Source organism: Dendrobates tinctorius, unplaced genomic scaffold (assembly GCF_039654945.1).
Source record: "Dendrobates tinctorius isolate UK_male_01 unplaced genomic scaffold, ASM3965494v1 ptg000232l, whole genome shotgun sequence".
Classification (NCBI taxonomy): domain Eukaryota; kingdom Metazoa; phylum Chordata; class Amphibia; order Anura; family Dendrobatidae; genus Dendrobates; species Dendrobates tinctorius.
The window spans coordinates 18,080,007-18,140,954 of record NW_027361899.1 but is presented as its reverse complement, the minus strand read 5'-3'; the positions used below and the strand labels follow the sequence as shown (position 1 = coordinate 18,140,954).

The window sequence follows — 60,948 nt, the reverse complement described above, 5'->3', positions numbered from 1 at the left end:
AAATCGCGCATCTGGCAGTGTGACTCCTGAGTCGGTGAGGGTTCTGGGACCTGAGATACATAGATTGGCCCTCCACAGCGACCCAATGGGGCCATGTTTGCTCTCCACACGACAGGCAAAACAAACCGCATTCACTGGCACCTCTCGTGTCCTGATCCGATCATGCTGTTGAAAGTTACCCCCTTTCTTAGATATTGGGAATAAGTTCTGCAGAGAGCTAAAGGGTGGAGATTATTAGCCCACCCTCTGACACAGGGGGAGGAACCTAGCGTGTTTAAGAACTAGCAGCCCATGGCAGAGAGACATTCACAAAGAAGAACCAGACGATGATGATCTAAGAAGGAACTGGGGACAGACCTGCCAAGGGGAGCAGCGGCCCGTGCTTTGGGGGTCTGTCCGGCAACTAAGATTCTTGCACCTGTGGACTGCAGAGCTCCGGGCACCCACATGCACCCTACAATCTGGTAAATTGACCTCCAGCTTAATATCTCTAAGTCTTGTACCCTTATTGTTATATTTTACTCTGACTGCAAATCCACTGTAATTCCATTGTATAGCTTTCTGTATATTTCTGTAATTATCTAGTGCGCCCTTAAGGCAATTAAACTATAAAATTAATCTTGGACTGATTCTTTTACTCTGATAACGAATCTTAGAATACCCAGCGGGTAACAGGACATCTTCCCCGGTGGCCATTTGCTCTAGGTGTAGTTCCCTTACTGACCTAAGAGACCAAGGGGGCGCCGGAGAGCTGTGCCTGTGTAGTTACGTCACATTGGTGACGTGGGAGGAACGGGTCCTGTTTTGTGTCCTCCACAGCAACCAATCACAGCTCAGCTTCTTTTAACCAGCTCTGGTGAAATGAAAGATGCTTTGTGATTGGTTGGAGACATACATACAGTTTTATATATAGAGATGTAGCTCTCACCATGAATTAAAAGAAAGGCAAAGAGATTCGAGGAGGAAAGGATCGGCTTTATTTTACGTCCATCATCCTGGAAAATACACGGTGGAAGCAGCTTCGTTAGGCAAAGTCACTAAAATGTCAGCGATTTAAAAAAACAAAAAAAAAACACTTTTTTTTAGAACATTTGAAACAATTTTTTTTTTTTTTACTTTTGAAAGGAAAAAAAATTTGGAAACTGAAATTAGACAAGAACAGATGTGTATGGTGACTGTTCCCCGGCCGTATATGGGGCCTGCACCAGCATCTGGACGAGGAGCACAACTTGCTGCGCCTGCAAATTAGGTGACTGGCAATGCATTCACCTGTGGCCGTGCGGTACATTTGGGCGACCAAACCAGATTTATGAGAATTACGGGTCTGAGTATAAAAAGACCTGAAGTCGGGACGCAGGCGGGATTACCAGAGGATCAGTGCATGTTTAGTATCGCCCCCTGTTGGCCAGTGTGGGAATAAAGCAAAAGGGAGTGTGTCCCTTTAAGTGTCAGGACTAGGTCAGGGCTAAGGTTTACATGGTCTACAGAGGCGGTCGGGCCGCGGGATCACCACAACATCCCCCCCTTGTAGTTGAACTTCAGCTTCAGCAGATACTTCAGATTCACTTGGGCGATGTCATAAACGATGTATCTGAGAGGGGAAGAGTTAAGGCAGAAAGTCAAGTGACAGCTGGAAGCCAGGCGACAAGCCGCTACTGGCTAATAAACTGGGATTTTACTATTTTCAAGATCTGATTGTCGTCAGTAAATGGAAACCGTTCTGTATATGAAAAGGATACTCGTTATAGAGCAGGCTGGTGTCGCTGATGTTGGAGGCAGAGCCCTTCCCCAAGGGAACGTCCACGCCGTCCAGCTTTACGGTAGCAGCAGGATCCGGAGCCGTCCGACCCAAACCTATAAAGAAATGCATGTGAGCAGGAACTAACATGAATGATGGCGGCGGAGCAGATATGGGACCGCTCTGGGACGCACTGTATATAGGGGCTGTATACACCTGTATATAGGGTGTGCGGTGCAGATACGGGACCGCTCTGGGACACACTGTGTGTATAGGGGCTGTATACACCTGTATATAGGGTGTGCGGTGCAGATATGGGACCGCTCTGGGACGCACTGTGAGTATAGGGGCTGTATACACCTGTATATAGGGTGTGCAGTGCAGATACAGGACCGCTCTGGGACACACTGTGTGAATAGGGGCTGTATACACCTGTATATAGGGTGTGCAGTGCAGATACAGGACCGCTCTGGGACGCACTGTGTGTATATAGGGGCTGTATACACCTGTATATAGGGTGTGCGGTGCAGATACGGGACCGCTCTGGGACGCACTGTGTATAGGGGCTGTATACACCTGTATATAGGGTGTGCGGTGCAGATACAGGACCGCTCTGGGACGCACTGTGTGTATAGGGGCTGTATACACCTGTATATAGGGTGTGCAGTGCAGATACGGGACCGCTCTGGGACACACTGTGTGTATAGGGGCAGTATACACCTGTATATAGGGTGTGCAGTGCAGATACAGGACCGCTCTGGGACGCACTGTGTGTATATAGGGGCTGTATACACCTGTATATAGGGTGTGCGGTGCAGATACGGGACCGCTCTGGGACGTACTGTGTATAGGGGCTGTATACACCTGTATATAGGGTGTGCGGTGCAGATACGGGACCGCTCTGGGACGCACTGTGTGTATAGGGGCTGTATACACCTGTATATAGGGTGTGCAGTGCAGATACAGGACCGCTCTGGGACACACTGTGTATAGGGGCTGTATACACCTGTATATAGGGTGTGCGGTGCAGATACAGGACCGCTCTGGGACGCACTGTGTATAGGGGCAGTATACACCTGTATATAGGGTGTGCGGTGCAGATACGGGACCGCTCTGGGACACACTGTGTGTATAGGGGCTGTATACACCTGTATATAGGGTGTGCAGTGCAGATATGGGACCGCTCTGGGACACACTGTGTGTATAGGGGCTGTATACACCTGTATATAGGGTGTGCGGTGCAGATACAGGACCGCTCTGGGACGCACTGTGTGTATAGGGGCAGTATACACCTGTATATAGGGTGTGCGGTGCAGATACGGGACCGCTCTGGGACACACTGTGTGTACAGGGGCTGTATACACCTGTATATAGGGTGTGCGGTGCAGATACGGGACCGCTCTGGGACACACTGTGTGTATAGGGGCAGTATACACCTGTATATAGGGTGTGCGGTGCAGATACGGGACCGCTCTGGGACACACTGTGTATAGGGGCAGTATACACCTGTATATAGGGTGTGCTGTGCAGATACGGGACCGCTCTGGGACACACTGTGTGTATAGGGGCAGTATACACCTGTATATAGGGTGTGCGGTGCAGATACGGGACCGCTCTGGGACACACTGTGTGTATAGGGGCAGTATACACCTGTATATAGGGTGTGCGGTGCAGATACGGGACCGCTCTGGGACGCACTGTGTGTATAGGGGCAGTATACACCTGTATATAGGGTGTGCAGTGCAGATACGGGACCGCTCTGGGACACACTGTGTGTATAGGGGCAGTATACACCTGTATATAGGGTGTGCGGTGCAGATACGGGACCGCTCTGGGACACACTGTGTGTATAGGGGCAGTATACACCTGTATATAGGGTGTGCAGTGCAGATACGGGACCGCTCTGGGACGCACTGTGTGTATAGGGGCAGTATACACCTGTATATAGGGTGTGCAGTGCAGATACGGGACCGCTCTGGGACGCACTGTGTGTATAGGGGCAGAATACACCTGTATATAGGGTGTGCAGTGCAGATACGGGACCGCTCTGGGACGCACTGTGTGTATAGGGGCAGTATACACCTGTATATAGGGTGTGCAGTGCAGATACGGGACCGCTCTGGGACGCACTGTGTGTATAGGGGCAGTATACACCTGTATATAGGGTGTGCAGTGCAGATACGGGACCGCTCTGGGACACACTGTGTGTATATAGGGGCTGTATACACCTGTATATAGGGTGTGCAGTGCAAATACGGGACCGCTCTGGGACGCACTATGTGTATAGGGGCAGTATACACCTGTATATAGGGTGTGCGGTGCAGATACGGGACCGCTCTGGGACGCACTGTGTATAGGGGCTGTATACACCTGTATATAGGGTGTGCGGTGCAGATACGGGACCGCTCTGGGACGCACTGTGTGTATAGGGGCAGTATACACCTGTATATAGGGTGTGCGGTGCAGATACGGGACCGCTCTGGGACGCACTGTGTGTATAGGGGCAGTATACACCTGTATATAGGGTGTGCAGTGCAGATACGGGACCGCTCTGGGACGCACTGTGTGTATAGGGGCAGTATACACCTGTATATAGGGTGTGCAGTGCAGATACGGGACTGCTCTGGGACACAGTGTGTATAGGGGCTGTATACACCTGTATATAGGGTGTGCGGTGCAGATACGGGACCGCTCTGGGACGCACTGTGTGTATAGGGGCTGTATACACCTGTATATAGGGTGTGCGGTGCAGATACGGGACCGCTCTGGGACGCACTGTGTGTATAGGGGCAGTATACACCTGTATATAGGGTGTGCAGTGCAGATACGGGACCGCTCTGGGACACACTGTGTGTATAGGGGCAGTATACACCTGTATATAGGGTGTGCAGTGCAGATACGGGACCGCTCTGGGACGCACTGTGTGTATAGGGGCAGTATACACCTGTATATAGGGTGTGCAGTGCAGATACGGGACTGCTCTGGGACACAGTGTGTATAGGGGCTGTATACACCCGTATATAGGGTGTGCGGTGCAGATACGGGACCGCTCTGGGACGCACTGTGTGTATAGGGGCTGTATACACCTGTATATAGGGTGTGCGGTGCAGATACGGGACCGCTCTGGGACGCACTGTGTGTATAGGGGCAGTATACACCTGTATATAGGGTGTTCAGTGCAGATACGGGACCGCTCTGGGACACACTGTGTGTATAGGGGCAGTATACACCTGTATATAGGGTGTGCAGTGCAGATACGGGACCGCTCTGGGACGCACTGTGTGTATAGGGGCAGTATACACCTGTATATAGGGTGTGCAGTGCAGATACGGGACCGCTCTGGGACACACTGTGTGTATAGGGGCAGTATACACCTGTATATAGGGTGTGCAGTGCAGATACGGGACCGCTCTGGGACGCACTGTGTGTATAGGGGCAGTATACACCTGTATATAGGGTGTGCAGTGCAGATACGGGACCGCTCTGGGACGCACTGTGTGTATAGGGGCAGAATACACCTGTATATAGGGTGTGCAGTGCAGATACGGGACCGCTCTGGGACGCACTGTGTGTATAGGGGCAGTATACACCTGTATATAGGGTGTGCAGTGCAGATACGGGACCGCTCTGGGACGCACTGTGTGTATAGGGGCTGTATACACCTGTATATAGGGTGTGCGGTGCAGATACGGGACCGCTCTGGGACGCACTGTGTGTATAGGGGCTGTATACACCTGTATATAGGGTGTGCGGTGCAGATACGGGACCGCTCTGGGACGCACTGTGTGTATAGGGGCTGTATACACCTGTATATAGGGTGTGCGGTGCAGATACGGGACCGCTATGGGACGCACTGTGTGTATAGGGGCTGTATACACCTGTATATAGGGTGTGCAGTGCAGATACGGGACCGCTCTGGGACACACTGTGTGTATAGGGGCAGTATACACCTGTATATAGGGTGTGCAGTGCAGATACGGGACCGCTCTGGGACACACTGTGTGTATAGGGGCAGTATACACCTGTATATAGGGTGTGCGGTGCAGATACGGGACCGCTCTGGGACGCACTGTGTGTATAGGGGCAGTATACACCTGTATATAGGGTGTGCAGTGCAGATACGGGACCGCTCTGGGACACACTGTGTGTATAGGGCCTGTATACACCTGTATATAGGGTGTGCAGTGCAGATACGGGACCGCTCTGGGACACACTGTGTGTATAGGGGCAGTATACACCTGTATATAGGGTGTGCGGTGCAGATACGGGACCGCTCTGGGACGCACTGTGTGTATAGGGGCAGTATACACCTGTATATAGGGTGTGCAGTGCAGATACGGGACCGCTCTGGGACGCACTGTGTGTATAGGGGCAGTATACACCTGTATATAGGGTGTGCAGTGCAGATACGGGACCGCTCTGGGACGCACTGTGTATAGGGGCTGTATACACCTGTATATAGGGTGTGCGGTGCAGATACGGGACCGCTCTGGGACACACTGTGTGTATAGGGGCAGTATACACCTGTATATAGGGTGTGCGGTGCAGATACGGGACCGCTCTGGGACACACTGTGTGTATAGGGGCAGTATACACCTGTATATAGGGTGTGCAGTGCAGATACGGGACCGCTCTGGGACGCACTGTGTGTATAGGGGCAGTATACACCTGTATATAGGGTGTGCAGTGCAGATACGGGACCGCTCTGGGACGCACTGTGTGTATAGGGGCAGTATACACCTGTATATAGGGTGTGCAGTGCAGATACGGGACTGCTCTGGGACACACTGTGTGTATAGGGGCAGTATACACCTGTATATAGGGTGTGCGGTGCAGATACGGGACCGCTCTGGGACACACTGTGTGTATAGGGGCAGTATACACCTGTATATAGGGTGTGCAGTGCAGATACGGGACCGCTCTGGGACGCACTGTGTGTATAGGGGCAGTATACACCTGTATATAGGGTGTGCAGTGCAGATACGGGACCGCTCTGGGACGCACTGTGTGTATAGGGGCAGTATACACCTGTATATAGGGTGTGCAGTGCAGATACGGGACTGCTCTGGGACACACTGTGTGTATAGGGGCAGTATACACCTGTATATAGGGTGTGCAGTGCAGATACGGGACCGCTCTGGGACGCACTGTGTGTATAGGGGCAGTATACACCTGTATATAGGGTGTGCGGTGCAGATACGGGACCGCTCTGGGACGCACTGTGTGTATAGGGGCTGTATACACCTGTATATAGGGTGTGCGGTGCAGATACGGGACCGCTCTGGGACGCACTGTGTGTATAGGGGCATTATACACCTGTATATAGGGTGTGCGGTGCAGATACGGGACCGCTATGGGACGCACTGTGTGTATAGGGGCTGTATACACCTGTATATAGGGTGTGCAGTGCAGATACGGGACCACTATGGGACGCACTGTGTGTATAGGGGCTGTATACACCTGTATATAGGGTGTGCAGTGCAGATACGGGACCGCTCTGGGACGCACTGTGTGCATAGGGGCTGTATACACCTGTATATAGGGTGTGCAGTGCAGATACAGGACCGCTCTGGGACGCACTGTGTGTATAGGGGCAGTATACACCTGTATATAGGGTGTGCAGTGCAGATACTGGACCGCTCTGGGACACACTGTGTGTATAGGGGCTGTATACACCCGTATATAGGGTGTGCGGTGCAGATACGGGACCGCTCTGGGACGCACTGTGTGTATAGGGGCTGTATACACCTGTATATAGGGTGTGCGGTGCAGATACGGGACCGCTCTGGGACGCACTGTGTGTATAGGGGCTGTATACACCTGTATATAGGGTGTGCGGTGCAGATACGGGACCGCTCTGGGACGCACTGTGTGTATAGGGGCTGTATACACCTGTATATAGGGTGTGCAGTGCAGATACGGGACCGCTCTGGGACACACTGTGTGTATAGGGGCTGTATACACCTGTATATAGGGTGTGCGGTGCAGATACGGGACCGCTCTGGGACACACTGTGTGTATAGGGGCTGTATACACCTGTATATAGGGTGTGCGGTGCAGACACGGGACCGCTCTGGGACGCACTGTGTGTATAGGGGCTGTATACACCTGTATATAGGGTGTGCGGTGCAGATACGGGACCGCTATGGGACGCACTGTGTGTATAGGGGCTGTATACACCTGTATATAGGGTGTGCGGTGCAGATACGGGACCGCTCTGGGACGCACTGTGTATATAGGGGCAGTATACACCTGTATATAGGGTGTGCGGTGCAGACACGGGACCGCTCTGGGACGCACTGTGTATATAGGGGCAGTATACACCTGTATATAGGGTGTGCAGTGCAGATACGGGACCGCTCTGGGACACACTGTGTGTATAGGGGCAGTATACACCTGTATATAGGGTGTGCGGTGCAGACACGGGACCGCTCTGGGACGCACTGTGTATATAGGGGCAGTATACACGTATGTAGGGTGTGCGGTGCAGATACGGGACCGCTCTGGGACACACTGTGTATATAGGGGCAGTATACACCTGTATATAGGGTGTGCGGTGCAGACACGGGACCGCTCTGGGACGCACTGTGTATATAGGGGCAGTATACACCTGTATATAGGGTGTGCAGTGCAGATACGGGACCGCTCTGGGACGCACTGTGTATATAGGGGCAGTATACACGTATGTAGGGTGTGCGGTGCAGATACAGGACCACTCTGGGACGCGCTGTGTACATAGGGGCAGTATACACATGAATATGGGGCAGTAGACACATGTATATGGGGTGAGCGATGCAGACACTGGACCGCTGTGTGTATAGCGACCATATACACATGTATATATAGGGGCAGTATACACCTGTATGTAGGGTGTGCAGTGCAGATACGGGACCACTCTGGGACACACCGTGTATATAGCGGGTACGGAGCCCGGCACTCACCTTTTACACTGTGTTTACCCTTAGGTAGTTTTGTTATGTGAGCAGCAGATTTTAATTCATGCCTGGAAATGACGAGAAGGTTACGATAAGTTTTTAAGCACACGGTTGTAACAGCAGAGCAATGGGCGACCACCTACATAAGGTCAGGGTCCCCCTTACATATATGGCCGCCACATGCACCGATGAGACAAACCGCATTAGTCATTTCTCCAAAGATTCATTAAAAAAAAAATGAAGATTTTACTTACATGTTTCCGAGAGCGACTTCTCCCAGCAGGATCAGGCCTATCGGATTACTAGGCATTGTGTGACAGTAGTTTGCACTTTTAGATACCATGTCAGCAAAATAGATCCCCTTACCGAACATGTAACCGGTCTGTAAAAGGAAGCAGAGCGGAGAGAAACGTCACCTGTCGCACGGCCAAAGAGTCCTTCACGTAACGCTATCAGGAACGCTGTCCACTTTCTATGACGGCCATGTGTCCAAATAGAGCAGGGGTGCACAAACTTTTCTGGCAATGGTCACATTATTATACAGAACAATTTTATGGCAGAGTGTATCATAAATGTATGTAAAGTGCAGGGTCCATCCGGCGGGCAGAAAGAGGTCCAGTATCCCCCCAATCAGCCCAGTCTACGCATCTCCCATAATCTACCCATCATGTCCATCTCACACTCGTTCCCTTTCGGACATCCGTTACCCGGAGATGGGTGCGAGCAGACGAGCCTGTGTCCCCCCGTGGGTTGGGGGCCACACAGAATAGCGCTGCTTGTGGCCCCTGGATCGCTGATTAGACTTCTAACGTCCTCTCCCCGTGTGTACTCACAACAGGCGCTTCCGGCGGAGCGATCCTGAGACCCTGGGATAAGATTCCAGCAAAGTTGGTGGTGCGGGAGCCGTGCCAGAGCAGCTGGCGGTTGTGTAGCTGTCGGAAAGGCTTGAATCGCTGCCCCTCGCCTTCTCGCGCAATCTGGAAAATCTTTATTTTACAAGAAAAAAAAAAAAAAGAATTAGCAAACCTCAGACCGACGAGTTCCCTCCCTGGATATGAGCCTCTGTTTCTATGCGACCACATCTGAAACGTTGCCAAATTATTAACTTGGATTTTTTTTGCTTTGCAGGAAATTTGGGGATTTTATAAAACGCTGTTCACACAGTATGGATGAAGTCTGTTGTACGCTTCTCAGATAGGAAAGTCAGAAAAACAAAAATACATTCTGCATTAAGCCGGCGGTATGGATTTCTATGAAATACAGTATTAACATGAGGTAGCATCATACTGCACATATGCTGGCTTCTTGTAATGCAGCAGCTGTACTGGACACAACCACAAGGCTGCGCTGTGCAAGAATGAAGGTTAAACTTTGGGGTACATGTCTGTAGTTACTCTAATGTGAATCTGCACTGTGAAGATTCCCGGGTGCCAGAAGCAGCAGGTGTGTGATACAAGTATGTGATTTGTACACATGCAGTCACGTGCAGACTAGACGTGCGCAGCCATTTAAGTCTACTTGGAATGTGATCAGAAATATGCAAAACACGGCATCACAAAATGTGCGAGTGCTACAGCATGCACTTGCCCCTTTATTCTGCGAGGGTCCCATTGAGTGGATTCCTGGACATCTAAGCCTGTCCAGTTCTAGTCAGGAGACCCGCGGTTGATACGATTATGGCTTGCGACGCAAGAACGTGTGAATCCAGCCCAAGTCACATCATGAGGGTGATGAGCGTACGCGCTGGGATAAGGTGTTATCTGAGCATGCTCAGGTGCTAAGAGGGTCTTCGGCGTGCTCGAAAAATATGTCCGAGTCCCCGCGGCTGTTCGACAGCTGCGACACATGCAAGGATTGCCTAACAAACGGAATCCCCCTGCATGTGTTACAGCTGTCTAACAGCGGCGGGGACTTGGACATATTATTCGTGAACGCCGAAGACACTCGGTTAGCACCCGAGCATGCTCAGATAACAGTTTATGCCAGCACATTTGCTCATCACTAATAATTAGCGATTCTCCCCGAGGACGAGACAACACTGGCATTATTGGTGCTGCACAGGACATAGTTCGTGCTGCAGATGACGGCACGGGGCTGCATACAAAAACCGAAGCCACGTGACCGGCCCATGAATTGCCACAATTTTCTAAAAGGAGCCTGAGAAAAGTTAGTAAAACACTCACATCGAGGATCTCCAGGTCGTACGCGTTGTGGGTCTCGGCGTGCGTGTTCTTCACGTACTGATGAATTATCTTGGCTTCCTCAGAATCTTTGTCTACCACCTGTGAGGAAAAAAAAAGTAAAAAGAAGTTCTCCCCAACTTTATACTGCAATCCATTCTTATCGTTTTACTCCCAAACTCAGAGGTTGAAAAATACATGCCCTGGTCTTGGTGGAATAACCCCATACAGAAAGACTGCAGCACCCAGCCACGGGTACCTGTGTCCCCCCCCCCTGCAATGAAAGCAACATTTTGGCAGAGGTTCCATTACCGTAATGTCAGTCTTAATCTTTTCATACTTCACGTCGATCGGATCTTTCTCGGAGTCGTCCGTGCCGCCTCTTAAGAGGCTGTAAGCCACTTCGATGTCCAGCAGATTGTCCAGCATCTGCACCTTAGCCTGGAACGCAGGAGAGAAACGTTACGCCAAATGTCCGCGCCGCGCCAGGACCCGAAGAGCGAAGCGCGGCGTCGCCCACCAACCTGGATGTAGTCCACGTTATTTAGGAGAGGCGGCTTTTTCATTCCAAAGTCGTGGGGTATTAACGTGTAGAAGCGATTGGACAGATCCAGTAATCGAGCTTCCGTGGCGCTGTCAGATACAGCCTGAAACAGAACGTTAAAGCTTCAGTCATTGCCACCAGCAAAGCTCGTATGTAACCGTGCACACCGCATAAAATAGCACCAGAAGGTCTGTGCCGGCGCCCGGGACTCACCTGCTGCACCTCGTTCAGTATAGAGTAGGCGCTTTGGATCTGCCGTTTGCTCAATTTGCCCAGTGGCATCTTCTGTAGATCAATCTTCAAAACAAAAAAATAAAGATGAATTACAAGGCTTATATCTATCCATATGTCTATGTGTCCTTGTCACTGGTTTTGGTGCAAATGAGCGACAACAAGAGCCCAGGAGGGAACAGCAAGACGACCTCCAGAAAGGGAATGGTGGACGCAGATAATTCCTGAAAGTTTCATCTCAAGTTCTGCATTTTCCTGGTGTCCGCATCTTGACCGCTACCAACAGGCACCACCTATAGACCATGCAGATGGCACAGGACGTCCAGCTCCTCCAAGATGGCACATCTCCTTGCACAGTCTCAAGAGCAGCTGGCAGGACAGGAGAGTGGCTAGACAGGGCCAAAAAGCACATAAAAAAATAGTAGGAACGCATCTGCTCCTTTGTGCGAGGAGGAGTACGAGGAGCACTGCGACAGCCGCACAACACAGACTCCACAATGGCAGACGTCCTGTGGTGAGACCTGTGCGCCCAGCCCTGTGCAGGTTGATCGGCCTACACCAGAGAAGCCAAGAATTGGCAGCATCGACAATGACGTCCCATTCTCTTCACTGATGAAAGAAAAGTCACACTAAAACGTGAGGGTCTGGAGACTTCATGGTGACCAGATCATCATCCAGCAGGAACGATGGTCGTGGGCAAGATTTCATCTGGGTAGACCTATACCCCGACGTATGAATCAGAAAAAAAGCTCCAAACATAAAAACCAAGTAAAAGACGTGTAACAAAATTATAGCAAGAAAGGCACCTCCACATAAAATCTTATGGGAAACATATCAGTGTGCGTTTCACCATCAGCAGGTGGAAATTTGAACTTTTTGTTCATTAAAATAAAAGCTAAACCTCGTGCGGTATTTCACATAACTCCGATATCTGACTACGCCCTAATGCTTCCATATTGGCAGGAGCGGGGTTGTATACACTGGAGGCCAAATGATAAAAACACTCCTTTTAATTATTAGAAATTCAATTTGCAAAGTCAAAAAAATACCTCGAACTCCACCATGGCTTTCTTCATGCTCTCTACATCAAATATCATCTTGATGAGCTCCTGCACCGGTTTAGGAAGTTTGGATTTTGCACTGGCTCCTTCTGAGAGTTTCTTCACCACATCTTCCTCCTGCAAAAGCCAAGAACAATGTACAGGATAAAGCCCAAATAATCAGAATACGACTGGCCACACGAACGTTGGGATAGTCCTTGTTATAGAGGAGGACGCTTCCCATTCTGTATATGGAGTACGGAGACACAGGGCCTCAAACAGCGGAGGTCCAGGGAGACTAAGCAGGACTTTCTAAAACTACGTACCTGCCCATAGTCTATCTCCAGGGGGTAGAACCTGTTGGGGTATTTGGTGAAGTTTGTGGAGTGCCAGGCATTTCCTGTCTTTTCTTGGTACAGGTTCAGGAAATGATCTATGGCGTCTTCTTTGGAGCTCATTTCTTCCAGTTTATTACTTCCAATAACTGTTCCCACGCGACCCCAGGAACGAAACACCCAGTACCTGCAAAATGCACAAGACTCCTTACCCACATTGGGCAATGCAACACCAAGGAGAGACAGTGGAAGAGCCGGAAGGGCAACCCTGTCCGCCGCCTGCCGGGAAAGCAACCCCGTCCGCCGCCTGCCAGGAACCACAGACCTGAAGTCTCTGTCGTGCTCGATTAGCTGCAGTTTGTAGTAAGAGTTTGTCCCTCGGGTTATATCCACCAGCCCCAGGGTAGCACTGAAGATCTTGCCGCTCTTCTCCAAAACATGGCATGAATTTTCGAGTCCTGGAAAAAAATATTCCAAATCTGAAAAGATGGATTTTTGGTTCTTACCGTAAAATCTCTTTCTTGGAGCCTTCATTGGGGGGACACAGAATACCATGGGTGTATGCTGCTGCTGCTAGGAGGCTGACACTAGGCAAAACAAGAAAATTAGCTCCTCCCCGGCAGTATACACCCACCGACAGGCACTAGGCACCTCAGTTGGTGAGAAAGCAGTAGGAGAAGCAATGGAACACTCTAAACATATGTACCAACCCAACAAGGGACTCAAAGACCCAACGCGGTACAATTTAAACAGGGAGGGTGCTGTTTCCCCCAATGAAGGCTCCAAGAAAGAGATTTTACGGTAAGAACCAAAAATCCATCTTTCTTTATCGCCTTATTGGGGGACACAGAATACCATGGGACGTTCCAAAGCAGTCCCAAGGGCGGGAACAGCAATAAGGAACGAAAGAACAGGAAAGGCTTAGGTCGGCCGGTGCACCACCGCCGCCTGCAGAACCTTCCTACCAACAACTGCATCAGACGAGGCCTGGGTATGAACCCTGTAGAACCTCGCAAATGTGTGCAAGGATGACCAGGTCGCGGCCCTGCAAAATTGCAGAGCCGAAGCCTGGTGTCGAACGGCCCACGAAGCTGCCACAGCCCGGGTGGAGTGAGCTCTCACTCCCGGAGAGCGCCGTTTTTCCTGAAGTCGGTATGCTTCCTGAATGGTAGAACGAATCCAGCGAGCGATCGTGGATTTGGATGCCGGAAGCCCTTTCCTGTGACCTTCAGAGATGACCAGCAATGAATCGGATTGACGAAGTGAAGCGGTCCTAGCGAGGTAGACACGCAAGGCTCTAACAACATCCAGCTTGTGGAGTGACTTCTCAAGAGGGAGAGAAGGAGCCGGACAAAACGCTGGAAGAACGATATCCTCGTTGATGTGAAAGGAGGAAACCACCTTTGGCAGGAAGGAAGGAACGGGCCTGAGGACGACTTTATCCTGATGGAGCACCAGATAAGGAGAACGGCATGACAAGGCCGCTAACGCAGAAACTCTCCTGATGGATGTAATGGCGATCAAAAAGGTTACCTTCCATGACAGAAGTGACAAAGGAATGTCCTGGATGGGCTCAAACGGCGCCTTTTGGAGAGCGCCAAGAACGAGATTGAGATCCCACGGTTCTATTGGTGAATGATGAGGAGGAGCCACATGAGCGACTCCTTGGAGGAACGTCTTAACCTGCGGTAAGGAAGCGAGCTCTCTTTGAAAGAGGATAGACAAGGCAGAAACTTGGCCCTTCAGGGTACTGAGAGACAGACCCGAATCTAAGCCAGACTGGAGAAAACCCAGTATGGACGGAATGGAAAAGGCCATTGGAAAAACTTTTTTATCGTCGCACCAACGGAAAAAAGCCTTCCAACACCTGTGGTAAATGTGGGAAGAGGCTGGCTTCCTGGCTTTGATCATCGTCTGAATCACCTGGCTGGAAAAACCTGATTCTCTTAGGATTGCGGCCTCAACGGCCATGCCGTTAAATTCAGAGACCGAGAATTCTCGTGGTAAAGGGGGCCTTGCGAGAGAAGATCCGGACGGTCTGGAAGTCTCCAGGGAACGTCCGCGAGCATGTTCACCAGTTCCGCATACCAAGGCCGTCTCGGCCAGTCTGGAGCCACAAGAATTACTGGAACGCCTTCCAATTTTATCTTCTTGACCACTCTTGGGATCAAGGCAAGAGGTGGAAAAAGATAAGGGAGTTGGAACTGGGACCACGGAATTACTAGGGCATCGCAAGCGACGGCTAGAGGGTCCCTGGACCCGGCTACGAAGCGCGGAACTTTGTGGTCCATCCGAGATGCCATGAGGTCGACGTCCGGAGAACCCCAGCGCTTGCATATCTGATCGAAGACTGAGGGATGGAGAGAGCATTCGCCTGACGCTAGGCTGCCCAGTTTTCCACCCCTGGAATGTGAACGGCGGAGATTGCTGGGATGTAACGTTCCGCCCAGCGCAGAATCCTGGCCACTTCTGACATGACTTGGTGGCTGCGCGTGCCGCCCTGATGGTTTATGTACGCCACAGCCGTGGCGTTGTCCGACTGAATGCGGATCGGCTTGCCGACGAGAAGGGGTTGCCAGCGAAGAAGGGTCAGAAAGATTGCTCTGATCGCGAGCAGATTGACAGGAAGAAGAGCTTCCTGTGGGTTCCAGTGTCCTGGGCGGCACGGTGGCCCAGTGGTTAGGGGTCCTGGGTTCGAATCCCACCAAAGGACAACATCTGCAAGGAGTTTGTATGTTCTCCCCGTGTTTGCGTGGGTTTCCTCCGGGTACTCCGGTTTCCTCCCACATTCTAAAGACATACTAATAGGGAATTTAGATTGTGAGCCCCATCGGGGACAGTGATGATAATGTGTGTGCAAACTGTAGCGCTATATAAAAATAAAGATTATTATTATTATTCCTTGAGCCGTCCTCTGATGAAAAACCGCTCCCCAACCCAGGAGGCTGGCATCGGTGGTGATGACTTGCCACCGAAGCGGGAGGAAGGACATCCCTTGGAGGACTGATGTAGACATCGTCCACCAAGTGAGGGATTGCCTCAATTTGAGAGGGAGGAGAATGGGCCGGTCTAAGGGCCTCGTCGTCTTGTCCCAGACTGAAAGGAGGAGATGAAACTGTGCAAAGGGCACTGCTTCCAAGGAAGCTACCATCTTCCCCAGAACTTTCATGCAGAATCGAAGGGGAATGGGCGTTGGCCGTTTGAGGGCTCGAATCCCTTTGAACAGAGCCGCAAATTTTTCCCTCGGAAGAAACACCCGGGCCAGGTTCGTGTCGAACTCCATGCCTAAAAACGTCAGACGCTGAGTGGGGCTGAGAACGGACTTTTCTTTGTTGACTAACCATCCAAGACGGTCGAGAGTATCCAGGGTTATCTGAAGACTTAAGGGGGTTTTACACTAAGCGATATCGCTAGCAATATCGCTAAAACGTCACCGGTTTTGTGACGTTATAGCGATATTGTTAGCGATATCGCTATGTGTGATACTTACCTCCGACCAGCTCCCCTCTGGTTATCGCTGATTGCGCGAGAATGTCCGGCTCCATTTCTCGTCGTCAGCTTCCTGCTGGGGCTTCCTGCTGTGACGACGAGCGACGCGTGGAGGCGGGCGGGAGGACGCCAGGATCGCTGTATGTGAAAGGTGAGTATCGTGCGCTGCGTCGCTGCTGCATCGCTGTGAGATCTTTCTGTGTGAAAGCTCACTAGCGATCATTTAGCGATGCACCAGCGATCCTGACCGGGTCGGATCGCTCGTCGGATCGCTGGTGCATCGCTAAATGTAAAAGGGCCTTTAGGAGACAGTCTTGACGGGACGAGCCCTTGATTAAGAGATCGTCCAGATAAGGAATGATGAGAATCCCTCTGGATCGAAGGATGGCCATGACCGTCGCCATCACTTTCGTGAAAACTCGGGGGGCGGAGGCTAGGCCGAAGGGAAGAGCCGTGAACTGGTAATGATTTTCCTGAATCGCAAACCTGAGATATTTCTGATGCTGCAAGCAAACAGGGATGTGAAGATAGGCATCCCGTATGTCCACAGAACAGAGAAATTCTCCGGGTTCCATTGAGGCTATCACCGACCGAAGAGACTCCATTTTGAAGTGAAGACTCTACACGTGGCGATTGAGCAATTTGAGGTCCAGGATTGGCCGCAGGGAGCCGTCTTTCTTCGGGACTACGAAGAGATTTGAGTAGAACCCTGAAAACCGTTCGTCTGACCATCACTCCGGCGGAAAGAAGGGAGGAGACGGCCTGAAAGAATCTTGGAATGTGGGACCGTTGTCTTGGAGGTCGAGACAGGAAAAAACGCCTGTCTGGCGGGGAAGAAAATTCGATCTTGTAACCGGATGCGATGATTTCCCTGACCCAAGCGTCGTCGACAACCGACAGCCAAGCCTCCACGAAAAAGGAAAGTCTGCCTCCCACCCTGGAAAAACTTCCAGGTGGGGGTGCCCAGTCACTTGGAGGCAAACCTACCGAAACGGGCACCTGAGGACCTGGAGTATTGTCCTCTAGATCTCCAGCGGGGAGCGGGCTTGTAAGAAGGTTTCTTCTGCTCTCGCTCCCTAGATGCAGAAGGACACTCTTGCTGGACAGATCTCTCTGTGGACGAGAACGGACGAAAAGGCCTAAAGGGCCGAAAACCCTTTCTATTAAAAAGGCGTCTTGGTCGAGACTGGGGAAGAGAAGTACTTTTACCCCCAGTGGCATCGGAAATTATTTGATCCAGCTTGGCCCCAAAGAGCCTAGAACCATGGAAGGGCAGATTGGTGAGCGACTTTTTTGAGGTGGTATCCGCATTCCATGACTTTAACCAAAGAACTCGGCGTACAGCCACTATATTGCTGTTAACCCTTGCTACGCAACCGGCCGCATCTAAGGAGGCGGCTAAAAGGTATTTACCCGCATGATTAATTTGATCTGTTAGATCTGCCAGCTCGTCCTGGGGAGCCGCCACTAAGATGCCCCTGCGAAGAATTTTTGCCCAAGCGGAAATTAATTTAGCCACCCAGGAGGAGGCGAAAATAGGGCAGAGGGAGGCACCGGAGGCCTCAAAGATAGACTTCGCCAAAGATTCTAACTGCCTGTCTGTTGGATCCTTAAGCGATGTACCGTCTGGAAGGGACAGAACCGTCTTAGAGGCTATGCGAGAAACGGGAGGGTCCACTTCAGGTGGTTTGGTCCATTTAGAAAGCAAATCAGCCTCAAATGGGTACAGAACATCTAAATACCTGTGGCCCGAAAAGCGTTGCTCAGGGTGCTCCCAATGTTTGGCTAGAGTAGTATCAAACTCGTTGTGGTTTGGAAAAGTTTTGGATGGAGGCCTTGATCGTTTAAATGTTACAGAACATTCCTGAGGAAGGGGCTTGTCCTGCTTAATCTCCAGGGTTTGGAAGATAGCTGAAAGAAGACTATCAACCATATTTCGTGTTTTAGACATGTCATCTGCTTCTGAACTAGATCCTGATTGTGGATCGTCGTCTGACCTAAGGTCGTCCTCTGAAGGAGACGGACACCTGGGTGAAGCAGACGGGCCTAGCGAACTGGAAGATGAGCCTGATAGGAGACGCTTCCTGGACATCCTACTCGGCCTGTCCCTCTGAAGGTCGCGGTCAGGAGCGGACGACTCACCTTGAGAGGCGGTCGGAGCAGCGGTGGCTGTAGATAGCTGAGGCAAACGTTCTAGGACCTGGGCCAGGGACTGAGAGACTTTGGTCAGATCGGAGACCGACAGACATAGCTACGGCCCATTCTGGGAGAGGGGAAGTGCCCTCATCACGGGAATCTGTGTGCTCCTGAGAGGCCGACATAGCTGAAGGACTGCAGGATGGGCAGAAAGGAGATGGCTGACCCGAAGCCCACTTCGTTTTACAGCGCGCACAGGCGTAATGAGTAGTGGTGGGACTGAAACAGAGCTCCCCTGCAGGGTTGGGCATAAGGAAAACTGCGCTGAATGGCCGCGGGAATTGGGGAAGAACTGCGGAGGAGGGCTAATATTTCTGCATAGAGCAGAGCCTACCTAGTTCCGGCGAGCAGCAGAAACGCTGAAGTGTCCCCCAAGCAGCGCAGAAAGGCAGGACCGAAAAAACAGGAAAAGCCTGATGAGGTGAGCGGTGGGCGGAGCTTAGCGGCTGAGCCGCAATTGGAGCTGACATACAAGAAGAGAAAAAGGAGCCCTGTGATGGGCTAAAAAAGGCGCGAGGACAGCGCGCTCAGAAGGAGGAGGAGGCGCTCTGACAGCGGGAGCTGAAACCGAAAGTGAAAGTGTCGGCACCGCAGCCCCGTGATGGAATCGCCAAGGAAGGTGAAGAGAAGGACTGTAAGGAGGTACTGTGCGCGCAGAAAAGCTTTGGAAAACCCTGCCCAGCTGTGACAACGGGGAGAGAAAACCCTGTATTCAGCCCTTGAATATAAGTGGAGAGGCGCGCGGCTGGTGAGAGCGGCGCCCGTCAGGCAGGGAGAGGGGCGGGAGATTCAAACAGCCTGATGTGTTCGGCTGTCCAGTTTCCCACCGATGTGCCTCTTGGTAATGCTGCGGGCTGGAGGGATCGTACAGGCACTTACCTGACGTCCCTGAAGAGGATGACCACAGGGGCCTCACAAGGGTAGTGGCTGGCCGCTGTCCTCTGTACCCGCGTTCTGCAGAAGACGGCATTAACCTCCTGATGGCGAGGAAAATCTTGCGATCGCCGTCTTCCTCTCAGCCCTGTCCCGAGAGAGGGGTGAGGAGGGGGATTTGGCAAGGACCAGCCACCTGTCCACATCCCATAGCACCAGGAGGTGATATGGAAACAGTCCTGCCAGCGTACTGAGAGTTGCGATGTGGGATCAGCCACACTGCTCGCTCAGCCGCCTGATATGGGAAAGCAGAGTGAACTTCCACCCTGTTTCCCGACTTGAATCTGCAAAACAAAAGACCAAAAAAAATTAAAAAGTTCCACTAGAACACCTAAAGGAAAGAAAAGGTTAATTGCGGATCTGGGGAGATCCCGGTCCGCCTCCTACAGACACTAAGCACAAACTGAGGTGCCTAGTGCCTGTCGGTGGGTGTATACTGCCGGGGAGGAGCTAATGTTCTTGTTTTGCATAGTGTCAGCCTCCTAGCAGCAGCAGCATACACCCATGGTATTCTGTGTCCCCCAATAAGGCGATAAAGAAATAAGAGCCATTGACTTAGAAGAAAAAAAAAAAAAAAGACACACCCAGCAAAGGACCGGCATTCTGCAAAAGGCTGGACATGAAAACATGCAAAAAACGCACTGAAGTCTGATCAAATGCAGAATCATTCAGTTAAATGGATAGTCCAGGACTCAGGACATCAGTAGATCAGTGGGAGTCCCATTACCGGCCGCCCGATGACCAGCGATTTGTGACTCAGCACAGTGCCATACATTGTGCTGTGGCCGATCATATTCACATCAATGGGGGCCGAGCTCCAGTACCCGGAGACGGACACAAGATGGCGTACGGAGCTGCGCACTTCTGGCGCTGTTCACTGCATACATTCAGCCAGGGTGCGAGCTGCAAACAACTGAATTAGGGAGGCCGGACCCTCACCAATTTATAAGGAGAGGTCAACATTATACACACAGTGGACAACCCCTTTAATCTGCCTCCAGAGTCTATACCCCAAAGTCACAGACCTACCGGAGTCTGGGTCAATGGCTGCTCCTCCTTTCACGGTCAACTTCATTTTTTTCTCCAGTTTGCTTCCTCCTGGGATAAGGAAATAATTCTGTTACCCGCTGTAGCATCACAATAGCACATATATTATACACTGGCCAAGTCTTTGGGGGTCCGGGATGTGGAGGGTCTCACACGATTGAATGATAACTCGGTCAATGGTTCATCTGCAGATCTGGACACCAGTGTGGGTAAGTGGTGGCCTGCTGTACTCACCCTGCTCCTCCTTCACTTTCCCCGCGCTCTTCCCTGTGTTAGATTTGGGTTTGGGCTTGGCGTCCACTTCTGTCTTGACCTCGGCCCCCCAGGGTGATATCCCGTGCTGGGTCAGTACTTCCTGCACGCTCTTCCCAGACTGCAGCTCCTTGAGGAAATCCTCACTCACCACCCGCAGATTGGCGGATTTGACTTCTTCCATCTTCTTATTCATCTTCTCCACTTCCTCTGTAGATGATCAATATACAAACAGGTAAGGAGAGGGCAGGGCCGCAAAGGGGGGGGAGAGGTCAGGGCCGCAAAGGGGGGAGAGGTCAGGGCCGCAAAGGGGCACAGAGGATGCTGAGCAGAAAGGAAGAGAAAAGGTGGAGGAGATCGAACAGAAGGGAAGTGGGGTGGAGGAGATAACTAAGTAGAAGGGGGTGAAGACTAAACAGTGAGGAGCTTAAAGGGAAGATAAAGCAGAAAAGTGTTCATGAGCAGCATAGAGCGGAGGGGGTGAAAAACAAAAAGGCGCATAGAATGAGACTAAAGTCAGGGCAAAATGGGCATAAAAGACATTGGGTACAGCAAGGAAAGCATAAGAAGTGCGGTTAGTGGCAGAGGTGCAGAGAATGCGCTGGCTGCAGCTGACCATCATGCACACCAGCCTGTGCGGCCGCTGTACACTGTGGGTCACACGGCGTGGGACTCTGGGGCTCGGCACTTACTCGCGGTGCTTATGCAAACCGTGGCCTTATTCACAGATCCGGTCGTCTTTCCGCCCAGCTCCTCAATTAAAGCCTTGGTTTCCTCTTTATTCTTGGACAGTTTACCAACAACAAGAACCACCATTTTGGTCAATGGTTTGCCTATTAATGACAATAAATGACATTTACCTTCTGAAGTCAGTCGCAAAATATCCATTCAGAATCCATAAGGGAAGTGGCCACTCACCCTCAGGTAATGGCTCTTCTTTAACAACCGGAGCGGCGGTAACAGGAGCAGAGACGGGAGCCGGGGCGGCAGGAGGGAAGACGCGGTCCTGACGTTTACACTTAAACTTCTTCAGATACGGAACCTCAAAGAAAGCCTGTATACGGAAAACACCGGATTACTGACCGCAACATGGTGACCACAGAGCAAATACACACACAGCCGAAAACTAGGAGAACGTTCACACTGGTCAATAGGGGGCAGTATTATAGTAATATTATACATAGGGGCCGTATTATAGTAGTTATATTCTTGTATATAGGGGGCAGTATTATAATAATTATATTCTTGTATATAGGGGGCAGTATTATAGTAATTATATTCTTGTATATAGGAGCAGTATTATAGTAGTTATATTCTTGTACATAGGGGGCAGTATTATAGTAGTTATATTCTTGTACATAGGAGCAGTATTATAGTAGTTATATTCCTGTACATAGGGGCAGTATTATAGTAGTTATATTCTTGTACATAGGGGCAGTATTATAGTAGCTATATTCTTGTACATAGGAGCAGTATTATAGTAGTTATATTCTTGTATATAGGGGGCAGTATTATAATTATATTCTTGTATATAGGGGGCAGTATTATAGTAATTATATTCTTGTATATAGGAGCAGTATTATAGTAGTTATATTCTTGTACATAGGGGACAGTATTATAGTAGCTATATTCTTGTACATAGGGGGCAGTACAGTCATGGCCAAAAGTTTTGAGAATGACACAAATATTAATTTTTTACAAAGTCTACTGCTTCATTTTTTCTAATGGCAATTTGCATATACTCCAGAATGTTATAAAGAGTGATCAGCTTAACAGCAATTACTTGCAAAGTCAATATTTGCCTAGAAAATGAACTTTATCCCCCAAAACACATTTCAACATCATTGCAGCCCTGCCTTAAAAGGACCAGCTAACATTGTTTCAGTGATTGCTCCATTAACACAGGTGTGGGTGTTGATGAGGACAGGGCTGGAGATCAATCTGTCAAGATTAAGTAAGAATGACACCACTGGACACTTTAAAGGGAAGCTGGTGCTTGGCATCATTGTTTCTCTTCTGTTAACCATGGTTATCTCTAAAGAAACACGTGCAGTCATCATTGCACTGCACAAAAATGGCCTAACAGGGAAGAGTATCGCAGCTAGAAAGATTGCACCTCAGTCAACAATCTATCGCATCATCAAGAACTTCAAGGAGAGTTTCCCTTGTTGCCAAAAAGGCTCCAGGGCGCCCAAGAAAGACCAGCAAGCGCCAGGACCGTCTCTTAAAAGTGTTTCAGCTGCGGGATCGGGCTACCAGCAGTGCAGAGCTTGCTCAGGAATGGCAGCAGGCAGGTATGAGTGCATCTGCACGCACTGTGAGGCGGAGACTCTTGGAGCAAGGCCTGGTCTCAAGGAGGGCAGCAAAGAAGCCACTTCTCTCCAGGAAAAACATCATGGACAGACTGATATTCTGCAAGAGGTACAGGGAGTGGACTGCTGAGGACTGGGGTAAAGTCATTTTCTCTGATGAATCCCCTTTTCGATTGTTTGGGACATCTGGAAAACGGCTTATTCGGAGAAGACCAGGTGAGCGCTACCACCAGTCTTGTCTCATGCCAACTGTCAAGCATCCTGAAACCATTCATGTGTGGGGTTGCTTCTCAGCCAAGGGAATGGGCTCTCTCTCAGTCTTGCCTAAAAACACAGCCATGAATACAGAATGGTACCAGAATGTCCTCCAAGAGCAACTTCTCCCAACCGTCCAAGAGCAGTTTAGCGATCAACAATGCCTGTTTCAACAAGATGGAGCACCTTGCCATAAAGCAAAGGTGATAACTAAATGGCTCAGGGAACAAAACATAGAGATTTTGGGACCATGGCCTGGAAACTCCCCAGATCTTAATCCCATTGAGAACTTGTGGTCAATCATCAAGAGACGGGTGGACAAACAAAAACCTTCAAATTCAGACAAAATAAAAGCATTGATTTTGCAAGAATGGACTGCTATCAGTCAGGATTTGATCCAGAAGTTGATTGAGAGCATGGCCAGGGAGAATTGCTGAGGTCCTGAAGAAGAAGGGTCAACACTGCAAATATTGACTTGCTGCATTAACTCATTCTGTCAATATAACCTTTTGCTGCTCATAATATGATTGCAATTATATTTCTGTATGTGATAAAAACATCTGACAAACACACATAAAAACCAGAGGCCAGCAGATCATGTGAAAATATAATATTTGTGTCATTCTCTAAACTTTTGGCCATGACTGTATTATAGTAGTTATATTCTTGTACATAGGAGCAGTATTATAGTAGTTATATTCTTGTACATAGGGGGCAGTATTATAGTAGTTATATTCTTGTACATAGGAGCAGTATTATAGTAGTTATATTCTTGTACATAGGGGGCAGTATTATAGTAGTTATATTCTTGTACATAGGAGCAGTATTATAGTAGTTATATTCTTGTACATTGGAGCAGTATTATAGTAGTTATATTCTTGTACATAGGAGCAGTATTATAGTAGTTACATTCTTGTACATAGGGGCAGTATTATAGTAGTTACATTCTTGTACATATAGGAGCAGTATTATAGTAGTTATATTCTTGTACATATAGGAGCAGTATTATAGTAGTTATATTCTTGTACATAGGAGCAGTATTATAGTAGTTATATTCTTGTACATAGGAGCAGTATTATAGTAGTTATAGTCTTGTACATAGGGGCAGTATTATAGTAGTTATATTCTTGTACATAAGGACAGTATTATAGTAGTTATATTCTTGTACATAAGGACAGTATTATAGTAGTTATATTCTTGTACATAGGGGCAGTATTATAGTAGTTATATTCTTGTACATAGGGGCAGTATTATAGTAGTTATAGTCTTGTACATAGGAGCAGTATTATAGTAGTTATATTCTTGTACATAGGGGCAGTATTATAGTAGTTATATTCTTGTGCATAGGGAGCAGTATTATAGTAGTTATATTCTTGTACATAGGGGCAGTATTATAGTAGTTATAGTCTTGTACATAGGAGCAGTATTATAGTAGTTATATTCTTGTACATAGGGGCAGTATTATAGTAGTTATATTCTTGTACATAGGAGCAGTATTATAGTAGTTATATTCTTGTACATAGGGGCAGTATTATAGTAGTTATATTCTTGTGCATAGGGAGCAGTATTATAGTAGTTATATTCTTGTACATAGGGGCAGTATTATAGTAGTTATAGTCTTGTACATAGGAGCAGTATTATAGTAGTTATATTCTTGTACATAGGGGCAGTATTATAGTAGTTATATTCTTGTACATAGGAGCAGTATTATAGTAGTTATATTCTTGTACATAGGAGCAGTATTATAGTAGTTGTATTTTTGTACATGGGGGCAGTAACTTTTTTCCTCTACATACGATGTTGAGGACTGGATTATAGGAGACACACAATAGACATGCTCAGCCGCTTACCTTGGGTGTTACCCAGTCCTTTCTGTTTGGGGTCTGTGTTTTGGCCACACATTTCGTCCAGGAGCTGATGTCTCCGGTACAATAATAAGCATCAGTCTTGAACACAAACTGTCCTTTACATTCCTCACAAGGGAGTAAAGCACCGAACGCCATGCCGTCTGCCACCTGGTCCATGATCTAAGGCATCACAAGGGCGAAAACGAAATAACGTGATTTACACTCCCCCGTTACAATATGGCAGTATATTCCAGGAGACTTATTTACACAATAATCAATTCTGCACAGTTTACAAGATCTCTGCTTGCTGTGATTTAATAGGAGCCTCCATTATATCCAGAGGGGACATGATCGGTCGTGTCCCAGTGCTCAGCACTTACATTCGTCTCCCCGGACGGGACCTGCTGTTTGTTAGCGATCAATAGCTCCTTCAGGTCGTTGGTGCTGCAGACCTTCTTCAGCTCGTCCTTTATGCTCCACACCAGCTCTGACTGCTCCTGTGCCGAGGAAAGAGAAGGAAAACAAGTGTAAAACACAACATTTTTTATTTTTAAAGAAAAAAATGGTTTTCTCCCATGAAAGGAGTGAACATATTCGCAATTCCTCAAGTGAAAAGGACGAGTCTGCACTCAGCAGTCACCCAACTAACAAGCGAACGGTAAAACCCAGGTATACAGATATTCAGACGTTTTACAAGTCACTAACTCACCTTGAGTAATTTTTGCAGCTTTGATTCCTTTTCCTTCTCCTTCTTCAACTTCTTTTTGGAAACAGCAGATCCGTCAATCTCATCTCCTTTCCTCTTCCTGAATCAATGTGATAGATCAACAGTCAATGAGCCGAGAAATGACATCTGACACTGTCCAAGAGCTGCAGATGCCACCGAGCAATGTACAGCTACTATATAGCAATGGTTTACATTACTCATCCTGTATTATACTCCAGAGCTGCACTCACTATCCTGCTGGTGCAGTCACTGTGTACATACATTACAGATCCTGAGTTACATCCTGTATTATACTCCAGAGCTGCACTCACTGTCCTGCTGGTGCAGTCACTGTGTACATACATTACAGATCCTGAGTTACATCCTGTATTATACTCCAGAGCTGCACTTACTATTCTGCTGGTGCAGTCACTGTGTACATACATTACATTACTGATCCTGAGTTACATCCTGTATTATACTCCAGAGCTGCACTCACTATCCTGCTGGTGCAGTCACTGTGTACATACATTACAGATCCTGAGTTACATCCTGTATTATACTCCAGAGCTGCACTCACTGTCCTGCTGGTGCAGTCACTGTGTACATACATTACAGATCCTGAGTTACATCCTGTATTATACTCCAGAGCTGCACTTACTATTCTGCTGGTGCAGTCACTGTGTACATACATTACATTACTGATCCTGAGTTACATCCTGTATTATACCCCAGAGCTGCACTCACTATCCTGTTGGTGCAGTCACTGTGTACATACATTACTGATCCTAAGTTACATCCTGTATTATACTCCAGAGCTGCACTCACTATTCTGCTGGTGCAGTCACTGTGTACATACATTACATTACTGATCCTGAGTTACCTCCTGTATTATACCCCAGAGCTGCACTCACTATTGTGCTGGTGCAGTCACTGTGTACATACATTACATTACTGATCCTGAGTTACCTCCTGTATTATACCCCAGAGCTGCACTCACTATTCTGCTGGTGCAGTCACTGTGTACATACATTACATTACTGATCCTGAGTTACATCCTGTATTATACTCCAGAGCTGCACTCACTATTCTGCTGGTGCAGTCACTCTGTACATACATTATTATTTATTGTTATAGCGCCATTTATTCCATGGCGCTTTACATGTAGGGAGGGGTGTACATAAAAACAAGTACAATAATGTTGAACAATACAAGTCATAACTGGTACAGGAGGAGAGAGGACCCTGCCCGCGAGGGCTCACAATCTACAAGGGATGGGTGATAATACAGTAGGCGAGGGTAGAGCTGGTCATGCAGCGGTTTGGTGGATCGGTGGTTACTGCAGGTTATAGGCTTGTCGGAAGAGGTGGGTCTTCAGGCTCTTTTTGAAGGTTTCGATGGTAGGTGAGAGTCTGATATGTTGTGGTAGAGAGTTCCAGAGTAGGGGTGATGCGCGAGAGAAATCTTGTATGCGATTGTGGGAAGAGGAGATAAGAGGGGAGTAGAGAAGGAGATCTTGTGAGGATCGGAGGTTGCGTGCAGGAAAGTACCGGGAGACGAGGTCACAGATGTATGGAGGAGACAGGTTGTGGATGGCTTTGTATGTCATGGTTAGGGTTTTGTACTGGAGTCTCTGGGCAATGGGGAGCCAGTGAAGGGATTGACAGAGGGGAGAAGCTGGGGAATAGCGGGGGGACAGGTGGATTAGTCGGGCAGCAGAGTTTAGAATAGATTGGAGGGGTGCGAGCGTGTTCGAGGGGAGGCCACAGAGCAGGAGGTTGCAGTAGTCAAGGCGAGAGATGATGAGGGCATGGACTAGGGTTTTTGCAGATTTTTGGTTGAGGAATGAACGGATTCGTGAAATATTTTTGAGTTGAAGTCGGCAGGAAATGGAAAGGGCTTGGATATGTGGTTTGAAGGAGAGATCAGCGTCAACGATTACCCCGAGGCAGCGAGCTTGTGGGACTGGGGAGAGTGGGCAGCCATTTACTGTAATGGATAGGTTTGTTGGGGGGGGTTACGTGAGATGGGGGAAAGATGATGAATTCTGTTTTGTCCATGTTAAGTTTCACAAATCTAGCGGAGAAGAAGGATGAAATAGTGGACAGACATTGAGGGATTCTGGTTAGCAGGGAGGTGATATCTGGTCCAGAGATGTAGATCTGTGTGTCATCAGCATAGAGATGATACGGAAAGCCATGAGATTCTATGAGCTGTCCCAGGCCAAAGGTGTAAACGGAGAAGAGCAGGGGTCCTAGGACTGAACCTTGTGGGACTCCGACAGATAGGGGGCGAGGTGAGGAGGTGGTGTGTGAGTGGGAGACATTGAATGTCTGGTCTGTTAGGTATGATGAGATACAGGATAGGGCCAAGTCTGTGATGCCAAGGGATGAGAGGGTCTGTAATTATAGGGAATGGTCCACTGTGTCAAAGGCAGCCGACAGTTCCAGGAGGAGGAGGACAGAGTAGTGTCGCTTGCTGTTGGCGGTTAAGAGGTCATTGGTGACCTTAGTAAGGGCAGTTTCAGTGGAGTGGTGTGACCGGAAGCCAGATTGTAAGCGGTCGAAGAGGGAGCAAGAAGAGAGATGGGAGGACAGTTCAAGGTAGACGTGTTGTTCCAGTAGCTTGGAGGCATAGGGGAGAAGTGATATAGGGCGATAGCTAGATACAGAGGATGGGTCAAGAGAGGGCTTTTTGAGGATAGGTGTGATGGAGGCATGTTTAAAGCTTGAGGGGAAAACACCAGTTGTTAGTGATAGGTTGAAGAGATGGGTTAGGGTTGGGATGAAGACTGTGGTGAGGTTTGGGATGAAGTGGGATGGGATCAGGTCAAGTGCAAAGTGGTGAGATGTGATCTTGAGAGTAGAGTGGAGAGTCGATCTTCTGTAATGGTGGAGAAGTTGGTTTTGGAGGTGGAGGGCTGGGAAGTTGGGAGGAAGGGCAATGGGGGTTGTTGACCAAAACTGTCCCTGATGTTATCAATCTTCTGCTTGAAAAATGAGGCAAAGTCTTCAGCTGAGATGAGTGGGGAGGGAGGAGGTGCTGGGGGACGGAGGAGAGAATTGAAGGTGTTGAATAACTGTTTAGGGTTGTGAGACAGGGAGGATATGAGAGATGAGAAGTAGGTTTGTTTAGCTGTGGCGAGTGTGGTCTTGAAAGTAGTGAGGGACTGTTTGAATGCGATGCAGTGCTCGTTGGAGTGGGATCTTTTCCATCTGCGCTCAGCAGCCCTGGAAGCTCGCCTCAGTTCTTTGGTCAGGCTGGTGTGCCAGGGCTGTCTGTTGATTTTGCGAGCTTTGGTATGTGTAAGTGGGGCAGCGGATTCCAAAGCTACAGCTATCGTGGTGTTATACAGAGAGGCAGCGGCATCCGCATTGTGTAAGGAACTTATATCAGTGAGAGGGAGGAGGGAATCAGAGAATGAGTGTAGGTCAAGGTGTTTAAGATTTCTGCGAGGGTGTGAAAGTTTGTGGGGTGGGGATTGTAGACATGGAGTGGAGAGGGAAGAGAATGTTAGAAGGTTGTGGTCAGAGAGATGAAGAGGAGAGTTAGAGAGGTTAGATAGGGAGCAGAGGCGGGTGAAGATGAGGTCCAGTGTGTGGCCATCTTTGTGGGTTGCTGTAGAAGACCATTGAGTGAGGCCGAAGGAGGAAGTGAGAGATAGAAGTTTAGTGGCAGCTGAGAGGGAAGTGTCAATGGGGATGTTGAAGTCGCCCATGATGATAGTAGGGATGTCCGCAGAAAGGAAATGAAGTAGCCAGGTGGTGAAGTGGTCAAAGAAGGTGGTGGCTGGCCCTGGGGGGGGGGGGGGGGGAGCCGTAGATGACAGCCGGTTGGAGGTGGAGTAGATGCGCTCAGAGTGCACCTCAAAGGAAGGGAGGGTAACAGAGGGTGGCAGTGGGATTGGGGTGAAGGAGCAGGTATCTGGCAGGAGTTACATCCTGTATTATACCCCAGAGCTGCACTCACTATTCTGCTGGTGCAGTCACTGTGTACATACATTACATTACTGATCCGGAGTTACATCCTGTATTGTACTCCAGAGCTGCACTCACTATTCTGCTGGTGCAGTCACTGTGTACATACATTACATTACAGATCCTGAGTTACATCCTGTATTATACCCCAGAGCTGCACTCACTATTCTGCTGGTGCAGTCACTGTGTACATACATTACTGATCCTGAGTTACCTCCTGTATTATACCCCAGAGCTGCAATCAGTCAGCATCCTGGAGTGAGAGTCTTCCGCATAAAGATCCCGGGTAATGATTTGTGGCACATTTCGGGATGATTCCCTTTTTTGTGGAGCGGAATATAAGACTCATTAATGAAATTGATGATGATGATGATGATGAAACGTGCCTCCGTGCAGCGAGCGCCCACTGTGGGGTTTGTTTCGTGTGACGCTGTGCTCCATAATTAGGACACTTTCCTGACGAGGTGTGACTGCTGTATATCCCGGGTAGGGACCCAGCTCCATCCTCTGGAGTGGGACATGAGGGGACATTAGAGCCTCAGCGTCTAATTACTGAGCTAATTAATCAAATCAACGCTCGACACCTTCACTAATGATGGAGAGCGGCATCTGCTGCCAGGAGGGGACGCGCTGATAAAAAGGAGGACTGGAGACCCGCGGACATGGGAGCCATCCAACCGTCAGTCCTGGACGCCATCGGACATGGAGCAGCCCTGTAAGTCCTGTGCGGCCCATAGACGAACGCGTTTCAGGCAGGATGGATAGAGAACATTTAGGGGGCAGGAAGCCGACGCTCTAATGGGCAAAAAACACAAGTTGTCCCTTATCATAAGATAGAGGAAAACATGCTGAGTACTGGGGGGTCTGACACTTGGGACCCCCAGCAATCCTGCGATCTGGAGGACAAGGCTCGAATTTCTCCACCAGATCCATAATGAATAAATCGAGCGGAGGTCGAGCACGTGCACCACCAGGGCGAGGCGGTCAGCTCCAGCTCGGAGGTCCCAGGGCAATTTGTAGTGAGTTCTCTGCCTCCTCAGGATCAGCACCATTCCTCAGGTTTACTCTTCCTATGTGTGAGTGCTGCATGCCTGAATAGTATATAGTGCAGCTAAAAAAAAAAAAAAAAAGTTTTTCCCCCCCTTTTACTGGTGTCGAAACCTGGGGTGAGTCTTTAAGGTAACCGGATAACTCTGAAAACGCCATTTCCCTGCAAATATGAGGTTAATCTGCAGAGTTAGGCTCTGTGCACACATAGCAGAAAATTTCTGCTTAAAAACCGGACTCCCTTCCCAGAAACCGCGCGGTTTTTATGAGTTTTTTTCCGCGCGGTTCCAGACCCATAGAAATAGCCAGAAATGCGGAACAATCCGCGAAATTAATGAGCATGCTGCGCTTTCTGCGAAGCGTTTTTTTCGCGGTAAAAAACGCATCAATACGCACAAAAATTGCAAAATGCATAGAAAAGAATGGGAAGCTTATTTTTAGCGGCTTAATTGGCAAATCCGCTAAAAAAAAACAAAAAACCTGCTGTGCGCACACAGCCTTACAATACAACCTGAAAGTCCGGCATCCGGGAGAAAATGAGGTTCTATTCTCCAGGGAGCTGCCGGCTTTCAGTCACGGGGACGAGTACGGAGCGATTACTGACAGCTCGCATTGCACATGACTGAAAGCCAGCGGCTCCCGGAAAGAAATAAAGTTAATTTTCTCCCAGTAGCCACATTTTCTGTGTTATTATTGTTATAGCGCCATTTATTCCATGGCGCTTTACATGTGAGGAGGGGTGTACATAATACATACAAGTACAGTAATGTTAAACAATACAAGTCATAACTGGTACAGGAGGAGAGAGGACCCTGCCCGCGAGGGCTCACAATCTACAAGGGATGGGTGAGAATACAGTAGGTGAGGGTAGAGCTGGTCATGCAGCGGTTTGGTGGATCGGTGGTTACTGCAGGTTATAGGCTTGTCGGAAGAGGTAGGTCTTCAGGCTCTTTTTGAATGTTTCGATGGTAGGTGTGAGTCTGATATGTTGTGGTAGAGAGTTCCAGAGTAGGGGTGATGCGCGAGAGAAATCTTGTATGCGATTGTGGGAAGAGGAGATAAGAGGGGAGTACAGGAGGAGATCTTGTGAGGATCGGCGGTTGCATGCAGGAAAGTACCGGGAGACGAGGTCACAGATGTATGGAGGAGACAGGTTGTGGATGGCTTTGTATGTCATGGTTAGGGTTTTGTACTGGAGTCTCTGGGCAATGGGGAGCCAGTGAAGGGATTGACAGAGGGGAGAAGCTGGGGAATAGCGGGGGGGACAGGTGGATTAGTCGGGCAGCAGAGTTTAGAATAGATAGGAGGGGTGCGAGAGTGTTACAGGGGAGGCCACAGAGCAGGAGGTTGCAGTAGTCAAGGCGGGAGATGATGAGGGCATGGACTAGGGTTTTTGCAGATTCTTGGTTGAGGAATGAACGGATCCGTGAAATATTTTTGAGTTGAAGTCGGCAGGAAGTGGAAAGGGCTTGGATATGTGGTTTGAAAGAGAGATCAGTGTCAAAGATAACCCCGAGGCAGCGAGCTTGTGGGACTGGGGAGAGTGGGCAGCCATTTACTGTAATGGATAGGTTCATAGGGGGGGTCACATGAGATGGGGGAAAGACGAATTGTTTTGTCCATATTAAGTTTTAGAAATCTAGCGGAGAAGAAGGATGAAATAGTGGACAGACATTGAGGGATTCTGGTTAGCAGGGAGGTGATATCTGGGCCAGAGATGTAGATCTGTGTGTCATCAGCATAGAGATTAACCCTATATGTGCACGTGAATCGCATTTTCCGAGGTAACGGGTTCTCCTTACCCCTTTAACCCCCAGAGCTTTTTTTGGTTTTGCATTTTTGTCTTTCGCTCCCCTTCTTTCCAGAGCCATATCTTTTTTATTTTTCCGTCAATATGGCCATGTGAGCGCTTATTTTTTGAATGACATCATTGGTTTTACCATGTCGTGTACTCGAAAAAAATTCTAAGTGCGGTGAAATTGCCAAAAAAAGTTCAATCCCACACTTGTTTTTTGTTTGTCTTTTTTACTAGGTTCACTAAATGCTAAAACTGACCTGCCATTATGATTCTCCAGGTCATTACGAGTTCATAGGCACCAAACATGTCTAGGTTCTCTTATCTAAGTAGTGAAAAAAAATTCCAAAGTTTGCTTTAAAAAAAAAAAAAAAAAAAAAAAATTTGCACAATTTTCCGAGACCTGTAGTGTCTCCATTTTTCGTGATCTCGGGTTGGGTGCAGGCTTATTTTTTTGTGTGTCGGGCTGACGATTTTAATGATACCACGTTTGTGCAGATGCGTTCTTTTGATTGCCCGTTATTGCATTTTAAGGCAATGTCGCGGCGACAAAAAAAATAAATATTTCTGGCGTTTTGATTTGCTTTGAGGTGGGCTCGCCGCCGGAGCCCACCTCAAAGCAGGGGACACTGGCCGCTGACGTACTATCCCGTCAGCCGTCAGTAAGGGGTTAAAGTAAGGTGCGTTCTATTCGGATGCATTTGCTGGTTGCATGCGCTCCGTATGCTGTTAGTCAATGGTTTCACTAAATGTGTATTCTTCTAAGTAGTGGTCACCTGTCCGGGGGATAAGCCGTATCTTCTAGACCAGTGCGGTCTCTTGGCTAGGTGCACAAGCTCGACCACCGCTCCATTTATACAAGCACCCTCACCAATCAAGAGGTGATCACCCATCCTATGCATAGACGCTACTCCTTAAGAAATACACCTTTAAGAGCATGCATTGCAGATTTATGCACCGCATGGGCTGGAAGATTTCAGTATGTTGCTGCTACGTAGGTCCCGTCACCCAGTGTAGCCCCGGTCGTTCGTGGCATTATGGTGGGGAGTGTAGGACTGCACCGCATTCCCCAATTAGCTCCTCCCAGGGGAGAACACGGCTGCATACATAACGCAGGTCCGTGAGCATCCATAGCGAGGGAATAAGGACACATTAGCGCAGGAGGGCAGCACCTCGCGGCACTACAACTCTCAGCATGCTCCTAGGATGTTTTCACACATTTTGCTTGGAGGTTCGACTACAGACTGTTATGCACGGACTGGACGCGGGTCTCCGAGGCTGCAGCGCTCGTATCAGGAGACCCATGGCCGGTCCGTGCATCGTCTGTCCATCGTCATCTAACGCCATCCTTCTGTCTCCAGAATAATCGCACAATGAACGTCAGCGTCACCGACTTCATATTTACGCTGAACATCCCTTACACGGCGGCCGAGATTGTGATCGCCTTCACCGCAGCCTTAGGCAACATCCTGGTGTGCGTCGCCGTCATGCGAGACCGGAAGCTGTGGACGGTGACCAACTATTTACTGGTGTCCCTGTCGGTGGCGGACGTGTGCGTCGGAGCGTTTGCCATCCCGTGTGCCATCCTGACGGCCATCGGCATCCCCCGATACCACCTGGAGCTCTGCCTGCTCATGCTGTCCATCCTCATCATGCTGACCATGAGCTCCACCTTCAGCCTCCTCGCCATCTCCGTGGACCGCTACATCGCAATCCTCAACCCCCTGAGGTACAAGAGCATAATGACCCCCAGCAACACGCTGACCCTCATCGTCACAGCCTGGATCGTTGCGTTTCTCAGCGGGCTGATGCCCCTGATGGGGTGGCACAAGCCCCGGCCGCTGCACGGGTACTGCGTCTTCGTCCACGTCATCGACATGACTTACCTGGTGTATTTCTTTTCTTTAGTCTTCTTCTACTTGCCGGTGATCATTATGCTCGTCATCTATACCCAGATTTATTTTGCGGTGAGGAAGCAGCTGCACGGCACCGTGGCGGGCATGCAACAGGGCAATGCGGGCAAACAAGGAGCGGGGATGAAGGAGTTCAAGACGGCCACGTCCCTCTTCACCATCATCTTCTTCTTCATGCTATGCTGGGCTCCACTGCACGTGATGAACGGCGTCAGCCTGCTCTGCCCGGACTGCTACATCCCCCCCGAAATCCTGGACACAGGCATCATCCTCACACACGCCAACTCTGCCCTCAACCCTGTCATGTACGTCTACAAGCTGAAATCCTTCAGAAAGACCTTCAAGAAAGTCTTCCTGTGCAAGGACGGGGCGGTCGCCCCCAGCAAACGTCCCCATCGGGCCTCCATTGCTCCTCTACACGGATAAGAATCATTACAGGGGCTCTAATGGCTTATATCAGAATTAGTCATAAAGGGATTGTCCGGGCGTCTAAGAACGATGACCTGTCCATAGGATACGCCATCTACAACGGATTGTTGGAGGCCTGACAACTAGCACCTCCACCGATTAACTTTGGGGGGGGGGGGGGGGGGTGCTGAGAGTCGGACCCCCGCCAATGTACAAAATCATCAATATCCCTTTATAAGTCTCTGATATCATCTACCTCAGTAAGTCATTATCACAGCGTGTCTATATCCATTTGTCTAGTGTGTACAAGCACCAAACACCGGTGTCCAATGCAGATCTCACTCATATTGTACGTGTGATAATAAGCCTCAAAAATAAAAGATTAAAATAACTGGATTATTTCAAAGATAACAATGACTAACAGCAGACATTACTGTGCTCACGAGGATGTCAGCCTGCGCTCCAGACTCATCAACAACACTCTGGTTTTTTTTTTTTAGTTATATTACAACCATTTACCACTTTTTTAATACGTTCAAGTTTCTTTCCTGTACTGATATTATACTCCAGAGCTGCACTCACTATTCTGCTGGTGCAGTCACTGTGTACAAACATTACTGATCCTGAGTTACATCCTGTATTATACTCCAGAGCTGCACTCACTATTCTGCTGGTGCAGTCACTGTGTACAAACATTACTGATCCTGAGTTACATCCTGTATTATACTCCAGAGCTGCACTCACTATTCTGCTGGTGCAGTCACTGAGTACATACATTATATTACTGATCCTGAGTTATATCCTGTATTATACTCCAGAGCTGCACTCACTATTCTGCTGGTGCAGTCACTGTGTACATACATTACATTACTGATCCTGAGTTATATCCTGTATTATACTCCAGAGCTGCACTCACTATTCTGCTGGTGCAGTCACTGAGTACATACATTATATTACTGATCCTGAGTTATATCCTGTATTATACTCCAGAGCTGCACTCACTATTCTGCTGGTGCAGTCACTGAGTACATACATTATATTACTGATCCTGAGTTATATCGTGTATTATACTCCAGAGCTGCACTCACTATTCTGCTGGTGCAGTCACTGTGTACATACATTACTGATCCTGAGTTACATCCTGTATTAAACCCCAGAGCTGCACTCACTATTCTGCTGGTGCAGTCACTGTGTACATACATTACTGATCCTGTGTTACATCCTGTATTATACTCCAGAGCTGCACTCGCTATTCTGCTGGTGCAGTCACTGTGTACATACATTACATTACTGATCCTGTGTTACATCCTGTATTATACTCCAGAGCTGCACTCACTATTCTGCTGGTGCAGTCACTGTGTACATACATTACATTACTGATCCTGAGTTACATCCTGTATTATACTCCAGAGCTGCACTCACTATGTAGCTCTGGTCCGGGGTTACACACTTACCCGCTCTCGCTCTTCACTGCCGGGAGTTTGGCTTTCAGACCCTCCTTGTCTTCTGCATTGAGGATACTGAAGCCCTTCATCTGGGCGGCGCTGTACATAGCGAGGAACCCAAGTTCTTCCCTGCGGCTCACAAAACAATCCGGGTGATACCAGCGGTCGATCATGCCCAGCTGAGGCCGTTCCACATCCACACTCTTTTTGGATAATCTGACCTGACCCTGAAGAGGAAACATACACAGGTCAGCGAGCGAATCATGTAGAGCAGCCTCATGACACCCTGCCCTGAACAGCACAGCCTATGCCCAACGTCACACCACCCTGGCCCCCAGGTATAGTGGAGTGGCGGGGGGCTCCTGCTGCAGCCAGTTGCTTTACAGTCAGACACAGGATGGAGCTCAGGTAAAGCGAAATCTTCTGCAACCTAGTAATACGCTTTCCCACACTATGCCCCTAGTACAATCTAGGCTTGTTTACAGTAAATAGGATCATTCCTAGGCTGTAAGTTCTACTAATGTTTGCCGAGAAAGCAAGCCTGGAGCCAAAACCGGTATTTTTCCAATATGGATTTGCAAATAAAAGTCTGCATGCCTGCAATCAGCACTGCAGGGAGCTCACTGAATGTAATGCTATTATTTAATGAGATCTGTATAACTCTGTATGCAGTGAGCTCCCTCTAGTGGTGGCTGTATAAACATGTATGTAGTGAGCTCCCCCTAGTGGTGGCTGTATAAATCTCTATGTAGTGAGCTCTCATTAGTGGTGGCTAGAGTTGAGCGACTTTTGGTTTTTTAGGGTCGCGTTTCGTTTCGTGAAACCCGACTTTTCCAAAAGTCGGGTCGAGCAAGATCGTCCGATTATAGGGAAAAGTCGGGGTCGTCCCGAAACACGAAACCCAATGTAAGTCAATGGGGAATAAAAGTCGGCAGTGAGAGGAGGACAGGAAACACACCTACAGTGCCCATTTGAATGCCAAAAGCATCAATTCTTCTTACTTAAGCTTGTCAACCTTAATTAACTTCATAATACAAGTTACGCACTGAAAAATGGGGGTTATTTGGCTAAATTTGTGGGGGGGGGGGGGGGGGGGAGGGCTGGCTGCAGGTTTTCATGTGCCCTGGGCGAAAGAGCGCCCCTTTAACACATACCACAACTCATCATGCTCCGATACGGCAGAGAAATAGCGGTATAGTACAATGAAAAATACCTCACTTTTTACATCTCATGATGAGGCCCATCTATTTCTCCATACAGAATCATTGGTCCCATATAATGTTTGAAACAGTATATGATGAGCTCCACATAATGCTACAGTATATGTTGGTCCCCATGGATGAAGCTCCACTGTCTTATGGGCCCAAATAATGCTCCAAACATAATGGGCCCCATTTCTAATGCTCTAGTGTATAATGGGCCCTGTAAATGCTGCTCCAGTGTCTGATGTCCACCTTTGGAATGTTCCAGTGTATGGTGGGCCCCATCTATCATTCTCCAGAGTATAGTGCTCCCCAAAAATTGCTGTCCCAACATTGAAAACAATCAAATAAGTCTCCTCGCTAGGGAATCCCTGTACTTGTCTGGACAGGTGCTGTAGCTTGCTTAACAGCTCGCCAGCCGTTCTCACACCCAGTATGGATTGCATGTGATTGCACAAAGGTTAGAAAGGGTACCGTATCCCCGGATAACATGTATGGATAGCGTACACATTCAAAATATATGTCTATACAGCATGAGGCAGGCTCAGACGGTGTTAGGCCCAGTATGGATTGCACGTGATTGCACAAAGGTTAGAAGGGGTACCGTATCCCCGGATAACATGTATGGATAGCGTACACATTCAAAATATATGTCTATACAGCATGAGGCAGGCTCAGACGGTGTTAGGCCCAGTATGGATTGCACGTGATTGCACAAAGGTTAGAAAGGGTACCGTATCCCCGGATAACATGTATGGATAGCGTACACATTCAAAATATATGTCTATACAGCATGAGGCAGGCTCAGACGGTGATAGGCCCAGTATGGATTGCACGTCATTGCACAAAGGTTAGAAGGGGTACCGTATCCCCGGATAACATGTATGGATAGCGTACACATTCAAAATATGTCTCAGGAGGCAGGCTCAGACGGTGTCAGGCACAGTATGGATTTGACGGCCCAGATTACACAGCGGAGGAGCAGGGAGAGGTAAAGATTGCAAATGCTGGGGCCCTGGCAAAGCAAGGGGGGCCCACTCGTGGGCGTCGGTACTGGCACTGGGCCCCTCATAGTACAGCGGTGTGTCTGACGGCGGGTGTGCACCACCACCGTCAGAGACACTTGATTGCACTATGAGGGACCCTGTGCCAGTGCCCAAGAGTCGGCCTACCCACCTGTCCAGGGCAACGGCACTCGCACGGTGTCGTGCGCTAGGTGGTGACCCCGGCCATGGGGGGGGAGGCAGCACAGTTAGGGAGTTTTAGAAAGTGGCATATGTTGATGTTGGACATTCAACTGATGCAAAAGGCGAAATAGGTGAAGTACCAGGAAGAGGTGGACCAAAGCAAGCCATTTTTCTGTCACCCTGTGTGTCATCAGGGGAAGGTGGGACAAAATCCTTGGAAACCCATGCGTGGTTCATTTTAATGAAGGTTAGATCATCCACATTTTGGGTTGACAGACGGGTCCTTTTTTCCTGTCAGGATTGATCCAGCTGCACTGAAGACTCTTTCCGATAGCACACTTGCAGCTGGGCAAGCGAGCTCCTGTAAGGCATATTGGGCCAATTCAGGCCAGGTGTCCAGTTTAGCGGCCCAATAGTCAAAGGGGAATGACCTGTGTGGGAGAACATCGATATGGGAGGAAAAGTAGTTTGTAACCATAGTTGACAACTGCTGTCTCCTGTCACTTTCCATCGATGCAGTATTACCAGTTGTGTGAGCGGTACTTGAAAAATCAGTCCACAACATTGTCATGAAACCCCTGTCTCCAACGCCACTTCTGCTGTGTGCACCACGAACACCTCTGCCAAGCTGCCCCCGGCCCGTACGGCTCGTGTGAGAACCATCACCGCTGCTGTGTGCTGGGAATGCCTCAAGCAACCGATTTACCAGAGTTGCTTGTTTATTAGCCAATATTAGGTCAAGGTTCTCCTGTGGCATGATGTTTTGTAATTTGCCTTTATAGCGTGGATCCAGGATGCTGGCCAACCAGTAGTCGTCATCGTTCATCATTTTGGCAATGCGGGGGTCCCTTTTTAGGATCTGCAAGGCATAATCTGACATGTGGGCCAATGTTCCCGGTGTCAATGATGCACTGCGAGTGCTGGTTGGAGGAGCACTTTCTGGCAAATCCACATCCCTCCAGTCACGCACAAACCCTGTACCAGACCTTGCCACGCCAACATTTTCACTTGCCCCACGAGATGCATCCTCCTCCCCTAAGTAATCATCCCCATCATCCTCCTCCTCCTCTTCTTCCTCCACCTCGTCCAGGAGAGGTCCCTGAGCAGACAATGGCTGAATGTCATCAAGGATTCCCTCCTCCTCTTCCTCCTCATCAACATTGGCTGCAGACGCCTGCTCCTTAAGGTGCGTCAAAGTTTGCATGAGCAGACGCATAAGTGGGATGCTCATGCTTAGGATGGCGTCGTCTGCGCTTACCAGCCGTGTGCATTCCTCAAAACACTGAAGGACTTTACAAAGGTCTTTCAGCTTCGACCACTGCACGCCTGTCAACTCCATGTCTGCTCTCAAAGTGCCTGGCCGTGTATCCTCCCACAAATGCATTATGGCCTGCCTCTGCTCGCACAGCCGCTCCACCATGTGCAGGGTGGAGTTCCACCTTGTTGCAATGTCGATAATGAGGCGGTGGTTGGGAAGGTGGAGCAATCGCTGCAGCTTCTGCATACGAACGGAGTGTACAGGCGACCGGCGGATGTGCGCGCACAGTCTTCGCACCTTCTGGAGCAGGGCTGTTAACTCCGGATAATTTTTGAGGAAGCACTGCACCACCAGGTTCAAGGTGTGAGCCAAGCAAGGTATGTGGCTGAGTTTTGAAAGGGCTATGGCTGCCACAAAATTACGGCCGTTATCACTAACTACCTTGCCTGCCTCAAGATGTACACTGCCCAGCCATGACTCAGTTTGTCGCTTCAAGTACTCGGCCAGCACCTCGGCGGTGTGTCTGTCGCCCAAACACATCATCTGCAACACAGCCTGCTGACGCATTCCACTAGCTGCTCGATAGGGGGACACATCGTGTGCAACAGTGGCAGCTGCAGATGGAGTGCTCGTACGACTGCGCTCTGTGGACGAGCTTTCGCTTCTGGAGGAGGAGGAGGAGGAGGAGGGTCGAACGCCTACAGCCAACTGTTTCCTATACCGTGGGCTAGGCAGCACTGTCCCACCACCGCTGTCCCCTGTGGACCCTGCATCCACCACATTAACCCAGTGCGCAGTGATGGACACGTAACGGCCCTGGCCATGCCGACTGGACCATGCATCAGTTGTGAGGTGCACCTTTCCGCTCACTGACTGCTTGAGTGCATGGACAATGCGGTCTTTCACATGATGGTGGAGGGCTGGGATGGCTTTGCGAGAGAAGAAGTGGCGACTGGGTAGGTCATAGCGTGGTACTGCATAGGCCATGAGTTCGCGGAAAGCTGTGCTTTCCACCAACCGAAAGGGCATCATCTCAAACGAGATTAGTTTGTCAATGTGGGCGTTCAAACCCAGTGTACGCGGATGAGAGACTGAGTACTTTCTTGACCTACTCATAGTGTCTGGGAGGGTGAGCTGGACTTGAGAGCTGCATATGGTGGAAGTAGCGGTGGACAGGGCGGACTGAGAGAGGGTTGATGATGGTGATGGAGTTGGTGTTCTTTCTGATGGCCTAGAATCAGTCTTTCGTTGATATAACAGTGGGATTCCCTGACTGCTGTGGTCTTGCAACGACACCTCAACATTTGCTGCTGTGCTAACCGGTGGGCTTACAGTGGGAGAAACAATGTAGCATTGCTGACTACCTTCGTTGTGATCAGTTGCACATGTGGCACTTGAGGTTTGGTGTTGTGTCCATGCTTGCAAGTGCATGCTGGTTAAATGTCTAAGCATGCAACTGGTATTCAAATTTTTCAGATTTTTCCCTCGGCTAAAGGTTTTTGCGCACTTCTTACAGATAACCTTGGCCTGATCATGAGGATTTTGTTCAAAAAACTGCCACACTGCACTCTTCCTACTTTGGCAGACATTTTGCGGCCTAGCACGCTGTGATCTTTTGACCCTCTGGACAAGCTGTCCAGCAACTCTTTTGATGTTTGGAACCTGTCTTTGGAGTGCTCCGGGCCTGCCAGATAACAGCTGTTGCGATGTCGATGTCTGCTGTGGATGCTCCTCATCTGAGCTATTGGAAGCAGCACCCTCTTTCCCCAATGGATGCCAATCTGGGTCAACAACTGGGTCATCCATCACCTCCTCTTCTATGTCATGTGCACCTTTCTCTGTGTCACCGTGTATGGTGGTATAGTGTGCGGGAAGGGGCACCTGAGTCTCATCAGGGTCAGAATCTGGCTCTGTACACTGCGAGGACAATGTAGTGCTCTGAGTGAATGTACCAGCAGAATCATCCATCAGCGGCTGTGCATCAGTGCACTCCATGTCAGATTCATCTTGGCCTGGGTAATTCACCATTTGACTTGATAATCCAGGCATGGTATGTGAAAACAGCTCCATGGAGTAATCAGTAGTATGGCCTGCGTCATCCTTCAATCTTGGTTGGGGTGAAGGACACAAGGAAAGGTGTGGTTCATGAACATGAGCCTCCAATGACGACTCAGTGCTTTTACTTTTTACAACTGAAGAAGAGGAGGCGATAGAGCTGGAGGCTGAGTCAGCAATGTAAGACAAAACTTTTTCCTGATGCTCTGCCTTTAAAAGCGGTTTGCCAACTCCTAGAAAACTAAGCGTTCGAGTCCTTATGTAGCCAGACGATGACGCAGGGTCAGCACCTCCTGCATTCGGTCCTATTTTGCTCTTGCCACTACCATCAGATCCACCACCAACACCATCATTACCAGCTGCCAACCCCCGCCCAATTCCACGGCCTCTTCCACCAGCCTTCCTCATTTTTGGTAGAAATGTAGACAAAATCCAACAAACTATATAGTAATGTAAAACAAGGTACAAGGTGTCTATAGGACAGGGGAGTTTTAGAATTTCTGCACACACTTGTGGACAGTGGACACTTGTGGATTGTGTGCGGCCCACTGATATCTGAGCGCTATGTGACACGCTCGATGGCACAGCTGTGACCAAAGTGACTAGAGGATAAGGGAGATTTTGAATCTCTGCGTACACTTGTGGACACTGGACACTTGTGGATTGTGTGCGGCCCACTGATATCTGAGCGCTATGTGACACGCTCGATGGCACAGCTGCCTGTGACCAAAGTGACGAGAGGATAAGGGAGATTGGATTGCTTTTAAAAAAGCAGTTTGCGGAGCAGTGGGTAAACAGCAATGCCAGCGTGTCAGGAAGCCTTAGAAGGCAGCCCAACAACCAACACCACTGATACACCACTATATAGCCTCCCCTTGCACTGCACACACAGTGACTTGTGTGTTGTGCAGGCCAAATCGCTAGCAGCAGAAGCAGTTTTTTTGTCTTCTTCCCTGCCTAACGCTCTCCCTACAGAATCAGCAACCTCTCCCTATACTAAGATCGGCAGAAGTAAGATGGCGGTCGGCGTGCACACCCTTTTATACCCCCTGTGACGCCCACCAAAGCAAGCCAATCACTTGCATGCCCTTCTGAAAGATGGTGGTGACCCGTGCCTATGTCATCACGTTGCCCACAGTGTCCGTGGATCCTGATTGGCTGAAAAAGAGCGCAAAACAAACTTTTGAAACGCGACTTTGGCGCGTAAGTCGCCGACCTCATCCTAGGGTCGGGTTTCGTTTCATGAAACCCGACTTTGCCAAAAGTCGGCGACTTTTGAATTTTTTCGACCCGTTTCGCTCAACTCTAGTGGTGGCTGTATAATCTCTATGTAGTGATCTCCCCTAGTGGTGACTGTATAAATCTGTATCTAGTGAGCTCCCCCTAGTGGTGGCCGTATAAATCTGTATATAGTGAGCTCCCCTGGTGGTGGCTGTGTAAATCCATATGTAGTGAGCTCCCCCTAGTGGTGGCTGTATAAATCTGTAAGTAGTGAGCTCCCCTTAGTGGTGGCTGTGTAAATCTGTATGTAGTGAGCTCCCCCTAGTGGTGGCTGTATAAATCTGTATGTAGTGAGCTCCCTCTAGTGGTGACTGTATAAATCTGTATGTAGTGAGCTCCCTCTAGTGGTGACTGTATAAATCTGTATGTAGTGAGCTCCCCCTAGTGGTGGCTGTATAAATCTGTATGTAGTGAGCTCCCTCTAGTGGTGACTGTATAAATCTGTATGTAGTGAGCTCCCTTTAGTGGTGGCTGTATAAATCTGTATGTAGTGAGCTCCCCCTAGTGGTGGCTGTATAAATCTGTATGTAGTGAGCTCCCCCTAGTGGTGACTGTATAAATCCGTATGTAGTGAGCTCCCCCTAGTGGTGACTGTATAAATCTGTATGTAATGAGCTCCCTCTAGTGGTGACTGTATAAATCCGTATGTAGTGAGCTCCCCTTAGTGGTGGCTGTGTAAATCTGTATGTAGTGCGCTCCCCCTAGTGGTGGCTGTATAAATCTGTATGTAGTGAGCTCCCTCTAGTGGTGACTGTATAAATCTGTATGTAGTGAGCTCCCTCTAGTGGTGACTGTATAAATCTGTATGTAGCGAGCTCCCTCTAGTGGTGGCTGTATAAATCTATAGTGAGCTCCCTCTAGTGGTGACTGTATAAATCTGTATGTAGTGAGCTCCTTCTATTGGTGGCTGTGTAAATCCGTATGTTGTGAGCTCCCCCTAGTGGTGGCATTAAGAACCTTCTTTTAGCAATACAATGTATTTGGCACCATATATTAGGAAAATGGAGCCAAGATAGAAATATATAATAAAGGTGAGTTTTTTTTTTTTTGCACAGTGCATTCTACATCATTCGCCCGTTACCTTCTCTATCTTTTCCCCGCAGCCTTTGCAGGTGCTTCGGTTGGACTTTGCATATTCAGCTGCAAAATCATTCAACGTCATACTTGCTTTACCGCCTTTCCCTTCGCCTCCGGGTCCTGCAGGGGGAGAAGTTGTCAGAACAAAAATATTCACCCCTCTTTCGGCACCATTTTATGCCAAGGAGGGCAACATTTAAATGAATTGACCCCTAATAACTGCACAGATCCTTAAAAAAAAAAAAAAAAAAAAAGAGATGAGGTTGTGTCAAGAAAAAAACACTAATGTTTCCATTCACTGACAGCAAACAGGGCCGTGACAAGCTACTGTAGCATGGAGAGGGCGAAGTCATACAGAGGTGGTGTGATACTGGAAGGGCTTTCATCACCCCCATCCCCAGCTCTCGGTGCTCCACTAGAGCCCACATACAATTTTGTTCTACGCCCGTAGTTGGAACCAATGACTGAAGGTTCAAGGCATCCAGGGGGCTAAAGAAAAAAAGTTTGAATCATTAACTTTTCCAATTCAAGCAAATTAAAAATATATAAATTTGGTGACAGAATGTCCATAAAAGTCTAAAATAATGTAACCCACTGTGTGTAAAAAAAAAAAAAAAAAAAAAAAAAAGTTAAAAAGGAGGTCAGAATTCTAAGAGTAAATTGAAAGGTTCCAGAAGTCTTTGTTACCCAGATCTCCCCCCTCCGCCATACCTCCGGACATTCCTCCGGTTTCGATCGCCTTCTTGATCATCTCCTGGTCCTCCCAGCGCAGCTCTGTGAAGCCATCGATTTCCGCATTGGACAGGACTCGCGCCCGTTTCCAGAAGCAGGAGTAGTGGTGCCAGTGTGGGACCTTCCCATCAAACATGGGGGACTGTACGGGAAAGCAAACAGTTACTATCACATGGTCCTGCGGCCACCCCGCCAGACAGAGCCGCCCCGGCGCGGCCACCCCGCCAGACAGAGCCGCCCCGGCGCGGCCACCCCGCCAGACAGAGCCGCCCCGGCGCGGCCACCCCGCCAGACAGAGCCGCCCCGGCGCGGCCACCCCGCCAGACAGAGCCGCCCCGGCGCGGCCACCCCGCCAGACAGAGCCGCCCCGGCGTGGCCACCCCGCCAGAGAAATTGCGGAACATCTCAGAATGCATCTAACCAGAAGAAGGGCTGATAAGTGAAAACAATCGCTGAAATATCACACTTCTTCTATCCACTTAGGTCTGATCAGTGGTATAACGTTTATACAGTGCTGGCGTTAAATAGTATATAGATTGTTTAAAAAAAAAAAAAAAAAAAAGCAATTTACAAAATTCTCAGGCGCTGTATACACGAAACGGTAGAAGTATTTTCGGTGCCAGGTTTTGTTTAAATATCACTATCTTTACTGAGTTTTATGATGGGGTGTTTGCTTCTAAAGTGGTGTCTTATCTCACCAAAATGTACATATAATTAACATATCTAATAACGCTGCCCATGGAGACAGTGGTCTGTAGCAGTGGTCTCTTCAGTCCAGGTGAAGCAAAACTAAGGACCCCACAGGGACAGGTCATAGCCCCCTCTGCAGGAGTCCAGGGACCACCACAGGACACTGAACCAGTCAGCACTATGGAAGCTAACCGCAGCCTATTGTTCTCTGTTATCAGTCATCAAGGGGGACGAATAGGAGGCAGCGCAAAAAAAAAAAAGTCCCCGTCCCCTCCCCCATAATCATTACTTTACATAATGAAGGAACTACAACGCCCAACATGTAATCTAAAACTTACTGGCAGGACACTGCTCTTCTGTCCTGAGTGACTGCAACAGACTATAGTCCGTATAGAAAGCCTATAGGGGATGAGCTGCCCCCCCATCATCCCTGTGACTACCCCGCCCCTGTTGGGCATGAACATACTGCTTGGGATTCAAGACTGCACTTCTGGATCCAGTCTCTAAATGTCGATGCATAAGTTCACACATCCACGTCCCTACAGTAATGGAGATGCGCTGTGTAGTATCACGCCTGGGAATCCTCGTTAAAGGGGTTCCAACATTTGTGGGACAGACATTTTTTTAGTACACGCATGGATTTGGGGAGAAAACATTTTTTTCCCCCGTTGATTTTTATTACACCTTTTGCCATGTACGGATGGTTTCCTCGCACATTCAACTTTGATGTGGTCATAAATCAGCTGAGGAAGTCAGAGAAAAGAACGAAAGTTATTCCGACCATGGAAATATAGTTTTATTTGCAAAGCACAGGAGGTTTCTTTTTTCATCTGCACATCCAGCTTCACAGCGCTGAGTGGGCTCTCCTATACTTATCTGCTAAACCTCTATGTTACAGCAGCGCCCCGCTCCTCCTCCATGCTGCAGGCCCCTCGCCCCGCGCTCCCTGATAGACATAAGAATTGGTTTGTTGAGATCTGTGTCTATGGATGAGGTGACCACTGATAGTTTTGCATGTAGTGACTGTGACCCATTATTTGGCCAACATTCATTACCATTTCCAAACTCCACATTTCAATGGTGGCTCATGGGGATTTTCGGCGCAGGACCATGCACAGCAGAGCATAGAACGGCTGCGCTGCTGCTTTATTATGAAAGTAGCAAATCAGTGCAGAATTCCAATAGTATTTGCACACGTGATTAGTTCTGTATATACAGAAAACGGAGACCGGTATGAATTTGGGAAATAACCCTTTAAGGCCTCCAAGCACAGTAGATAAAAGCCGGCCCTACCCTCCGATACTGGTGACATCTGACAGTACAATATGTACGGGGCCTCTCGACTATTCCCTTTTGGATTGCTGAATTCCGGTGGTCGATCATTTTCTCCTTGAGGACACGAGTCGCTGCCAGGAGTCGAGCACCATTTGTCCCAGACAACACAGGTGAAGGATGTTCGACAAACGACCATTTTTGCCGACTGTAGTCTAATATGTCTGGGGGCCTTTACAATCTCGGAATGAGCTCACTGACAGATTCTCAGAAAACTCATTAAAGCGGCTAGCGATAGAAAGTGAAAAAACAAACAAACGCCAAGTACCAATTTTCCTAGTACCCCACTGTAAATACAATTGTACAGTCCCAAATAAACGCATTTAGGGAAAGAAAAACAAAATATTGACCCCAATGACAGACGACCCCTTTAAGCACATATGCTGTATGTTAAAAAAATAGCATTTTCTGACCCGGCTTCCAGACGCCTATGTGTGAGCGCGCCCACCCGTGTGCATACTGCAATCCTAAGGTAATAAGATGACCATTACTCCTGACAACTCTCCGCAAGGGCTGCGGATAACTCTGCTTCAAAATGGCATTCTAGAAGCGGCTGCGTTGGCGGAGCACCGTACTACTGGAGACCCCCGTAGGGGACACCTGGCAGCACGTCGTCACATACGGCCTGCCGGGGGTCTGATGCGGCAACCGTGAGAAATCTGTAGAAGTCGTATGCAAATCAGGCAGGAAGTGGCAGGGAGGCGTGGAAGAAGCAGCCGTGTACACGGACATCCACGCCCCTGCCCTTCACGACTGCTTCCACTACCTGAGAAATTGCAAAAATCTGTGCACCCCGTGGAACAATCACCGGAATGTAACTGATCCTGCAATTCAGAAACTTACACTTAAAGGGGAAGATCCAGAAAGGCCGAAATCTACATAACAGTCACAAAAACACTCTGGCATCATCACTGAAACCGGGCGTGAGATCGATGCAGCTTATTGCACTGGGAAAACCCCTTTAAGTGCCTGGGAATAGTTTTACTAATAGAACACCCCTTTAAGTGCACTGGAATAGTTTCACACCTGCTTCAATCATAGAATCATAGAATCGTAGCGTTGGAAGGGACCTCCTGGGCCATCTGGTCCAACCCCCTGCTCAAAGCAGGATTCGCTAAATCATCCCAGTCAGATGTCTGTCCAGCGTCTGTTTGAAGACTTCCATTGAAGGAGAACTCACCACTTCTCGTGGCAGCCTGTTCCACTCATTGATCACTCTATCTAATATCTAATCTGTGTCTCCTCCCATTCAGTTTCATCCCATTGCTTCTAGTCTTTCCTTGTGCAAATGAGAATAAAGTTGATCCTTCTACAATGTGACAGCCCTTTAGATATTTGTAGACAGCTATTAAGTCTCCTCTCAGTCTTCTCTTCTGCAAGCTAAACAATCCCAAATCCTGCAACCTTTCCTCATAAGACAGGGTTTGCAGACCGGTCACCATTCTGGTCGCTCTTTTCTGAACTTGCTCCAGTTTGTTGATGTCTTTTTTAAAATGTGGTGCCCAAAACTGGACACAATATTCCAGATGAGGTCTGACCAAAGAGGAGTAGAGGGAAATAATGACTTCACGTGATCTAGACTGTATGCTTCTGTTAATGTAGTTTATTGCATGGGAACCCCGCTTTACATGCACAGGAAAAAATTTACATGTAGAGCACCCCTTTAAGTGCAGGAGAATAGACCTTATTGCACCCGGAACACCCCTTTAAGTGCATGCTGCCGGTCCTGCTGCGGAGGGCACGTTATACCGGAAGTGTCCCCCCTGACCCGGGCACACGGCTCTGTACGGAGCCGCCGCCTCCCCGTACCTGCCTGACGCCACCCGACCCCGCAGCCGCCTGATTACCTGCACCATGATGGCGAGGCGCAGCGACTCCTTGGCGATGCTATCCCCGCACTTCTTGCACGAGGCCCGGCCGCTCTTGGCGTACTCGGCCCGGTACAGCTTCTCGGGGGCCTCGGCCATGTCTGCAGGAGGAAGGGATGAGCCGGTCAGGAAGCGGACACACTACACACAGGGGCACGGGAGCACCAGCGGCGTGCAGCCAGGAGCCCGCCACACAACGGAGCAGGCAGCAACAGCCGAGCACCGAGCGCTCCCTGCACCTCACACTGCAGTCTGCGGATCGGCCAGCGACTACTCCCCCCTGCTGAGCAGAAGAGGCTAGAACGAGGAGATAACGGGGCTGGGGCGGGACGTCACGTGGTTGGGGGCTGTTTGTGTTTTTCCTCTCGAACCACGTGACTGCTCATCATAGCCCCCCACTAGTGTCACAAGAAGGGGCCCCACTGTCACCCCGCAACATGGTGTCCCCCAGGACAGGAGCCTCAGAGCTGTGCTTAAAGGAGACCTTCATTAACCCCTCCATGACTGGGCCGTTTTTTTCACCACTTTATTATTATTATGCATTTATATAGCGCCATTTATTCCATGGCGCTTTACATGTGAAAAGGGGAAATATAGACAAGTATAATAAACATGTGTAAGACAAGGGACACACAAGTACAGGAGAAGAGGGGACCCTGCCCGCGAGGGCTCAGTCTACAGGGGTGGGTGAGGAAACCAGGGGAAGAGTCTTGAGGAGATCATTTGCATATTCCCAGTGCCTTCTGGGATAAGTGAAGAGTCTCCGCGAGCTCAACGATCGCTGGGTTTTGGCCGTTGCAGCTGAAAAGAGGAAATCGGAAAAACTGCGCGCCTATCAGCGCGCGAAATTTGGCTCATCTTTCATCGTTTTTAAGAAATCTCAAGATGGAAGAGGCCAGGAGCCATTTGGTGAGCTGCATTTCTTGCTACATGTTCACAGATTTACCAGTGGAAAAGCCAAACTTCACCTGCCACAAATGCAAGCTTGTGTCCCTGTTGGAGGAAAAGTTGCAAAATCTCGAAGAGAGGTTAGCTACGTTGAAGATCATTAAGGAAGGTGAAGAGTTCTTAGACAGAGCAGAATTATCTCTTCATGTTGCAGAAAGAGAAGAAATTCGAAGTGCACCTGAAGAAACAGAGGAATGGAGACATGTGACCCAGAGAAGCAGGAGGATCAGGAGGCAGTCAGCACCCATACTGCTCAGGAACCAGTACCAGGCTCTCACGCAGGAAAACGATGAAGAAATACATCAGGATAAGACTTTGCCCACAAACAGCAACCTTGTACGCCTTCAGAGTCCTCCTGGATGGAGAAAGAAAAATGTTGTGAAGAAGAAACGGAGAGTGGTGGTCATGGGGGATTCCCTGCTGAGAGGAACTGAGGCCGCTATCTGCAGACCGGATATAACTTCAAGAGAAATGTGCTGTCTTCCAGGTGCAAAAATTAAAGATGTGTCTGACAGGATATCAGGACTCTTCAGACCTACAGATGACTACCCATTCCTGCTACTACATGTGGGGACAAATGACACCGCAAGAAACGACCTGGAAACCATCTGCAGAGACTTTGAAGACTTAGGCAAGAAAGTGAAAGAACTGGGAGCGCAGGTGGTCTTCTCTTCCATCCTCCCAGTGGATGGCCATGGAACAAGGAGGTGGAATAAGATTCTGCAGGGGAACAACTGGCTACGTCGATGGTGCCGTCAGCAACGATTTGGATTTCTGGATCACGGAGTGAACTACTTATACGATGGACTACTTGCTAGAGATGGGGTGCACCTTACGAAGACTGGAAAGTATGTATTTGGAAGTCGCCTTGCTACACTTGTAAGGAGAGCTTTAAACTAGAACAACATGGGAAGGGAAGCAAAAGACCAGAAAAAGCCATACACCTGACAAATGCTATTGAGAACTCTGCTATTAGAAGTGGAAAGGAAGAACAAAGACGAAAGAATCTAATTAATAAAAATATTGGAGAAAGAGAAACCAATCACAAACTAAAATGTTTCTATACTAATGAACAAAGCATGGGCAACAAACAAGGAGAATTGGAACTACTAACACAGGAAAAGAAATATGATGTCATTGGAATCACTGAAACTTGGTGGGACGATACACATGATTGGAATACAAGACTAGAAGGATACAACTTATTTGCAAGAAACAGACTTGATAAACGAGGAGGAGGTGTCGCATTGTATGTTAGAAACGCGTATATCTGCACAGAGATTGAAGCTTCAGAGACTGGGAGTTCTGTGGAAACTGTTTGGGTAAGAATACAAGGACAGAACAATGGAAAGGACACCATTGTAGGCAGCGTCGGACTGGCCCACCGGGGAACCGGAGGATTCTCCGGTGGGCCCTGGCATCTGGTGGGCCCTGGCACCTGCTGGCATACAGGGCCAGCAGTTGCCTAGGGTCCCCGCTGCTCCAGGGGCCCCCAGCCAGTGGTGTGTCGCACACTATGCAGCTGCTATGGGGGCCCCTGCCAGCGGAGCAGCAGCGGGTGTCAGGAGGCAGGAGCCCCTGTCCCCGCTGCTAAAGAGAAATGAATATTCACTGCGAAGCAGTGAATCTCATTTCAGGTCTCCACCCCCAGAGGCCCCGCCCCCAGCCCAGTAAGCCGCTCTGCATCAGGGCCGGCGCCGCCCTCAGTCCTCTTTGCTCCTGACTCACAGCCAGTGCGCGATGACGTCACTACATCGCGCACCCGCTGTGTGTCTGGCAGAGGGGGCAGCTCCTGACACTGAAGCCGGGATCAGCGTGGGAGCGAGGAGGAGAGGTGAGTATTGTGTTTTGGTTTTTTTTTATATCTCTCTCGCTCTCTCTATCTGTCTCTCTATCTATCTATCTATCTATCTATCTATCTATCTATCTATCTATCTATCTCTATTTCTCTATATATCTCTCTCTCTATCTCTCTTATATCTAACTATCTTTCTATCTCTATCTATTATCTATATCTATCTCTATCGCTCTATCTTTATATCTATCTTTCTATCTCTACATCTATCTCTATATCTTTCTATATATATCTCTATATCTATCTATCTCTACATCTATCTCTATATCTTTCTATATATATCTCTATATCTATCTATCTCTATATCTATCTATCTTACTCTATCTATCTCTATAGCTATTATCTCTATATTTATTATCTATCTATCTTTATCTATATATATCTCTATCTAATATCTATATCTATCTATCTCTATACCTATCTATCTATTTATCCGTTATCTTTCTCTATATCTTTTCTCTGTATCTATCTATCTCTATATCTATATCTCTCGCTATCTATCGCTCTATCTCTATATCTATATCTATCTCTATATCTATCTTTATATCTATCTCTATCTATCTCTATATCTATCTCTATTTCTCTCTATATCTATCTCTATATCTCTATAGCTATCTATCTATATATCTCTATCTATCTCTATATCTATCTCTCTGTATATCTATCTATCGCTCTATCTCTATATCTATATATCTATCTATCTTTATCTATTTATCTCTATATCTTTTCTCGACTGTATCTATCTCTCTCTATATATCTATCTATATATATATATATCTATTATCTCTATATCTATATCTATTTCTCTCTAGTCTCTATATCTCTCTCTATATCTATCTATCTATTTATCTCTATCTCTATATCTATATATCTATCTATCTTTCTCTATTTATCTCTATATCTTTTCTCTGTATCTCTCTCTATATCTTTATCTATCTATCTCTATATATATCTATTATCTCTATATCTATATCTATTTCTCTCTATATCTCTCTCTATATCTATCTATCTATTTATCTCTATCTCTATATCTATCTCTCTGTATATCTATCTATCTTTCTATCTCTATATCTATCTCTATATCTATCTATCTTTCTCTATCTATCTATTTATCTCTATCTATTATCTATATCTATCTCTATCTATCGTTCTATCTCTATCTCTATCTTTCTATCTCTACATCTATCTCTATATCTATCTTTCTATCTATATCTATCTATATCTATATCTATCTATCTAGCTATCTCTATTATCTATATCTACCTATCTCTATATCTTTCTATCTTACTCTATCTCTATATCTATCTGTTATCTCTATATTTATTATCTATCTTTATCTATCTATCTCTATTATCTATATCTATATCTATCTCTCTATCTATTTATCTATCTCTGTATCTATCTCTCTCTATATCTATCTCTCTCTATCTACCGCTCTCTCTATCTCTATCTCTCTTTATATCTATATCTATCTATCTCTATATCTATTATCTCTATATCTATCTACCTATCTATCTCTATATCTATCTCTATATATATATATCTGTTTCTCTCTATATCTATCTCTATATCTATTTCTATAGCTATCTATATATTATCTCTATATCTATCTATCTATATATTATCTCTATATCTATCTATCTATCTCTATATCTATCTATCTATCTCTATATCTATATCTATCTATCTCTATATATATCTATTATCTCTATATCTATATCTATTTCTCTCTATATCTCTCTCTATATCTATCTATCTATTTATCTCTATCTCTATATCTATCTCTCTGTATATCTATCTATCTTTCTATCTCTATATCTATCTCTATATCTATCTATCTTTCTCTATCTATCTATCTATTTATCTCTATCTATTATCTATATCTATCTCTATCTATCGCTCTATCTCTATATCTATCTTTCTATCTCTACATCTATCTCTATATCTATCTTTCTATCTATATCTATCTATATCTATATCTATCTATCTATCTAGCTATCTCTATTATCTATATCTACCTATCTCTATATCTTTCTATCTTACTCTATCTCTATATCTATCTGTTATCTCTATATTTATTATCTATCTTTATCTATCTATCTCTATTATCTATATCTATATCTATCTCTCTATCTATTTATCTACCGGTATCTCTGTATCTATCTCTCTCTATCTACCGCTCTCTCTATCTCTATCTATCTTTATATCTATATCTATCTATCTCTATATCTATTATCTCTATATCTATCTACCTATCTATCTCTATATCTATCTATATATACGGTATATCTGTTTCTCTCTATATCTATCTCTATATCTCTCTCTATAGCTATCTATATATTATCTCTATATCTATCTATCTATATATTATCTCTATATCTATCTATCTATCTCTATATCTATCTATCTATCTATCTCTATATCTGTTATCTCTATATCCATATCTATCTCTATATCCATATCTATCTCTATATCTATCTTTCTATCTAACACTATATCTCTATATCTATCTCTATATCTCATTATCTATCAATCTCTATCTCTCTCTTTATCTATCTATCTATTGATCTATCCATCTATCTCTATATCTATCTATTATATCTATCTATTATCTCTATTATCTATATCTATCTATCCATCTATCTATCTAGCTATCTCTATCTATCTCTATATCTCTCTATATCTATCTTTCTAACTCTATATCTATCTATCTCTATACATATCTCTATATCTAGCTATTATCTCTATATCTATCTCTATATCTATCTTTCTATATCTATCTGTCTCTATATCTATCTCTATATCTATCTATCTCTATATCTATTATCTCTATATCTATCTATCTCTATATATCTCTATATCTATTTTTATTTATAGCCATCTATCTATATATATTTATCTCTATATCTATCTATATATGTCTATATTATTATTATTATTATATCTGTATATCTCTATCTATTATCTATCTCTATCTATTATCTATATCTATCTATATATCTATCTATCTCTATATCTTTCTATTTATAGCTATCTATCTCTATATCTATCTATCTATCTATCTATCTATCCATTATCTATTTTCTATCTATCTCTATATCTATCTACCTATCTATCTATCTATATTTCTTTCTATATCTATCTCTATCTCTATCTATCTCTATGAATCTTTCTATCTATATCTATCCATTATCTACTTTCTATCCATTATCTACTATCTATCTCTATATCTATCTATTTCTACATCTATCTTTCTATCTATATCTATCTAACTCTATATCTATATATCTATATAGCATTATACCCTATGAGGGGGGCAGTATTATACCCTATGAGGGGGCAGCATTATACCCTATGAGGAGGCAGCATTATACCCTATGAGGGGGGCAGCATTATACCCTATGAGGGGGGCAGTATTATACCCTATGAGGGGGTGCATTATTCCCTATGAGGGGGGCAGTATTATACCCTATGAGGGGGTGCATTATTCCCTATGAGGGGGTGCATTATTCCCTATGAGGGGGGCAGTATTATACCCTATGAGGGGGCAGCATTATACCCTATGAGGGGGTGCATTATTCCCTATGAGGGGGGCAGTATTATACCCTATGAGGGGGTGCATTATTCCCTATGAGGGGGGCAGTATTATACCCTATGAGGGGGGCAGTATTATACCCTATGAGGGGGCAGCATTATACCCTATGAGGGGGTGCATTATTCCCTATGAGGGGGGCAGTATTATACCCTATGAGGAGGCAGCATTATACCCTATGAGGGGGTGCATTATTCCCTATGAGGGGGGCAGTATTATACCCTATGAGGGGGGCAGTATTATACTCTATGAGGGGGCAGCATTATACCCTATGAGGGGGTACATTATACCCTATGAGGGGGTGCATTATACCCTATAAGGGGGTGCATTATTCCCTATGAGGGGGGCAGTATTATACCCTATGAGGGGGGCAGTATTATATTCTATGAGATGGCTGCATTATATTCTATGAGATGGCTGCATTATACTATGTGAGGGGGCTGCTTTATATTCTATGAGGGGGCTACCCCAACTCCTGCTACATAATTAAGACATGTACAACCTTATATTATACCCAGATATTAGCGTGTTTTACCGCATAATTGGTGGTCTGGTATTTAACTCTATGCAGCTACATAGTGGGCCCCAAGAATGATTTTCTCTGGTGGGCCCAAGGTGTTCCAGTCCGACGCTGATTGTAGGCATTTACTACAGGCCGCCTGTGCAAGCCGAAGATATAGATGAACTCTTTATGCATCAGATGGCCAAGTTCTCCAAAAAATATGACATAGTTGTCATGGGAGATTTCAACTATCCAGACATTTGTTGGGAATCTCTCTCAGGCAAAACTAACAGGTCAAGGAAATTCTTATCCTCTCTTGCTGACAACTTTATCTTCCAAAAGGTAAGGGAGAAAACAAGGGCAACTGCTACCTTGGATCTAATCCTTATAAACAGGGAGGAAATGGTTGAGGAGGTAAAAGTGGCTGGAACCCTAGGAGGTAGCGACCATGCTATTTTAGAATTTTGGATAACTAGAGGTGGAAGACCTGTGAAGACTCAGACGTCAAGGTTAGATTTCAGAAAGGCAGATTTTAAGGGATTCAGAAAGAGAATTGGAGGGATCCAATGGCTGGATATCCTTAAAGACAAAAATGTCCAGGAAGGATGGGAAATCTTGAAAAATGAAATTCTCAAAGCACAGTTGTTAACAATTCCGAAAAGAGGGAAGAATAGGAAGCATTTAAGGAAACCAGGATGGATGAACACAGAACTTAAGCACATGCTAAAAAGGAAGAAAAAAATATTTATAAAATGGAAAGAGGGAGGCATATCTAAAGAAGAATATAATGCTGTCTGCAGTACCTGCAGGGCACAAATCAGATTAGCTAAAGCTGAAAATGAACTGAGGCTTGCAAGAGATGTCAAAAGCAATAATAAAGGATTTTGGGGATATGTCAAAAGTAAAAGAAAAGTCAAAGATGCTATAGGATTTTTACAGGATGAAAATGATGAAATGGTAAGACAGGATGTTGAGAAGGCTGAACTTTTAAATTCCTATTTTGCATCTGTTTTCTCTCAGAAAGGAAATGCAACATCAACTGTTATTCACTGTCCTATTAAGGGAATAGAAGAATCCAGGATATCTATAAACAGAAAGATAGTGAGGAAACACTTAGCTAACCTAAATGAATTCAAGTCTCCAGGTCCAGATGAATTACACCCCAGAGTACTGAAGGAGATAGCAGAAGAAATTTTTGAACCCCTCTCCATAATCTTTGAAAATTCTTGGAGAACAGGAGAAGTGCCAGAAGACTGGAGAAGAGCAAATGTTGTTCCTATCTTCAAAAAGGGGAAGAAGGTGGACCCAGGCAACTATAGGCCGGTGAGTCTGACTTCTATACCAGGAAAGATCTTTGAACAAATTATTAAACAACATGTATGTCAATACCTGGATAAGAATGAAGTGATTAAACAGAGTCAGCATGGGTTTCTAACTAATAAGTCATGTCAGACTAACTTAATTTCCTTCTATGACGGTATCACTGATTGGGTGGATCAAGGAAATGCTGTAGATATAGTATATCTTGACTTCAGCAAAGCATTTGACAAAGTCTCTCATACAATCCTTATTGAAAAAATGACTAAGTATGGAATGGACAAGGCAACTGTTAGGTGGATTCATAACTGGCTTAGTGATCGGACCCAAAGAGTGGTCGTAAATGGCTGCACATCCAGTTGGAAGAATGTCTCAAGTGGGGTACCACAGGGCTCTGTCCTGGGCCCTGTATTGTTCAACATCTTTATCAACGATTTAGATGAAGGAATTGAGGGTAAACTGATTAAATTTGCTGATGACACAAAGCTAGGAGGGATAGCTAATACTAGAGAAGAGAGAGAGAGGATTCAAAAAGATTTAAATAAACTGGAGAAGTGGGCAGCAACTAACAGAATGGTTTTTAACAGGGAGAAATGCAAAGTACTACATCTGGGCAATAAAAATGAAAAAAGCATATATAGAATGGGAGGAATAGGGCTAAGTGACAGCACATGTGAAAAAGACTTGGGTATACTAATAGATCACAGACTGAATATGAGTCAACAGTGTGATGCAGCAGCAAAAAAGGCAAATGCAATTCTAGGATGTATTAACAGAAGCATACAGTCTAGATCACGTGAAGTAATTATTTCCCTCTACTCCTCTTTGGTCAGACCTCATCTGGAATATTGTGTCCAGTTTTGGGCACCACATTTTAAAAAATACATCAACAAACTGGAGCAAGTTCAGAAAAGAGCGACCAGAATGGTGACCGGTCTGCAAACCCTGTCTTATGAGGAAAGGTTGCAGGATTTGGGAATGTTTAGTTTGCAAAAGAGAAGACTGAGAGGAGACTTAATAGCTGTCTACAAATATCTAAAGGGCTGTCACATTGTAGAAGGATCAACTTTATTCTCATTTGCACAAGGAAAGACTAGAAGCAATGGGATGAAACTGAATGGGAAGAGACACAGATTAGATATTAGAAAAAACTTTTTGACAGTTAGAGTGATCAATGAGTGGAACAGGCTGCCACGAGAAGTGGTGAGTTCTCCTTCAATGGAAGTCTTCAAACAGAGGCTGGACAGACATCTGACTGGGATGATTTAGCGAATCCTGCTTTGAGCAGGGGGTTGGACCAGATGGCCCAGGAGGTCCCTTCCAACTCTACGATTCTATGATTCTATGATACAGTAGGAGAGGGTAGAGCAGGTCTTGCTGTGGTTCAGTAGACCGAGGATCATTTCAGGCTGTAGGCTTGTCGGAACAGGTGGGTCTTCAGGTTCTTCTTGAAGGTTTCTGTTGATGGTGAGAGTCTGATGTGTTGCGGCAGGGAGTTCCAGAGTAGGGGGGAAGCACGGGAGAAGTCTTGTATGCGGTTGTGGGAAGAAGAGATAAGGGGGGAGTAGAGAAGGAGATCTTGAGATGATCGAAGGTTGCGTGCGGGTAGGTACCTAGAGACCATGTCACAGATGTATGGAGGAGACAGGTTGTGGATGGCTTTGTATGTCATGGTTAGGGTTTTGAATTGGAGCCTCTGGGCGATAGGAAGCCAGTGAAGGGCCTGGCATAGGGGGAGGCTGGGGAATAGCGGGGAGACAGGTGGATTAGTCGGGCAGCAGAGTGTAGGATGGACTGGAGCGGAGCCAGAGTGCTAGAGGGGAGGCCAGAGAGTAGAGAGAGTAGGAGGTTGCAGTAGTCGAGGCGGGAGATGATAAGAGCATGCACTAGTGTTTCTGTGGTTTCGTGGTTGAGGAATGAGCGGATCCGGGAAATATTTTTGAGTTTGAGGCGGCAGGAGGGGGCGAGGGCTTGGATATGTGGTTTGAAAGAGAGCGCAGAGTCGAAGATCACCCCAAGGCACCGAGCGTATGGGACGGGAAAGAGAGCAGCCGTTGACATTGATGGATAGGTCTGGTGGAGGGGTAGAGTGAGATGGGGGAAAGATGATAAATTCTGTTTTGTCCATGTTCAGTTTGAGAAAGCGAGCAGAGAAGAAGGCTGAGATAGCAGACAGACATTGTGGGATTTCAGTCAGTAAGGAGGCGGGGTCGGGTCCAGATAGGTAGATCTGCGTGTCATCGGCATAGAGATGATACTGCAAACCGTGGGATTCTATGAGCTGTCCCAAGCCGAAGGTATAGATGGAGAACAGTAGGGGTCCTAGGACAGAGCCTTGAGGAACACCAACAGACAGGGGGTGAGGTGAGGAGGTGGTGTGTGAGAGGGAGACACTAAATGTTCGGTCTGTTAGGTATGATGAGATCCAGGACAGGGTCAAATCTGTGATGCCAAGAGATGAGAGAGTCTGTAGCAGGAGGGAATGGTGTACGGTGTCGAAGGCAGAGGACAGGTCCAGGAGAAGGAGGACAGAGTAGTTTTGCTTGCTCTTGGCGGTTAGTAAGTCGTTAGTGATTTTAGTTAGGGCAGTTTCAGTTGAGTGATGCGGTCGGAAGCCAGATTGTAACTGGTCAAAGAGGGAACAGGAGGAGAGGTGGGAGGACAGTTCAAGATATACATGCTGTTCCAGTAGTTTTGAGGTGTAAGGGAGAAGAGATATTGGGCGATAGTTAGACACAGAGGATGGATCAAGGGAGGGCTTTTTGAGGATGGGTGTGATTGAGGCATGTTTGAAGGATGAGGGAAAGACACCATTTGTAAGTGAAAAGTTGAAGAGGTGTGTTAGAGATGGGATGAAGACTGTGGCCAAGTTAGGGATGAGGTGAGACGGGAGTGGGTCGAGGGCACAAGTGGTGAGGTGTGATCTTGACAGAAGGGTGGAGAGCTGATCTTCTGTCATGGTGGAGAAGCTGGCTTTTGCAGAACAGGGCTGAGCGGCTAAGAGGGGCATTGGGGGCTGCGGGCCAAAGTTTTGTCTGATCGTGTCGATCTTCTGGTTAAAGAAGGAGGCAAAGTCTTTGGCAGAAATGAGAGGAGGGGGAGGAGGTGATGTGGGACGGAGTGGAGAATTGAAAGTGTTGAAGAGCTGTTTAGGGTTGTGAGACAGGAAGGATATGAAATGCGAAGTAAGTTTGTTTTGCGGCAGAGAGCATGGACTTAAAGCTGGCAAGGGACTGCTTGTATGCTTTGAAGTGTTCAGTAGAATGGGTTCTCTTCCATCTCCGCTCAGCGGCCCTGGAAACCCGTCACAGTTCTTTGGTCAGGCTGGTCAGCCAGGGCTGCCTGTTGTTTGTACGAGTTTTGCTCTGCATGAGGGGGGCAGCCGAATCAAGTGTTGCTGTTATTGTGGTGTTATAAAAGGTGGCAG

General features: G+C 47.4%; 1 protein-coding gene and 1 pseudogene across 1 annotated transcript; one reads left to right on the top strand and one right to left on the bottom strand.

The window, feature by feature from the left end:
* Positions 1 to 954: 954 nt before the first annotated feature.
* On the bottom strand, positions 955 to 49,618 carry PARP1 (poly(ADP-ribose) polymerase 1). Its single transcript, XM_073556385.1, has 23 exons — positions 49,287 to 49,618; positions 45,397 to 45,559; positions 44,690 to 44,805; positions 36,635 to 36,852; positions 26,044 to 26,140; positions 25,715 to 25,831; positions 25,338 to 25,514; positions 21,839 to 21,974; positions 21,613 to 21,753; positions 20,903 to 21,130; positions 20,651 to 20,719; positions 13,329 to 13,461; positions 12,995 to 13,190; positions 12,678 to 12,806; positions 11,611 to 11,694; positions 11,378 to 11,500; positions 11,166 to 11,294; positions 10,857 to 10,955; positions 9,507 to 9,659; positions 8,928 to 9,055; positions 8,680 to 8,741; positions 1,740 to 1,854; positions 955 to 1,591 (listed from the first exon to the last, which is right to left on the bottom strand). Exons 1-23 carry the CDS (start codon positions 49,404 to 49,406, stop codon positions 1,507 to 1,509), a joined length of 3,018 nt encoding a protein of 1,005 aa, XP_073412486.1. The 5' UTR covers positions 49,407 to 49,618; the 3' UTR covers positions 955 to 1,506.
* LOC141060139 (adenosine receptor A1 pseudogene) lies at positions 34,233 to 35,198 on the top strand (annotated as a pseudogene).
* Positions 49,619 to 60,948: the final 11,330 nt, after the last annotated feature.

What these genes read in the sequence shown, in the direction of transcription:
- PARP1 (XM_073556385.1), bottom strand. Translation starts at nt 49,406, where the DNA reads ATGGCCGAGGCCCCCGAGAAGCTGTACCGGGCCGAGTACGCCAAGAGC. An exon ending in ACGACCTGGAGATCCTCGAT is followed by an intron (nt 9,660 to 10,856) that starts GTGAGTGTTTTA and finishes TGTAAAATAAAG; the next exon opens with ATTTTCCAGATTGCGCGAGA. An exon ending in CTCCGCCGGAAGCGCCTGTT is followed by an intron (nt 9,056 to 9,506) that starts GTGAGTACACAC and finishes TTCCTTTTACAG; the next exon opens with ACCGGTTACATGTTCGGTAA.